We start from the raw sequence: 72089 nt of genomic DNA on the forward strand, positions 1-72089 counted from the left end.
TGGGGCTAGCGGGCTACCACAACATCGTAGATAGATTTTTGATAGCTCATAACTTCGTTCTTCCTATAAATTCCACCATCTGCAAGTTTCAAATTGCACTAAAATGGCACTTTTGGTGCCATGTCTTAAGTGGAAAGGCTGGGGCTAGTGATCGCTAAAACGCTATCAGAACGTTTTAATGTGATGCTTAATGGCTCATTTGAAAACTTTTGCTCATATCTACGTGCTTTATATTGATTCTACCATTCGTAATGGAGATATAGCACTGAAAACAATACTAAATAAATTTTTTTAGATGTATAAAACGGTATCATTGTAATAATTATGGTTCAAACCTTCAACTGAAGGTTTGCAAGAGCACCTCCCGTATGTTCCTCCTCCAGGCCTTCTCAAAAAGCTACGCAATTAGGGTCCTACAAAGACCAATATATTAAACTAGATTATTAGAGGCGTGGTTCTGTTAGTACAGTGCTGGACTTAAAATTAGATTATCCTGCGCTCGATTCCTGCTTGAATTTTTTTTTCGATCACGGTTTGTCCCTTCTCATGATTACTTTTCAGATAATCCATTATTTTTGCAAATGTAATACACTCATTAGTAGGAATGCATCTATTGATCGTGACGGGAGTCCATATATGGGCATAGAATACTGACGGGAGTCCATATATGGGCATAGACTCCCTAGGGGAAATGGATTTCCGAGAAATTGATTTGTTGGTGTTCGTCCAGGAGAATTGTCTCCGGGCGAAGTTTGCACATGCGCATTAACGATGGGGAAGAGATATATTGATCTTAGAGATGAAGAGATTAACGCGGGAAAGGGTTTCCTAGGAATTTCAAATGTGACAGCGCAGGGATGCCAAAACAAAAGGAACACGCAGAAATTACGTTTAGGGATTATTTGGGCGAAACCGTTTTGAGACATTTTAGAAGATGATTTGGGTGAAACAGTTAGAGACATTTTAAAAGAGGATTTTAGAAGAGGATTTAGAGGAGGATTTGAGGGTGAAACTCTCTGGTCGTTATAATACACAAGTTCTATTTGAACAGTGTTGTGAGGTCCTCTACCCCAACCCCAAAGGGCCCCGACCCCCCTACCCCAACCCCGAAGGAAACCCCCCGGCCCCCAAAGGCCCCCGAGCCCCAAAAGGGCCCCCGGGCCCCCAAAGAGCCCCAAGGACCCCCCCCCCCCAAACTTTTTGCCCCCCCATTTTTAAAACTTTTTAATTTGCGCATTTAGAGACACAAAAGGGCCCCATCCCCCCAAATTTTGACTCCCCCTCCCAACATTAGTGTTTTGTCATGGTTTACCTTGTCACAGTTACATTCTCTTAATTTTTCAAAGTTCATTTTGAATTTCTTTCATTGAAATGTAAGAGTTGGAATATTTCAGTATTGTTTTTTCGTGGTTTACCATGCCACAGTTACATTTTCTTGATTTTTCAAAGTTCATTTTGAATTTCTTTCATTGAAATGTAAGAGTTGGAATATTTCAGTAGTGTTTTGTCGTGGTTTACCATTTCACAGTTACATTCTCTTGATTTTCCAAAGTTTATTTTGAATTTCTTTCATTGAAATTCAAGAGTTGGATTACTTCAGTAGTGTTTTGTCGTGGCTTACCTTGTCACAGTTACATTCTCTTGATTTTTCAAAGTTCATTTTGGATTTCTTTCGTTGAAATGCAAGAGTTGGAATATTTCAGTGGTGTTTTCTAGTGGTTTATCTTGTCACAGTTACATTCTCTTTATTTTTAAAAGTTCATTTTGGATATCTTTCATTAAAATGAAAGAGTTTGAATATTTCAGTAGTGTTTTCTAGTGGTTTACCTTGTCATACTTACATTCTCTTGATTTTTCAAAGATCATTTTGAATTTCTTTCGTTGAAATGCAAGAGTTGGAATATTTCAGTAGTGTTTTGATGTGGTTTACCTTGTCACAGTTACATTCTCTTGATTTTTCAAAGATTATTTTTGATTTCTATCGTTGAAATGCAAGAGTTGGAATATTTCAGTAGTGTTTTGTTAAATATTTCAATAGTGTTTTGTCGGGGTTTATCTTGTCCCGGTTACATTCTCTTGATTTTTCAAAGTTCATTTTGAATTTCTTTCGTTGAAATGCAAGAGTTGGAATATTTCAGTAGTGTTCTCTCGTGGTTTACCTTGTCACAGTTACATTCTCTTGATTTTTCAAAGTTCATTTTGAATTTCATTCATTGAAATGCAAGAGTTGGAATATTTCAGTGGTGTTTTGTCGTGGTTTACCTTGTCACAGTTACATTCTCTTGATTTTTCAAAGTTCATTTGAATTTCTTTCATTGAAATGCAAGAGTTGGAATATTTCAGTAGTGTTTTGTTATGGTCTACCTAATTACTGTTACTTTCTCTTGGTTTTTTAAAGTTCATTTTGGATTTATTTCTTTGAAATGTAAGAGTTGGAATGTTTCAATAGAATTTCGTCATGGTTTATATTGTCACAGTTACATTCACTTGATTTTTCAAAGTTCATCTTGGATTTCTTTCGTTGAAATGCAAGAGTTGGAATATTTCACTAATGTTTTGTATCTGGGTTGGTCCAAGAGTCCAAGAATTTGTCTTCGTTGGTTTGAATGTCTAAAGTGCATGTCTTTATCTGTTTATATTTCTGAATCTATTTGTTTACAAGTCTGGGTTAATGTTTGGTTAGGTTAGGTTAGGTTAGCTAAGTTAGGTTAGGTTAGCTAAGTTAGGTTAGGTTAGGTAGTATACATTTCTCCATGTTTAAGTCAGGTTATGTTAGGTTAAATTATCATGAGCGGTCATGATAAGCTAACCTAACGTAACTAAAGCATGGTACAAAGTCGACATGGGGGGATTTTCCGGCGAGTATGGTTAGGTTAGGTTAGGCTAGATCAAGTTAGGTTAGGTTAGGTTAAATTAGGTTAGGTTAGCCTACGTACGCGTGCGTACGTAGGAAATTCAAAATGAACTTTGAAAAATCAAGAGAATGTAACTGTGACAAGGTAAACCACCACAGAACACTACTGAAATATTCCAACTCTTGCATTTCAACGAAAGAAATTCAAAATGAACTTTGAAAAATCAAGAGAATCTAACAGTGACAAGGTAAACCACAACAAAACACTACTGAAATATTCCAACTCTTGCATTTCAACGATAGAAATCCAAAATAAACTTTGAAAAATCAAGAGAAAGTAACTGTGACTAGGTAAACCACATCAAAACACTACTGAAATATTCCAACTCTTGCATTTCAACGAAAGGAATTCAAAATGATCTTTGAAAAATCAAGAGAATGTAAGTGTGACAAGGTAAACCACGCAAAAACACTACTGAAATTTTCCAACTCTTGCATTTCAACGAAAGAAATCCAAAATGAACTTTGAAAAATCAAGAGAATGTAACTGTGACAAGGTAAACCACGACAAAACACTACTGAAATATTCCAACTCTTGCATTTCAACGAAAGAAATCCAAAATGAACTTTGAAAAATCAAGAAAATGTAACTGTGACAAGGTAAACCACAACAAAACACTACTGAAATATTCCAACTCTTGCATTTCAATGAAAGAAATGCAAAATGAACTTTGAAAAATCATGAGAATTTAACTGTGACAAGGTAAAGCATAATAAAACACTACTAAAATATTCGAACTCTTGCATTTCAACGAAAGAAATTCAAAATGAATTTTGAAAAATTCTGAGAATTTAAGTTTAACATGGTAAAGCACGAAAAAAGACTACTGAAATAATCCAATTCTTGCATTTCAACGAAAGACATTGTAAAAGAAATTTGTAAAATCAAGGAACTGTAGGTGCGTCTATGTAAACAGAAGCAGAACACTACTGAAATAGTCCAACTCTTGCATTTCAACGATAGAAATTCAAAATGAACTTTGACAAATTAAGAGTATGTAATTATTAAAAGGTAAACCATGATAAAACGCTACTGAAATATTCCAACTCTAGCATTTTAACGAAAGAAATCCAAAATGAAGTTTGAAAAATCAAGAGAATGTAACTGTGACAAGGGAAGCCATGACAAAACACTACTGAAATAATCCAACTCTTGCATTTCAATGAAAGAAATTCAAAATGAACTTTGAAAAATCAAGTGAATGTAACTGTGACAAGGTAAACCACGACAAAACACTACTGAAATATTCCAATTCTTGCATTTCAATGAAAGAAATCCAAAATGAACTTTGAAACATTAAGAGAATGTAACTGCGACAAGATAAACCACGACAAAACACTACTGAAATAATCCAACTCTTGCATTTCAATGAAATAAATCCAAAATAAACTTTGAAAAATCAAGAGAATCTAATTGCGACAAGGTAAGCCATGACAAAACACTACTGAAATAATCCAACTCTTGCATTTCAATGAAAGAAATTCAAAATAAGCTTTGACAAGTCAAGAAAATGTAACTGTGACAAGGTAAACCACAACAATACACTACTGAAATATTCCAACTCTTATATTTCAATGAAAGAAATTTAAAATGAACTTTGAAAAATTAAGAAAATGTAACTGCGACAAGGTAAATCACAACAAAACACTACTGAAATAATCCAACTCTTGCATTTCAATGAAAGAAATTAAAAATTAAGTTTGAAAAATCAAGAGAATGTAACTGTGACAAGGTAAACCACAACAAAACACTACTGAAATATTCCAACTCATGCATTTCAATGAAAGAAATTCAAAATGAACTTTGAAAAATCGAGAGAATGTAACTGTGACGAGGTAAACCACAACAAAATACTACTGAAATATTCCAACTCTTGCATTTCAACGAAAGAAATTCAAACTGAACTTTGAAAAATTAAGAGAATTTAACTGCGACAAGGTAAACCAATACAAAACACTACTGAAATAATCCAACTCTTGCATTTCAATGAAAGAAATCCAAAATGAACTTTTAAAAATCAAGAGAATGTAACTTTGACAAGGTAAACCACGACAAAACACTACTGAAATAATCCAACTCTTACATTTCAATGAAAGAAATTCAAAATGAACTTTGAAAAATCAAGAGAATGTAACTGTTACAAAGTAAACGACGACAAAACACTACTGAAATATTCCAACCCTTGCATTTCACTGAAAAAAATTCGAAATGAACTTTGAAAAATCTAGAGAATGTAACTGTGAGAAGGTAAACCATGACGAAACACTACTGAAATATTCCAACTCTTGCATTTCAACGAAAGAAATCCAAAATGAACTTTACAAAATCAAGAGAATGTAACTTTGACAAGGTAATCCACGACAAAACACTACTGAAATAATTCAACTCTTGCATTTCAATGAAAGAAATTCAAAATGAACTTTGAAAAATCAAGAAAATGTATCTGTGATAAGCTAAACCACGACAAAACACTACTGAAATACTCCAACTCTTACATTTCAATGAATGAAATTCAAAATGAACTTTGAAAAATCAAGAAAATGTAACTGTGACAAGGTAAACCATGACAAAACACTAATGTTGGGAGGGAGAGTCAAAAGTTGGGGGTATGGGGCCCTTTTGTGTCTCAAAATGCGCAAATTAAAAAGTATTAAAAAACGGAGGGGGGGGGGCAAAAAAGTTGGGGGGGGGGGCGGGGGGCTCTTTGGGGGCCCCGGGGGCCTTTGGGGGTCCCGGGGGCTCTTTGGGGGCCCTTTTGGGGCTCGGGGGCCTTTGGGGGCCAGGGGGTTCCTTCGGGGTTGGGGTAGGGGGGTCGGGGCCCTTTGGGGTTGCGGTAGAGGACCTCACAAGACTGTTCAAATGGAACTTGTGTATTATAACGACCACAGAGTTTCACCCTCAAATCCTCTTCTAAATCATCTTCTAAAATCATCTTTTAAAATGTCTCTAACTGTTTCGCCCAAATCATCTTCTAAAATGTCTCAAAACGGTTTCGCCCAAATAATCCCTAGACGTAATTTCTGCGTGTTCCTTTTGTTTTGGCATCCCTGCGCTGTCACATTTGAAATTCCTAGATGAGAATGGGCTATAAAGTCAAATTTATCAAAAGTGATTAGGTATAAAAATAAGACTTTAAATGAGCCGTTAAACAGCTCTCAATTTCTTAAAGTAGCCTTCTAGTGTCTGCTAGTCAGTAGGCGATTTATAAAGCCATGTCTTCATTATGGCTTTTTCAGGCGAAGTCAACAGAGTAAAAACAGCTTTTTGTTCATCGAAAAACAAACGTTCCTGAAAAACATTTTTTTTTTGTAAAGTATGGATAATAGACTATTTATTATAAACTGAAAGTTTTGTAGCTTTCAAGGTTGTCTGCAGTATTTTCTAGATGTGTCTTATCTCCCCTAAATCGGCGATGATTAGAAATTATATTAAAAATAAGTTTTCAACTGAAAGTAAGGACTGACATTAAAACTTAAAACGAACAAAACTTATTCCGTATAAATAAAAAAGATCATAGCGGCGTTGTTTCTACATTAAATTTTAATCAAAAACGAGCAAATATTAATTAAAAAAAAAAAACAAAGTTTTTCCGAGGGAAGTAAAGAGTAAAGTTGAAACTTAAAACGGACAGAAATTATTACTTTACAGCCTATCTAATATATACCAATGAAATTAGTACAAATAAAACAGCTAATTATGTTTCCCTATGGATTATAGAATTATAGGATTATGGGATAATAGAAAACTAGAACTTTACTGAAAACACAAAATAATATGGGAGTTTTGGTACAATAAAAGCAAACCAATTAAGGGCATTTTGTACAGAATAAAAATAAAGCATTTTAGGATTGTTGCTTTATTTTTTTTTTCGTTTAATTTGGTATCACTTCTGCACAATGGCTCAGTTCAATGACTGGCGCCTGTTTTGGTTCTCAAAAAGGAAACATGATGATTAGTTTATAGACAAGTTCAAAATAAAGCCATCTTGATAGTATTAGGACTATAGACTAGCTTTACAATGTGTATCATAGCTTGAAAATCATTGTTTTATCAGAGGCAACGCTATAGCGTAGCATATGGTAAAGGCCATACGGCTCCAATAGTTTTTTTTTTATTATTTATTTATTTATTAATTGTTTTTCCCAGAGGCACTTCATATGGGAGGGTTCGTCGTAAAAACTTCAAAGAGGACTCATTGAATTCGAAATCGAAAGTTCTAGTGTCCTTTTCAAGGGTCAAAAGTGATTGGAAGGCAACGAACACCCCTTCCATGCCCACCATTTCCCCAGACACATCCAATCAAAATTTTGAGATAGCCATTTTGTTCTACGTAGTTGACTTCCAGATAAAAATTATGTTTTTGAGGAGGACACTCCCCCCACATCCCTCAGGGAGAGGGTTGTAAGTTTTGCCCTGGGGGTATATAAGCTTTTTATAGAAAGAGTTGTCGTAGAAACTTCAGAAAGGGCTCATCCAATTGGAAACTGAAAGACCTAGTGCAATTTTTAATAGTCAAAAGTGATTGGAGTACAACTAACCCACCCCTCGCGCCCACCTTTTCCCCAAACATACACAATCAAAATTTTGAGATAGTTATTTTGTTCAACGTGGTTGAAAATTCTAGAATCTAGGTCTTGGAGGATGACAACCCCCACACGGCCCCCCTCAGGACAAAGGTTGTAAGTTATGCCTTAGGGGCATATAAGGTTTTTATAGAAAGTGTGGTCGCAGAAACTTCAAAAAATGCTTATTAAATTGGAAATTTAAATGGTAAGTGTCCTTTTTAATAGTCGAAAGTGATTGGAAGGCAACTAACACCCCTTCCACGCCCACCATTTCCCCAAACACATCCAATCAAAATTTTGAAATAGCCATTTTGTTCAACGTAGTTGAAAGTTCTGGAAATTATGTGGTTGAGCATGACCCCCCCCCCCTAGGTTTTCAGGGCAAGGGTTATAAGTTATGCCCTGGGGGCACATATGGTTCTTATGGAAGGAATGCTAGTATAAACTTTAGAGAGGGCTTATTGGATTGGAAATTGAAAGTTCTAGTTTACTTTTTAAGAGTCAAAAGAGATTGGGAGACAACTAGCACCCCCCCACGCTCCTTTTTCCCTGAATGCATCTGATACAAATTTTGAGATAGCCATTAAGTTAATAATTGTTCAAAAGTCAGATGACAAAAACTCAGGTGTCAAAACAACCCCCCAGGGCCCGGGGCAGGCGTTGTAAGTTGTGCCCTGGGGCATATATGGTTCTTATAAAAGGGATACTCGTATAAACTTCAGAGAGGGCTCATTTGATTTAAAATTGAAAGTTCGAGTTCACTTTTTAATAGTCAAACGAGATCGTAGGGATACTAACCCCCCCCCCACGCCCTCTTTTTCGAAACCCATCTGATGAAAATCTGTTTAAAACAAAAATAATTCAAAGGTCTGATAAGAAAAAGTCCGGTGTCAATATAACCCCCAGGGCCCGGGAGAATGCGTTCTAAGTTGTGCCCTAAGGGCATGTATGGTTCTTATGAAGGGGATGCTCGTATAAACTTCATAGTGGGCTTATTTGATTGGAAGTTGAAAGTTCTATTTCAATTTTTAAGAGTCAAGAGATTTAAGGGCAACTAGCACCCCCCACTCTCCTTTTTCTCCAAACCCATCTGCTACAAATTTTGAGATAGCCAGTTTTTTAAAAATCGTTCAAAAATTAGATAACAAAAACTCCAGTGTCAACACAACCCCCCAGGGCCCAAGGGAGGCGTTGTAAGTGTTGTTCTGGGGGCGTGTATGGTTCTTATGAAAGGGATGCTCGTATAAACTTCAGAGAAGGTTCATTTGATTGGAAATTAAAAGTTCTAGTTCACTTTTTAAGAGTCAAAACATATCCGAGGGCAGCTAGTCCGCCCCCCCCCACAAGTTTTTTCCCAAGACTATCCGACAAAAATTTTAAAATAGCCATTTCATTAATAAGAATTCAAAGGTCAGATAAGATAAACTCCTGTGTCGACGCAACCCCCCCCCCCAGGGCTCGGATGCAGGCATTGTAAGTAATGTTCCGGGGACATATATGGTTTTTATAGAAGGGATGCTCGTATAAACTTCGGAGAGGGTTCATTTGATTGGAAATTGAAAGTTCTCGTTCACTTTTTAAGAGTCAAAAGAGATTTGCAGGCAACTAGTCCCACCCCCCGCTGCTCCACGCCATAAATGCATTAGATCAAAATTTTGAGATAGACATTTTGTTAAAAATAGTTCAAAGTTCAGACAAAAAAAACGAACAGAAGGTGTTGTAAGTTATGCTCTGTGGGTATATACGATTTTTATGACAGGGATGCTCGTATAGACTTCATAGAGGACTCATTTTATTGGAAATTGAAAGTTGTAATTCACTTTTTAAGAGTAAAAAGTGATCGGAGGGTAGCTATCTTCCCCCCACACTCCATTTATTTTTTTTCCCAGACGCATTTCATATAGAAGGGGTCGTCGTATAAACTTCAAAGGGGGCTCATTTCAAAGGGGCAAACTTTTTCAGCTTGATATTGTTACTTTGATACCAGTTTTGATACTTTGATGAATATTTGATTTTTTTAAAGTTTGATTTTGTTATAAGGAATTTTTAAAAACTTGAAACTTTTTGCAATCAAAAACGAATAAAAATTAATTAAAAAAACATTCTGAAAAATAAGTTTTTCAAAGAAAAGTAAATGCCACTTTAAACTTAGGCTCAGCAGATACAGATAACTGTTAAAATTCAAGCTCAAAACGACCAGAAATTACTGTTAAAAAATAAATGAAACCCAAAACGAACAGAAATTAAATAAACAATCATAGGTAAAAACATACAACAAGTAATAATATAAATGAATAAATAGATCTTAAAGCGGGAAATGCCTCGATTAAATATGCAAATCAATCTTAAAACGAAAAAAAATATTTTGACATTGAAGCATAATTGAAGCCTAAAAAGAACAAAAATTAAATAAGCAATCAAGGCAAACAAACATACAATAGATATTAATGTAAATGAATAAATAAATCTTAAAACGAGTGAAACTAAAATTGAATATGCAAATGAAGCTTGAAACTAACAAAACTAACAAGAGTTTGGGTATTGCCGCCTTCTATCATTGCAAAAGTATAAAACCTACCACGTCATTGGCCCTTTATTGAAAACTATGTTCGTCTTGAACAGTCTTGGAAAGAATAAACAACATCAAATTGAATATTTGATATGTAGTGATATTAGTTGTTGAAAGATCCATCAGTCCAAGAATGTATTTCACTCTAATTTTATTTTTATTTTCAATATTAAGAAGAAAAGAAAATATTTGTTATAAAATTGGTTTTCAGTAAAGTGGCAATGGCGTAGTAGGTTTTAGACTTTTACAGTGAGAGAAGGAGGCGATACCCAAACTTTTGTTTGTAGGGATTTTTGTTCCTTTCAAGCTTGATTTGCATATTCAATTTAAGTTTCATTCATTTTAAGATTTGTTCATTCATTTACCTTTATATCTATTGCATGTTTGTTTGCATTGATTGTTTATTTAATTTTTATTCTTTTTAAGTTTCATTTATACTTCAATAGCAAAACATTTTTGTCGTTTTAAGCTTGATTTTCATAGTCAATCTAAGCGTTACTCGCTTTAAGATTTATTTACTCATTTATATTATTACTTGTTGTATGTTTTTGCTATGATTGTTTATTTAATTTCTGTTCGTTTTGGGTTTCATATATTCTTTAATTGTAATTTCTGGTCGTTTTGGGTTTGAATTTTCATAGGTATTTGTTTCTGCTGAGCTTATGTTTAAAATGACCTGTACTTTTCTTTGAAAAACTTATTTTTCGGAAAGTTTTTTTCTAATTAATAGAGAGAAATGACCGGATTTCCAGAGTTCATATTATGTCTTATTTGATCTTCATCAGAGGCAACACTGTAGCGTTGCCTATAGTAAAGGCAATACGGCTCCAATGTTTTATTATTATTTTTTTTTTATTCCCTTTATATAGTCGAAAGTGATTGGAGTGTAACTAGCCCCTCTCCCCCCCCCCCACGCCCATCAGTTCCCCAAACACATCCAATCAAAATTTTGAGATAGACATTTTGTTCAGCTTAGTTGATTTCCACATATAAAAAATATTTTTGAGGATGAAACTCCCCCACAACCCTCAGTTCAAGGGTTTTAAGTTATGAACTGGGGGCATATAAGTTTTTTATAGAAGGTGTTGTTGTACAAACTTCAAAAAAAGCTCATTCGATTGGAAATTCAAAAAACTAGTGCCCTTTTTAATAGTCGAAAGTGATTGGAGGGCAACTAGCCCCCCCCCACGCCCATTATTCCCCCAAACACATCCAATCGAAATTTTGAGATAGCCATTTTGTTCAGCATAGTTGATTTCCAGATGGAAAATATGTTTTTGACGAGGACACTCCTCCACAACCTTCAGGGCAAGGGTTTTAAGATATGACCTGGGGGCTTATAAGGTTTTTATAGAAGGCGTTGTCGTAGAAACTTCAAAACAGGCTCATTCGACTGGAAATTAAAGGGCTAGTGCCCTTTTTAATAGTCGAAAGTGATTGCAGGGCAACTAGGGCCCCCCCCCCCCCGACGCCCATCATTCCCCCAAACACATCCAATCGAAATTTTGAGATAGCCATTTTGTTCAGCGTAGTTGATTTCCAGATAGAAAATATGTTTTTGACAAGAATACTCCCCCACAACCTTCAGGGCAAGGGTTTTAAGATATGACCTGGGGGCATATAAGGTTTTTATAGAAGGCGTTGTCGTACAAACTTCAAAAGAGGCTAATTCGATTGGAAATTCAAAGGGATTGTGCCCTTTTAAATAGTCAAAACTGTTTGGAGGGCAACTAGCCCCCCCCCCCCACGCCCATCATTTTCCCACTCACATCCGATCAAAATGTTGAGATAGGCATTTTGTTCATAATAGTTTATTTCCAGATAAAAAATATGTTTTTGAGGAGGACAATCCCCCATAACCCTCAGGGCAAGGGTTTTAATTTATGCCCTGGGGGCATATAAGGTTATTATAGAAGGTGGTGTCGTAGAAACTTCAAAAAAGGCTCATTCGATTGGAAATTCAAAGGGCTAGTGCCACTTTTGATAGTCGAAAGTGATTTGAGGGCAACTAGCCCCCCCCCCGGACGCCCACCTTTTTCCCAAACACATCCAATCAAAATTTCGAGACAGCCATTTTATTAAACGTAGTTTTAAGTTTTGGAAATTAGGTCTTTGAATATGACAACTCCCCACAGCCCTCAGGGCAAGGGTTGTAATGTAAGGATTCTCTGAATCCTTCCCATTATTTCTTATGGAAGGGATGCTCGTATAAACTTTAGAGAGGGCTCATTTGACAGAAAATTGAAAGTTCTTGTTCACTTTTTAAGAGTCAAAAGAGATTGGAGGGTAACTAGCCCCCCTCCTCCTCCAAGCCCTAAATGCATCAGATAAAAATTTTGAGATAGAAATTTTGTTAAAATAGTTCAAAGTTCTGATAAAAAAAACTCTGGTGTCGACACAGCCCACCAGGGCCCGGGGGTAGGCGTTGTAAGTTATGCCCTGAGGCATAACTTATTAAGGGGGATTTATAACTTATGGGAAGGGGTTTTGTATGGGAAGAACACATAGGAAATCTATTATAATCATCCAATTATAAGGTTAAAATACATACTCTGAGATAGATGTAAAATTGCTTTGGCACACAAAATCCTATTAAGGTCAATTCCAAACAGTCCTGATCCCTTTGTGTCAGCAAGTGAAATGGTCTAAACCCCCTTATTGGAGCTATTTTTTCAATCCATTCATTGTGGTCAATCGCTGTCCATAAGTAATGCAAGCTGTCTATTGTTCATATATAAGGTTTTTATCAAAGAGGTAATCGTATAGACTTTGAAAAAAGCCTCATTCGATTTAAATTGAAAGTTCTAAATCCTTTTTTTAATGTCAAGAATAATCGGACAGTAAGCACCCCTCCCCCATGCCATAAAAATTTGAAACTTTTTGCAATCAAAAACGAAAAAAAAATTAATTAAAAAAAACTTTCCGAAAAATAAGTTTTTCAAAGAAAAGTAAAGGCCATTTTAAACTAAGCTCAGGAGATACAAATACCTATTAAAATTCAAACTCAAAACGACCAGAAATTACTATTGAAGAATAAATGAAACCCAAAACGAACAGAAATTAAATAAACAATCATAGCAAAAAACATACAACAAGTAATAATATAAATGAATAAATAGATCTTAAAACGAGTAATGCTTAGATTGAATATGAAAATCAAGCTTAAAACTAAAAAAAATTTGGCTATTAAAGTACAAAAGAAACTTAAAACGAACAGAAATTAAATAAACAATCAATGCAAACAAACATACAATATATATTATGTAAATGAATAAATAAATCTTAAAACGAGTGAAACTTAAATTGAATATACAAATAAAGTTTGAATCGAATAAAAATAACTACAAACAAGAGTTTGGGTATCGCCTCACTGCAGAAACCTAAAACCTACTGCGTCATTGGAGCTTTACTGAAAACGAATTATATTACAAATGTTTTCTTTTGTACTTAGCCTAATATTGAAAATAATTATCAAAATCACAGTAAAATTTTGAACTGATGAGCTTTTAGCAATTAATATCATTATGCATCAAATATTCAGTTTAATTTATTAGTTCTTTTCAAGATTAGTCAAGACAAATATAGTTTCACTACAAACAAAATTTGGATACTGCCCCCTTCTTTAACTGTAAAAACCTCAAGCCTTCTGCGTCATTGGTGCTTCACTGAAAACGAATTACTCGTATATTACAAATTTATTATTTTCCAGTTCTTACAGCATTGAAAATGAAAATAAAATTACAGTGAAAAAAAAATCTTGAACTGATGGATCTTTCAACAATTAATATCATTATATATGTAATATTCAATTTGATTTTGTTTATACTTTCCAAGACTGTTCAAGACTCATATAGTTTTGCCATTTTTTTTTAACTCTGCCATTTCTTCTAACTAATCGGCATTTCTATTTGAGCGGAAAACTGCACCTCAAACTTGTGGAACATGCATTTTCTTGCATGAAACACCAAAATATAATAAAATGTCAAGTTTCGGAGCGTTCTACCACTCGCAAGCAAGTGCCACTGGTATTTTTGGATCCACATGATCAATTTAGGGGGTGGAGGGTAGGCTAATTCTCGTAGCAGCCCCATTCCTTCGTGGTATGATTCACACTTTCAACACCTGGCGTCCGGACTATCATATAATCTACCAAGCATACAACTACCCCAAATCAGTATCAATAAATAATTGAAATCCAAAACGAACAAAAATTAAATTAATATTAGAGTCAAACTCAAAACGAGCATAAATTAATATAAGTAGGGTTCAAAACCCCTATGCTTTATAAAAGCCAGAATATAATTTGTATTTTACTGAAAAAAATTCAAATGAGTTTCCTGGAAAAAAAATGTGCATCGTCAATTTAATATGCATATGCTGATATTTATTCCCTAAAATCTTAATTAATGAAAGAATTGTTTTCAGTAATGCGCCAATGACGCAGTAGGTTTTAGGCTTCTGCAGTGAGACGATACCCAAGCTCTTGTTTGTAGTTAATTTTATTCGATTCAACCTTGATTTGTATATTCAATTTAAGTTTCACTCGTTTTAAGATTTATTTATTCGATTACTTTAATGTATATTGTATGTTTTCTCTTATTGATTGTTTATTTAATTTGTGTCTTTTTTATGTTTCATTTGAGCTTCAATAGGAAGATATTTTTGTTCGTTTTAAGATTGACTTTCATGTTCAATCTAAACATTACTCGGTTTAAGATCTGTTTCTTCATTTATATTACTACTTGTTGTATGTTTTTTGCTATGATTGCTTATTTAATTTCTGTTCGTTTTGGGTTTCTTTTATTCTTTAATAGTAATTTCTGGTCGTTTTGAGTTTGAATTTTAACAGGTATTTGTATCTGCTCGGCTTAAGTTTAAAATGGCCTTTACTTTTCTTTGAAAAACTTATTTTTCGGAAAGTTTTTTTTTAATTAATTTCAAGAAATACTGAAGCATATTTCTTACAATTTAAGATCGCATATTATTCACTATAGGTATTATAGCGAGACCAAATAACTACCGGATAAATCAAACCAATATTTCTGTATGCTGTTCAATGACTTTGCGGTTATTAAAAAATATTTAATTTTACGCATATGTTTTTAGGATAATTTTAATTGTATACTGAAAGTTACTGATGTCACAACTGGTTTAAGACTATGAAAAGCTTTATAGATTAGTTTATTGTTGCCAGGCTAAATACTTAATTTTGACTCCCAAATCAATATTCCTGCTTTTTATACTTGACTTTTGTGTTTTCAGTAAAGCGCTAGTTTTCAATTATCTAGAAATATAGGCAAACATAATTAGCTGTTTTATTTGTACTAGTTTTGTTGATATATATTAGATAGGTGGCGAAGCAATAATTTGTGTTTTTTTCAAGTTTCAACTTTGCTCTTTACTTCCCTCGTAAAAAGTTTGTTTTTTAAATTAATTAGATGAAAAATCGATCCCCATCAAGCAGGTCATTGGTCTCAAATGATAGGAAAAGACTTTGAATATAAAACAATTAGAGACTCCATTGTTTGTTTGTTTGGTTTTGTTTCTTTTTTTCTTTAAACAATTTTTTTTTTTTTTTTATTTCACATTATCATAGGCAGCTTATAGCGCTGCCTAAGTAAAGAAGAATGTTAGCACAATGTATTAATTATTATTTTTTTTTTTTTGGTTTTAGACAATGAAACTTCGTATCGAAGGAGTTGTCATAGAAACTTCGAAAAGGGCTCATTCGATTGGCAATTAGAGTGGCTTATGCCCTTTTTAATAGTCAAAAGGGATTGGAAGGCAACTAAGACCCCTTACGCGCCCAACATTTCCCCAAATACATCCAATCAAAATTTTGAGATAGCCATATCGTTCAACGTAGTTGATTTCCAGATGGAAATTATGTTTTTGAGGAGGACACTCCCGCAGAGCCGTCAGGACAAGGGTTGCAAGCTACGCCCTGAGGGCGTATAAGGTTTTTATAGAAAGCTTTTTCGTAGAAACTTGAAATTCAAAGGTCTAGTGCCCTTTTTAATAAGCAAAGTTGATTGGAGGGCAACTAGCCCCCATCTCACGCCCACCGTTTTCCCCAAACACAGTCAATCAAAATTTTGAGATAGCCAACATGTTTAATGTAGTTGAAAGTTCAGGAAATTAAGTCTTTGAGGATGACAACCCCCCACAGCCCTCAGGGCAAGGGTTGTAAATTATGCCCTGGGGGCATACAAGGTTTATATAGAAAGGGTTGTCGTAGAAACTTCAAAAAGGGCTAATTCGATTGGAAATTGAAATGGCTAGTGCCCTTGGTACTCATGTACTAAACCCACTCTTTTATATACTGCAATGCAAACCAGTCACGAAATAGACCGAGACGCGTCATGAAAAACAGGTTTACGCTGGCTTGTGGGATATAAACAAAGGGAAGAGCTAAATTTAAACTGTTTTTTTTGGGGGGTTTAGGGGGAAAAAAGTGCCTATGATGGGTTAGGTTACGTATTTAATATATGCTATGCCTTAAACCCCCTCCCCCTAATGTATAAATATATAGCCCAAATTTGTTTCTAAACTATTATATATTTATCCTATGTTATTTTATTTCTTTAGCATTAACCAAACTAGCACTATATAAAAGAGTGCGTTTAGTACAGGAAAACCTTGCCCTTTTTATTAGTCGAAAGTGATTGGAAGGCAACTAACACTCCTTCCACGCCCACCATTCCTCCAAACACATCCAATCAAAATTTTGAGATAGCCATGTTGTTCTACGCAGTTAATTGAACGCTAGGGGCATATAAGGCTATTATTGAAAGTTTTGTTGTAGAAACTTCAAAAGGTGCTCATTTGACTGGAAATTCAAAGGGCTAGTGATCTTTTTAACAGTCGAAAGTGATTGAAGGGTAGCTAATCCCCCTCCCACACCCACTTTTTCCCCAAACGCAACCAATCAAAATTTTTAGATTGCCATTTTGTTCAACGTATGCCCTGGGGGCATATAAGGTTCTTATAGAAAGCGTTGTCATAGAAACGTCAAAAAGGACTCATTCGAGTGGAAATTGAAATAGCTAATGTCCTTTTTAGTAGTTGAAAATGATTGGAGGGCAACTCCCTCTAAAGCCCACCATTTCCCCAAACACATCCAATCAAATTTTTTAAATAGCTATTCTTTTCAACGTAATTGAAAGTTCTGGAAATGAGGTCTTTGAGGATGACAGCCCCCTCCTCCCACAGTCCTCAGGGCAAGGTTTGTCAGTTTAGTCCTGGGGGCATGTAAGGTACTTATAGAAAACAATGTTATAGGAAATTCAAAAAGGGCTCATTCGATTGGAAATTGAAAGGCCTAGTGTCCTTTTTGATAGTCGAAAGTGATTGAAGGGCAACTAACCTCCCTCTCACGCCCACTATTTCCCTAAACACATCCAATAAAAATTTTGAGATATCCATTTTGTTTAACGTAGTTGAAAGTTCTGGAAATTAGGTCTTTGAGCATGATAACCCCCTCAAAACCTTCATGGCAGGGCTGTAAGTTATGCCCTGGGGCCATACAAGGTTTTTATAGAAAGTTTTGTCGTAGAAACTCCAGAAAGGGCTCTTTTGATTGGAAATTGAAAGGGCTAGTGCCCTTTTTAAGTGCCCCCCCAAGCCCTCAGGGCAAGGGTTGTAAGTTATGCCTTGGGGGCATATAAGGTTTCTATAGAAAGCGTTGTCGTAGAAACTTCAAAAAGGGCTCATTAGATTGAAGATTTAAATGGCTAGTGCCCTTTTTAATAGTCAAAAGTGATTGGAAGGCAGCTAACACCCCATCCACGCCCACCGTTTTCCCAAAATCATCGACTAAAAATTTTGAGATAGCCATTTTGTTCAACACAGTTGAAAGTTCTGGAAATTATGTCTTTGAGAAGGATACTCTCCCCCTCCCCCACAGTCTTCAGGCCAAGGGTTATAAGTTATGCCCTGGGGGTATATGGGGGTTTTATTGAAAGATTTTTCGTAGAAACTTGAAAAAGGGCTCATTCGATCGGAAATTTGAAGGGTTAGTGCCCTTTTTAATAGTCGAAAGTGATTGGAGGGCAAATAACCCCCCTCTCCAGCCCACCTTTTCGCCAAAAACATCCAATCAAAATTCCTTGATAGTCATATTGTTCAGGTTAGTTGAAAGTTTTGGAAATTAGGTCTTTGAGGATGACAGCCGCCCCACAGCCCTCAGGGCAAGTGTTGTAAGTTATGCCCTAGGGGCATATAAGGTTCTTATAGAAAGCGTGTTCGTAGAAACTTTAAAAATCGCTCATACGATTGGAAATTGAAAGAGTTGGTGCGCATTTTAATAGTCGAAAGTGAATTGAGAGCAACTAACCCTCCTCTCACGCCCACCGTTTACCCAACCACATCCAATCAAAATTTTGGGATATCCATTTTGTTCAACGTAGTTGAAAGTTCTGGAAATTAGGTCTTTGAGCATGATAACCCCCTCAAAGCCCTCATGGCAAGGGCTGTAAGTTATGCCCTGGGGCCATATAAGGTTTTTATAGAAAGTTTTGTCGTAAAAACTCTAGAAACGGCTCTTTTGATTGGAAATTGAAAGTGCTAGTGATGACAACCGCCCCACAGCCCTCAGAGCAATTGTTGTAAGTTAAGCCCTAGGGGCATATAATATTCTAATATAAAGCGTGTTCGTAGAAATTTCAAAAATCTTTCATGCGATTGGAAATTGAAAGGGGTGTTGCCCTTTTTAGTAGTCAAAAGTAAATGGAGAGCAATAACCCCCCTCACACGCCCACCATTTCCCCAAACAAATGCACTCAAAGTTTTGAGATAGCCAATTTGTTCACCGTAGTTGAAACTTCTGGAAATTATGTATTTGAGGATAACAAACCCCCAGAGCCCGGAGGGCAAAGGTTGTAAGTTATGCCCTGGGGGCATATAAGGTTCTTATGGATTATGTTCTCGTAGAAAATTCAAAAGGGGTTCATTCAATTGTAAATTGAGAGGGATAGTGCCTTTTATAACAGTCAGTGATCGGATGGCAACTAACCCCCCTCTCACGCCCACCTTATCCCCAAACACATCCAATGAAAATTTTGAGATAGCCATTTTGTTCAACGTAGTTGAAACTTCTGGAAATTAGGTCTTTGAGGAGGACACCCCCCCCCACCGCCACCACAGCCCTCAGGGCAAGGGTTGTAAGTTATTACCTGGTGGGATATAAGGTTTTTATTGAAAGCGCTGTCGTAGAAATTTCAAAAAGGGCTCGTTTGATTTCAAATTGAAATGGCTTGTGTCCTTTTTAATATTCGAAAGTGATTGGAAGGCAACTAACCCCCCTCATCAGCCAACCTTTTCCCCAAACACATCCAATCAATTTTTTTTCAATGTAGTTAATAGTTTCGGAAATTAGGTCATTGAGGATGACAACCCCCCCCCCCAGCCCTTAGGGCAAGTGTTGTACGTTATGCCCTGGGGGGCATATAAGGTGCTTATAGAAAGCGTTGCTGTTGAAAGTTTAAAAAGTGCTCACGCAATTGGACACTCGAAGGGCTAGTGCCCTTTTTAATACTTGAAAGTGATTCGAGGGAAAACAACCCCATCTCATGATCATCATTCCCCCAAACACATACAGTCAAACTTTTGAGTCAGCCATTTTTTAACTTTGTTGAAGGTTCTGGAAATTATGTCCTTGAGGATGACAACCCCCACACATCCCTCAGGGCATGGGTTGTAATTTATGCCGTGGGGGCATATAAAGTTTTTTATAATAAGCAATGTTGTAGAAACTTCAAAAAGGACTTATTTGATTGGAAATTGAAAGGGCTAGTGCCAATTTTATTAGTCGAAAGTGATTGAAGGGCAACTAACCCTCTCACGCCCACCATTTCCCAAACACATACAATCAAATTTTTGAGATAGCCATTTTGTACAACGTAGTTGAAAGTTATGGAAATTACGTGGTTCAGGATGACAAACCCCCTAAAGGCCCTAAAAGGTTGTAAGTTAAAAGGGCAAGGGTTGTAAGTTACGTCTTGGGGGCATGCAAGGTTTTTATAAATAGTGTTGTCATAGAAACTTCAAAAGGATTTCATTTAATTGGAAATTGAGATGGCTAGTGCTCTTTTTAATAGTCGTAAGTGATTGGAGGGTAACTAACCCCTCTCTCATGCCCACCATTTCCCCAAACACATCAAATCAAAATTTTGAGATAGGCATTTTGTTGAGCGTAGTTGAAATCTCTGGAAATTAGGTGTTTGAGGATGAAAACCCCCCCCAGCCCTCAGGGCTAAGATTGTAAGTTATGCCTTTGGGGCATATAATGTTTTTATAGAAAGCGTTGTAGCAAAAATTTCAAAAAGGGCTCATTCGATTGGAAATTGAAAGGGCTAGTGCCCTTTTTAATTGTAGAAAGTGATTGGAAGGTAACTAACACCCTCTAACGCTTAAATTAATTAAAAACATTTTCAACAAAATAAGTGTTTTTTTTTTAAATTAAAGAACTCCATTAAACCAAAATGAACAAAAATAGAATCAAATAATTGCTGCCAAGCATACAACTACCACAAATCAGTATCAATAAATAAATGAAACACAAAACAAACAGAAATTAAAATAAATGAGGGTCAAACTCAAAACAAGTAGAAATTAATATGAGTAGGGTTCTAAACCCCAATTTTTTAAAAAGCCAGAATATAATTTGTACTTTACTGAAAAAATTCTTTTAAATGTTTTCACTTTTCTAACTATAAGGAATCAAAAATCATTTATGATTTTAATGAATAAATATCAGCATATGTATATTAAACTGACAACGCACATTTTTTTTAGTAAACTCATTTGAATTTTTTCAGTAAACTAAAAATTATATTCTGGCTTTTAGAAAGCGTGGGGTTTAGAACCCTACTCATATTAATTTCTGCTCGTTTTGAGTTTGACTGTTATTTATATTAATTTCTGTTTGTTTTAGGTTTCATTTATTTATTGATACTGATTTGTGGTAGTTGTATTCTTGGTTGATTATTTGATTCTATTTTTGTTCGTTTTGGTTGAATGGAGTTCTTCACTCTTTTTAAAAACTTATTTTGCTGAAAATCTTTCTTATTTTATTTATTCTAAAAATCAAATACGTTAATGAAGTTAGGGACATTTTCTTAGATATGATATAATTTTGTAATCAGCGTTCTAGTTGACATAGTTAATGGTCATATGAATGGGTTCTTGTGACACAACTAGAATATCAAGTTTTACATCGGGTACCGTATAGCTCCTATAGACAAACAATTTGGACAGACAGCTAAGGTGCAATATATTCATCATAGGCAGCACAATAGCACGGCCTAAGTAAAGAGCTAATTGGGCTCCATCTATCATGGAATATTTTTCCCCAGACAACTTCGTGTGTAAAAAGTCATCTTAGAAGTTTTGGAGGGGGATCTGAAAGCCCTAGTATCCCTTCCAAGAGTTAAAAGTGACTCGAGGAAAGCCTGCCCCCTCCAGTGCCCCTATCTCCAAAGACATCCGATCAAATTTTGAGAAAGCCATTTTTTTAAAAAGGGTTGAAAGGTATAATAACTGTGCCTTTGGGGTTGCCTTCCCCCCCACGGATCTTGGGGCTAAGGACCAAGGATATTACGGTGAAACTTTTAGTGAATGTTGAGGAGATGTTCAACTAAATCAGCACACACTTTGCGCATACAGGTTATCAAAAGGGTGTGTCAGCAGTATCTCATAAATGGTCTAGGGCAGATACTCCCAAACTATGGGTCACGACCCACCAGTGGGCTGCGAGCAAATATTGAGTGGGTCATGGTCGCGAGCATCAATATTGATAATACTTAGATTCCATAGTGGCAAGTAACGGTACTTACTTGTTCTAATTGAAATGAATTTTTTTTCACAGGTGTTACCAGTATGAATGAAAGACTGTTAAGATAAGAAAAACAACTTAAATAATTTTTATAATACTTACTCAACTACACATGCAAGTTTTCTTGTTATTTGTAAGTTACTTCAATGTTATATACTAAGTTATGTCAATGGGAAAGATGTATTGTTTCCAATTGTTCTTCCTTATAGTTTCAGGATCACCTTCAACTTAAGTTACAGTTAATCGCAGTGAGTCAAATATATCTAATTTGTTTCTGTACTTAGTTCTAATGTGAATCATAGCCGAAAATCCCACCTCTCTTAGATATGACCTAGTAAAGAAGACTTTTATAGCTTCATCAAACAGGCAAGGATAGTTATCGTCAGCTAAGAGCCAGAATTTTGATAACTGTAGAATATTAAAACTATTCTTCAGTGACGTATCTTCTGATAAACCAATGAGTTCTTCACTTGCTGTTGTTGACATACAAGTTAGTATGTCGTCTTGATATGGGCTACAAATCAAACATTTTCATTTCTTCCCCCAAAATAACATCGAAAGTATTTTTCATAGGCAGCGCGCTAGCGCTGCCTAAGTAAAGAACTATGTGGGCACAATGTGTTGTTTGTTGGTTCTTTATACCCGGGCACTTCGTATCGAAGGAGTTGTCGTAGAAACTTCGAAAAGGGCTCATTCGATTGGAAATTGGAGTGGCAAGGGCCATTTTTAATAGTTGAAAATGATTGGAGGGCAACTAGCCCCCCCACCCCCATCATTCCCCAAAACACATCCAATCAAAATTTTGTGATAGCCATTTTGTTCAGCTTAGTTGATTTCCATATAGAAAATATGTTTTTGAGGAGGACACTCCCCCACAACCCTCAGGACAAGGGTTTTAAGTTATGCCCTGGGGGCATATAAGACTTTTATAGAAGGCGTTGTCGTAGAAACTTCAAAACAGGCTCATTTGATTGGATATTCAAAGGGCTAGTACCCCTTTTAATAGTCGAAAGTGATTGGAGGGCAACTAGCCCCCCCCCCCACGCCCATTATCCCCCCAAATACATCCAATCAAAATTTTGAGATATCCATTTTTGTTCAGCGTAGTTGATTTCCAGATAGAAAATATGTTTTTGAGGACGGCACTCCCCCACAACCCTCAGGGCAAGGGTTTTAAGTTATGCCCTGGGGGCATATAAGGTTTTATAGAAGCTGTTGTCTTAAAAACTTCAAAACAGGCTCATTCGATTGGAAATTCAAAGCGCTAGTACCCTTTTTAATAGTCGAAAGTGCTTGGAGGGCAACAAGCCCCCCCCCCCCCCCACGCCCATCATTCCCCCAAACACACATCCAATAAAAATTTTGAGATAGCCATTTTGTTCAGGTTAGTTGATTCCAGATAGAAAATATGTTTTTGAGAAGGACACTCCCCCCAAGCCCCTAGTACAGGGATATTAAGTTATTCACCGGGTGATAATTTTTTTTTAATTTAATCCTTTGTTTTATATACTTAAAAAACTTCTCATTTGACTATACCTTCAAATTGATAGATCCATTCTTAAGAGTCGAAAGGTAATGTAGGACCACTAGCCCCCCCCCTCCCCACGGCCATCATTTCCCAAAACAAATCCAATAAAAATTTTGAAATAGCCATTTTGTTCAGGGTAGTTGATTTTCAGATAGAGAATATGTTTTTTAGGAAAACACCTCTTTATAACCCACAGAGCAATGATTATCAGATTATGCACTGGAGGCATATGATATTCTTATTTAAATAGTTTTCGGTCAAGTTTGAAAAAGGGCTCATTCGATTTGTAACTCATGGGGATAGCGCTCTTTTTAGTAGTCAAAAGTAATTTGAGGGCAACTAAGCCCCCTCTCACGATAATTTTTTCCCCAAACACATCCAATCAAAATTTTTGGATAGCCATTTTGTTCAGCGTAGTTGATGTTTTGTTCAGCGTAGTTTATATGGGTTACAAATCAAACATTTTCATGTCTTCCCCCAAAATAACGTCGAAAGTATTTTTCATAGGCAGCGCGCTAGCGCTGCCTAAGTAAAGAACGATGTGGGCACAATTTGTTGTTTTTTGGTTCTCCATACCCGGGTACTTCGTATCGAAGGAGTTGTCGTAGAAACTTCGAAAAGGGCTCATTCAATTGGAAATTGGAGTGGCTAGTGCCCTTTTTAATAATTGAAAGTGATTTGAGGGCAACTAGCCACCCCCCCCCCCACGCCCATCATTCCCTCAAACACATCCAATCAAAATTTTGAGATAGCCATTTTGTTCAGCATAGTTGATTTCCAGATAGAAAAAAGATTTTTGGGGAGGACACTCCCCCACAACCCTCAGGACAAGGGTTTTAAGTTAAGCCCTGGGGGCATATAAGGTTTTTATAGCAGGTGTTGTCGTAGAAACTTCAAAACAGGCTCATTCCATTGGAAATTCAAAGGGCTAGTACCCTTTTTAATAGTCGAAAGTTATTGGAGGGCAACTGCCCCCCACGCCCATTATTCCCCCAAATACATCCAATCAAAATTTTGAGATACCCATTTTGTTCAGCGTAGTTGATTTCCAGATAGAAAATATGTTTTTGAGGAGGGCACTCCCCCACAACCCTCAGGGCAAGGGTTTTAAGTTATGCCTTGGGGGCATATAAGGTTTTTATAGAAGCCGTTGTCGAAAAACTTCAAAACAGGCTCAATTGATTGGAAATTCAAAGGGCTAGTACCCTTTTTAATAGTCAAAAGTGATTGAAGGGCAACTAGCCCCCCCCCCCCCCCCGCCCATCATTTCCCCAAACACATCCAATAAAATTTTGAGATAGCCATTTTGTTCAGCGTAGTTGATTTCCAGATAGGAAATATGTTTTTAAGGAGGACACTCCCCCACAACCTTCAGGGCAAGGGTTTTAAGTTATGCCCTGGGGGCATATAAAGTTTTTTTATAGAAGGCGTTGTTGTAGAAACTTCAAGACAGGCTCATTCGATTGGAAATTCAAAGGGCTAATGCCCTTTTTAATAGTCAAAAGTGATTGTCGGGCAACTAGCCCCCCCCCCCCCCCACGCCCATCATTCCCCCAAACCCATCCAATCAAAATTTTGAGATAGGCATTTTGTTCAGCATAGTTTATTTCCAGATAGAAATATGTTTTTGAGGAGGACAATCCCTCAAAACCCTCAGGCCAAGGGTTTTAAGCTATGGCCTGTTGGCAAATAAGGTTTTTATAGAAGGTTTTGTTGTAGAAACTTCAAAACAGGCTCATTGGATTGGACATTCAAAGGGCTAGTACCCTTTTTATTATTCGGAAGTGATTGGAGGCCAACTAGCCCCCCCCCCCCACGCCCATCATTCCCCCTATTACATCCAATCAAAATTTTGAGATAACCATTTTGTTCAGCTTACTTGATTTCCAGATAGAAAATATGTTTTTGAGGAGGACACTCCCCCAAAACCATCAGGGCAAGGGTTTTAAATTATGCCCTGGGGGTATATATGGTTTTTAGAAAAGGCGCTGTCGTAGAAACTTCAAAACAGGCTCATTCGACTGGAAATTCAAAGGGCTAGTACCCTTTATAATAGTCGAAAGTGATTGGAGGGCAACTAGCGCCCCCACACCCATCATTCCCCCAAACACATCCAATAAAAATTCTGAGATAGCCATTTTGTTCAGGGTAGTTGATTGCCAGACAGAAAACATATTTTTGAGGAGGACAATCCCCCAAAACCCTCAGGGCAGGATTCTAAGTTATGCCCTGGGGGAATATAAGGTTTTTATTGAAATCTTTGTCGTAGAAACTTGAAAAAGGAATCATTCGATTTGAAATTCAAAGGACTAGTACCCTTTTTAATAGTCGAAAGTGATTTGAAGGCAACTAACCCCCCTCTCACGCCCACCTTTTCCCCAAACACATCCAATCAAAATTTTTAGATAGCCATTCTGTTCAGTGTAGTTGATTTCCAGAAAAAAAAATGTTTTTGAGGAGGACACTCCCCCACAACCCTCAAGGTAAGGTTTTAAGTTATGCCCTGGGGGCATAACTTAAAACCAATTAAATCAAATAAAATAAATTAAGCTTCGTGCGCAGCTCCATATAAATTATGAGAAAAAACATTTAATTTGGATAAAAATTTCTTTTGCTTTTTCTCCAAAACATCAACAGGGTTTTTTATTTTATATGCATTCATTAAAAAAGTATTTGATTCAGATTTAGAAAAGCGGCAAAGAAACTTAGCAAAATAAAAAAATGTGGTTTTTACATGCGCAATATTACTAATTCTAAAAAACGGGAGAAGCGATGAAAAAACTAAAATTTGAGGCAAAGCGACTGTATTGTATACCTGAGCCAGGGATTTCCGAGAAAGAAGATCGCGAAGACAAATTACTGCCCCGAAACTAGACGCTATTCTACTTTTAACTGCTTTAGAAATAGAAGCACGGCATAGAGCTAAAGTTGGTCCATAAGGTACACCAAGATATAAAAAAGATTCCAAAGGTTTTAAAATACTATCATAAATACGGACAGAAATTTCTGAATTAACGAGATCATTAGCCTTAGGACCAAGAATTAAAAACTGACACTTTTCAGGGCGAAAACGAAGTCCATGCTCACTAAAAACCTTTGCTAAAAAATCTACATTTTGTTAAAGTGACTGAAGCGATCGACTCAAAAGGAGTAAATCATCTGCGTAAGCAATCCACGACAGAACATAACCTTTACCATAAATAAAAGCCAACTGAATTTGATCAAATAGTAATATTGAAAATCAAAGGAGAAATAATGCTTCCTTGCCTCAGCCCCCTACATAACTTAACATAATAATCACTAAACTGATTCTTCCACTTAATACGAATACGAGAGGAGCCATACCACTTTTTTAAAACCAAAACCACTGGTAGTGGGACATTTTTCTTCAGAAGCACAGTCATAGCCCAAGAATGGACAATTGAATCATACGCCGCCGCAAAATCTCACGCAAGTGTATAAACTTTACCCCATTGCTTACAAAAGGATATTATTTTTGAAAGGAGGGTATGAGCAACATCCATGCTTAGACCCTTACGGAACCCAATTTGATTCAGGCCTTGGTTACAAGACTCCAAATACTTTAATAGAACTAACTCAAAATCTTTGCTAATCTGGCACGAAACAGTAATCGGCCTGTAATCAGAACATCGATTCGTATTCCCTCCTTTTTTTGAAAGGGGTGAAGTGGTAGCACGAGAAAAGCTACTTGGAAGAACTCCAGAAGAAAGAATAGTAGTAAAAAGAGTAGCGAGGAGAAGGATTGCTTTGGGGGATGCCCATTTTATATGGTTTGAATGTGTTGTGGTAAAAACTTCAAAAGAGGCTCATTCGATTGGAAATTCAAAAGGCTAGTACCCTTTTTAATAGTCGAAAGTGATTGACGGGAAACTAGCCCCCCCCTCCCATCATTCCCCCAAACACATCCAATCAAGGTTTGGATATAGCCATTTTGTTCAGCGTAGCTGATTTCCAGATAGAATATATGTTTTTGAGAAGGACACTCCCCCCCATCCCTCAGGGCAAGGGTTTTAAGTTATGCCCTGTGGGTATATAAGGTTTTTATAGAAGGTGTTGTCGTAGAAACTTCAATAAAAGCTCATTCGACTGGAAATTCAAAGGGCTATTGCGCTTTTTAATAGTCGAAAGTGATTGGAAGGCAACTAGCTCCCCCACACCCATCATTCCCCAAACACATCAAGGTTTTAAGTTATGCGGTTTGTGCTTATAAGTTGTTGTAGACGGCGTTGTCGTAGAAACTTCAAAGCGGGCTCTTTCGATGGGAAATTCAAAGGGTTCGTTCCCTTTTTAATAGTTGAAAGTGATTGGAGGGCAACTAGCCCCCCCCCCCCCTCCACGCCCATCATTCCCCCAAACCATTTTGGCCATTTTGTTCAGCATAGTTGATTTCCAGATAGAAAATATGTTTTTGAAGAGGACACTCCCGCACAACCCTCAGGGCAAGGGTTTTAAATTATGCCCTGGGGGCATATAAGGTCTCTATAGAAGGCGTTGTTGTAGAAACTTCAAAACAGGCTCATTTGATTGGAAATTCAAAGGGCTAGTACCCTTTTTAATATTCGAAAGTGATTGGAGGGCAACTAGCCCCCCACGCCCATTATTCCCCCAAATATATCCAATCAAAATTGTGAGATAGCCATTTTTGTTCAGCGTACTTGATTTCCAGATAGAAAATATGTTTTTGAGGACAGCACTCCCCCACAACACTCAGGGCAAGGGTTTTAAGTTATGCCCTGGGGGCATATAAGGTTTTATAGAAACCGTTGTCGTAAAAACTTCAAAACAGGCTCATTCATTTGGAAATTCAAAGGGCTAGTACCCTTTTTAATAGTCAAAAGTGATTGGAGGGCAACTAGCCCCCCCGCCCACGCCCATCATTCCCCCAAAAACATCCAATAAAAATTTTGAGATGACCATTTTGTTCAGGGTAGTTGATATCCAGAAAGAAAACATAATTTTGAGGTGGACACTCCCCCACAACCCTCAGGGCAAGGTTTATAAGTTATGCCCTGGGGGCATATAGGGTTTTTATTGAAATCTTTTTCGTAGAAACTTGAAAAAGGACTCATTCAATTTGAAATTCAAAGGACTAGTACTCTTTTTAATAGTCGAAAGTGATTTGAGGGCAACTAACCCCCCTCTCACGCTCATTTTTTCCCCAAACACATCCAATCAAAATTTTTAAATAGCCATTTTATTCAGCGTAGTTGATATTTTGTTCAGCGTAGTTTATATGGGTTACAAATCAAACATTTTCATGTCTTCCTCCAAAATAACGTCGAAAGTATTTTTCATAGGCAGCGCGCTAGCGCTGCCTAAGTAAAGAACGATGTGGGTACAATATGTTGTTTTTTGGTTCTTTATACCCGGGCACTTCGTATCGAAGGAGTTATCGCAGAAACTTCGAAAAGGGCTCATTCGATTGGAAATGGGAATAGCCAGTGCCCTTTTTAAACGTTGAAAGTGATTGGAGGGCAACTAGCCACCCCCCCCCCCTACGCCCATCATTTCCTCAAACACATCCAATCAAAATTTTGAGCTAGCCATTTCGTTCAGCGTAGTTGATTTCCAGATAGAAAATATGTTTTTGAGGAGGACACTCCCCCACAACCCTCAGGGCAAGGGTTTTAAGCTATGCCCGGTGGGCAAATAAGGTTTTTTACAGAAGGTGTTGTCGTAGAAACTTCAAAACAGGCTCATTCGATTGGAAATTCGAAGGGTTAGTACCCTTTTTAATAGTGGAAAGTGTTTGGAGGGCAACTAGCCCCCCGACGCCCATCATTCCCCCAAATACATCCAATCAAAATGTTGAGATAGCCATTTTGTCCAGCGTAGTTGATTTCCATATAGAAAATAGACACTATAGACACTCCCCCAAAACCATCAGGGCAAGGGTTTTAAGTTATGCCCTGGGGGCATGTAAGGTTTTTATAGAAGGAGTTGTCGTAGAAACTTCAAAGCAGGCTCATTTGATTGGAAATTCAAAGGGCTAGTACCCTTTTTAATAGTCGAAAGTGATTGGAGGGCAACTAGCCCCCCCCCACGCCCATCATTCCCCCAAATACCTCCACTCAAAATTGTGAGATAACCGTTTTGTTCAGCGTAGTTGATTTCCGTATAGAAAATATGTTTTTGAGGAGGACACTCCCCTACAACCCTCAGGGCAAGGGTTTTAAGTTATGCCCTGGGGGCATATAAGGTTTTTATAGAAGGCGTTGTTGTAGAAACTTCAAAACCGGCTCATTCGATTGGAAATTCAAAGGGCTAGTACCCTTTTTAGGAATAGAAAATGATTGGAGGTCAACTAGCCCCCCCGCCCCCCCCCAACATTCCCCCAAACACAACCAATAAAAATTTTGAGATAGCCATTTTGTCCAGCGTAGTTGTTTTCAAGATAGAAAATATGTTTTTGAGGAGGAAACTCCCTCACAACCCTCAGGGCAAGGATTTTAAGTTTTGGCTTGGGGGCATATAAGGTTTTTATAGAAGGTTTTGTCGTAGAAACTTCAAAACAGGCTTATTCAATTGGAAATTCAAAGGGCTAGTACCCTTTTTAATAGTCGAAAGTGATTTGAGGGCAACTAGCCCCCCCCCCGCCCATCATTCCCCCTATTAAATATAATCAAAATTTTAAGATAGCCATTCTGTTCAGCTTACTTGATTTCCAGATAGAAAATATGTTTTTGAGGAGGACACTCCCCCAAAACCATCAGGGCAAGGGTTTTAAATTATGCCCTGGACTATATATGGTTTTTAGAAAAGGTGCTGTCGTAGAAACTTCAAAACAGGCTCATGTGACTGGAAATTCAAAGGGCTAGTACCCTTTTTAATAGTCGAAAGTGATTGGAGGGCGACTAGCCCCCCCCCCCCACCCATCATTCCCCTAAACACATCCAATAAAAATTTTGAGACAGCCATTTTGTTCAGGGTACTTGATTTCCAGACAGAAAAAAAACATTTTTGAGGAGGACACTCCCCCACAACCCTCAGGGCAGGATTCTAAGTTATACCCTGGGGGCATATAAGGTTTTTATTGAAATCATTTTCGTAGAAACCTGAAAAAGGGCTCATTCGATTTGAAATTCAAAGGACTAGTACCCTTTTTAATAGTCGAAAGTAATTTTTATGGGCAACTAACCCCCCTTTCACGCCCACCTTTTCCCGAAACACATCCAATCAAAATTTTTAGATAGCCATTTTGTTCAGCGTAGTGGATTTCCAGATAAAAATATGTTTTTGAGGAGGACACTTCCCCACAGCCCTCAAGGCAAGGTTTTAAGTTATGCCCTGGGGGCATATAAGGTTTTTATAGAAGGCGTTGTCGTAAAAACTTCAAAAGAGGCTCATTCGATTGGAAATTCAAAGGGTTAGTACCCTTTTTAATAGTCGAAAGTGATTGAAGGGAAACTAGCCCCCCCCCCACCTATCATTCCCCCAAACACATCCAATCAAGATTTTGATATAGCCATTTTGTTCAGCGTAGCTGATTTCCAGATAGAATATATGTTTTTGAGGAGGAAACTCCCCCACATCCCTCAGTGCAATGGTTTTAAGTTATGCCCTGGGGGTATATAAGGTTTTTAAAGAAGGTGTTGTCGTAGAAACTTCAATAAAAGCTCATTCGACTGAAAATTCAAAGGGCTAGTTCGCTTTTTAATAGCCGAAAGTGTTTGAAGTGCAACTAGCCCCCCCCCCCCACATTCCTCAGTACCCAATACACACGAAATCCAAATTTTGAGATATCAATTTTGTTCATGGGAATTTATTTCCCTGCATATAATATATTCTTGACGAGGACACTACCTTCAAAACCTCGCGTCAGGGATTATAAGCTACGCCCTGGGGGTATATAAGGTTTTTATTGAAATCTTTTTCGTAGAAACTTGAAAAAGGACTCATTAGATTTGAAATTCATAAGGATAGTATCCTTTTTAATAGTCAAAAATGATTTGAGGACAACTAACCCCCCTCTCACGCCCACCTTTTCCCCAAACACATCCAATCAAAATTTTTAGATAACCATTTTGTTCAGCATAGTTGATATTTTGTTCAGCGTAGTTGATATGGGTTAAAAATCAAACATTTTCATGTCTTCCCCCAAAATAACGTTGAAAGTATTTTTCATAGGCAGCGCGCTAGCGCTGCCTAAGGAAAGAACGATGTGGGCACAATGTGTTGTTTTTGGTTCTTTATATCCGGGCACTTCGTATCGAAGGAGTTGTCGTAGAAACTTCGAAAAGGGCTCATTCGATTGGAAATTGGAGTGGCTAGTGCCCTTTTTAGTAGTTAAAATTGATTGGAGGGCAACAAGCCCCCCCCCCCACGTCCATCATTCCCTTAAACACATCCAATCAAAATTTTGAGATAGCCATTTTGTTCAGCGTAGTTGATTTCCAGATAGAAAACATGTTTTAGAGGAGGACACTTCCCCACAACCCTCAGGGCAAGGGTTTTAAGTTATGCCCTGGGAGCATATAAGGTTTTTATAGAAGGTGTTGTCGTAGAAACTTCAAAACAGGCTCATTCGATTGAAAATTCAAAGGGTTAGTACCCTTTTAAATACTCGAAAGTGATTGGAGCGCAACTAGCCCCCCCCCCCGACCCGTATTCCCCCCACTACCACCAATCACAATTTTGAAATAGCAATTTTGTTCAGCGTAGTTGATTTCCAGATAGAAAATATGTTTCTGAGGAGGGCACTCCCCCGAAACCCTCAAGGCAAGGTTTTTAAGTTATGCCCTGGGGCCATATAAGGTTTTTATAGAAGCCGTTGTCGTAAAAACTTCAAAACAGGCTCATTCGATTGGAAATTCAAAGGGCTAGTGCCTTTTTTAATAGTTGAAACTGATTGGAGCGCAACTAGCCCCCCCCCGCCACGCCCATCTTTCCCCCACACCATTTTGGCCATTTTGTTCAGCATAGTTGATTTCCAGATAAAAATATATTTTTGAGGAGGACACTCCCCCACAACCCTCAAGGCAAGGTTTTAAGTTATGCCCTGGGGGCATATAAGGTTTTCTATAGAAGGCGTTGTCGTAGAAACCCCAAAAGAGGCCCATTCGATTGGAAATTCAAAGGGCTAGTGCCCTTTTTAATAGTCGAAAGTGATAGAAGGGAAACTAGCCCCCCCCCCCGCCCATCATTCCCCCAAACACATCCAATCAAGATTTTGATATAGCCATTTTGTTCAGCGTAGTTGATTTCCAGATAGAAAATATGTTTTTGAGGAGGACACTGCCCTACAACCCTCGGGGCAAGGGTTTTAAGTTATGCCCTGGGGGCATATAAGGTTTTTATAGAAGGTGTTGTCGTATAAACTTCAAAAAAGGCTCATTCGATTGGAAATTCAAAGGGCTAGTGCCCTTTTTAAAAGTCAAAAGTGATTGGAGGGCAACTAGCCCCCCCCCCCCGCCCCACATTCCCCCAAACACATCCAATAAAAATTTTGAGATAGCCATTTTGTTCAGCGTAGTTGTTTTCAAGATAGAAAATATGTTTTTGAGGAGGAAACTCCCTCACAACCCTCAGGGCAAGGATTTTAAGTTATGGCTTGGGGGCATATAAGGTTTTTATAGAAGGTTTTGTCGTAGAAACTTCAAAACAGGCTAATTCGATTGGAAATTCAAAGGGCTAGTACCCATTTTAATAGTCGAAAGTGATTGGAGGGCGACTAGCCCCCCCCCCCCCGCGCCCATCATTCCCCCTATTACACATAATCAAAATTTTAAGATAGCCATTCTGTTCAGCTTACTTGATTTCCAGATAGAAAATATGTTTTTGAGGAGGACACTCCCCCACAACCATCAGGGCAAGGGTTTTAAATTATACCCTCGACTATATATGGTTTTTAGAAAAGGCGCTGTCGTAGAAACTTCAAAACATGCTCATTCGACTGGAAATTCAAAGGGCTAGTACCCTTTTTAATAGTCGAAAGTGATTGGAGGGCGACTAGCCCCCCCCCCCCACCCCCCATTCCCCCAAACACATCCAATTAAAATTTTGAGATAGCCATTTTGTTCAGGGTAGTTGATTTCCAGAAAAAAAAATATTTTTGAGGAGGACACTCCCCCACATCCCTCAGAGCAAGGATTATAGGCTATGCCCTGGGGGCAGAGAAGGTTTTTATTGAAATCTTTGTCGCAGAACCATGAAAAAGGGCTCATTCAATTTGAAATTCAAAGGTCTAGTACCCTTTTTAATAGTCTAAAGTTATTTGAGGGCAACGAACCCCCCGCTCACGCCCACCATTTCCCCAAACACATCCAATCAAAATTTTTAGATAACCATTTTGTTCAGCGTAGTTGATATTTTGTTCAGCGTAGTTGATATGGGTTAAAAATCAAACATTTTCATGTCTTCCCCCAAAATAATGTTGAAAGTATTTTTCATAGGCAGCGCGCTAGCGCTGCCTAAGGAAAGAACGATGTGGGCACAATGTGTTGTTTTTGGTTCTTTATATCCGGGCACTTCGTATCGAAGGAGTTGTCGTAGAAACTTCGAAAAGGGCTCATTCGATTGGAAATTGGAGTGGCTAGTGCCCTTTTTAGTAGTTAAAAGTGATTGGAGGGCAACAAGCCCCCCCCCCCTACGTCCATCATTCCCTCAAACACATCCAATCAAAATTTTGAGATAGCCATTTTGATCAGCGTAGTTGATTTCCAGATGGAAAATATGTTTTCTAGGAGGACACTCCCCTATAGCGCCCGGGGCAAAGGTTTTAAGTTATGCCCTGGGAGCATATAAGGTTTTTATAGAAGGTGTTGTCGTAGAAACTTCAAAAAAGGCTCATTCGATTGAAAATTCAAAGGGTTAGTACCCTTTTAAATAGTCGAAAGTGATTGGATGGCACCTAGCCCCCCCCCACGCCCAGTATTCCCACCACCACCTCCCTTAAAAATTTTGAGATAGCTATTTTGTTCAGAGTAGTTTATTTCCAGATAGAAAATATGTTTTTGAGGAGGACACTCCCCCGAAACCCTCAAGGCAAGGTTTTTAAGTTATGCCCTGGGGCCATATAAGGTTTTTATAGAAGCCGTTGTCGTAAAAACTTCAAAACAGGCTCATTCGATTGGAAATTCAAAGGGCTAGTACCTTTTTTAATAGTTGAAACTGATTGGAGCGCAATTAGCCCCCCCCCCACTTCCATCATTCCCCCAAACACATCCAATCAAAATTTTTAGATAGCCATTTTGTTCAGCGTAGTTGATTTCCAGATAGAAAATATGTTTTTGAGGAGGACACTGCCCTACAACCCTCAGGGCAAGGGTTTTAAGTTATGCCCTGGGGACCTATAAGGTTTTTATAGAAGGCGTTGTCGTAGAAAGTTCAAAAAAGGCTCATTCGATTGGAATTTCAAAGGGCTAGTGCCCTTTTTAATAGTCGAAAGTGATTGGAGGGCAACTAGCCCCCCCCCCCACGCCCATCATTCCCCCAAACACATCCAATCAAAATTTTGAGATAGCCATTTTGTCCAGCGGAGTTGTTTTCAAGATAGAAAATATGTTTTTGAGGAGGAAACTCCCTCACAACCCTCAGGGCAAGGATTTTAAGTTATGGCCTGGGGGCATATAAGGTTTTTATAGAAGGCTTTGTCGTAGAAACTTCAAAACAGGCTCATTCGATTGGAAATTCAAAGGGCTAGTACCCTTTTTAATAGTCGAAAGTGATTTGAGGGCAACTAGCCCCCCCCCCCCCGCCCATCATTCCCCCTATTACACATAATCAAAATTTTAAGATAGCCATTCTGTTCAGCTTACTTGATTTCCAGATAGAAAATATGTTTTTGAGGAGGACACTCCCCCACAACCATCAGGGCAAGGGTTTTAAATTATGCCCTGGACTATATATGGTTTTTAGAAAAGGCGCTGTCGTAGAAACTTCAAAACAGGCTCATTCGAGTGGAAATTCAAAGGGCTAGTACCCTTTTTAATAGTCGAAAGTGATTGGAGGGCGACTAGCCCCCCCCCCACACCCATCATTCCCCCAAACACAGCCAATAAAAATTTTTAGATAGCCATTTTGTTCAGGGTAGTTGATTTCCAGAAAAAAAAATATTTTTGAGGAGGACACTCCCCCACATCCCTCAGGGCAGGATTATAAGTTATACCCTGGGGGCATATAAGGTTTTTATTGAAATGTTTGTCGTAGAAACTTGAAAAAGGGCTCATTCGATTTGAAATTCAAAAGACTAGTACCCTTTTTAATAGTCGAAAGGAATTTTTATGGGCAACTAACCCCCCTCTCACGCCCAACTTTTCCCGAAACACATCCAATCAAAATTTTGAGATAGCCATTTTGTTCAGCTTGAGCTAGTTGATTTCCTGATAGAAAATATGGTTTTGAGGAGGACACTTCCCCACAGCCCTCAAGGCAAGGATTTTAAGTTATGCCCTGGGGGTATATAAGGTTTTTATAGAAGTCGTTGTCGTAAAACTTCAATAGGGGCTCATTTGATTGGAAATTCAAAAGGTTCGTGCTCTTTTTAATAGTCGAAAGTGATTGAAGGGAAACTAGCCCCCCCCCCCACCTATCATTCCCCCAAACACATCCAATCAAGATTTTGATATAGCCATTTTGTTCAGCGTAGCTGATTTCCAGATAGAATATATGTTTTTGAGGAGGAAACTCCCCCACATCACTCAGGGCAAGGGTTTTAAGTTATGCCCTGGGGGTATATAAGGTTTTTAAAGAAGGTGCTGCCGTAGAAACTTCAATTAAAGCTCATTTGACTGAAAATTCAAAGGGCTATTGCCCTTTTTAATAGTCGAAAGTGATTGGAGGGCAACTAGCCCCCCCACCCCCATCATTCCCCCAAACCCATCCAATAAAAATTTTTAGATAGCCATTTTGTTCAGGGTAGTTGATTTCCAGACAGAAAACATATTTTTGAGGAGGACACTCCCCCACATCCCTCAGGGCAAGGATATATGCCCCTGGGGGCATATAAGGTTTTTATTGAAATCTTTTTCGTAGAAACTTGAAAAAGGACTCATTCGACTTGAAATTCAAAGGACTAGTACCCTTTTTAATAGTCGAAAGTGATTGGAGGGCAACAAGCCCCCCCCCCCCACAACGTCCATCATTCCCTCAAACACATCCAATCAAAATTTTGAGATAGCCATTTTGATCAGCGTAGTTGATTTCCAGATAGAAAATATTTTTTTGAGGAGGACACTCCCCCACAACCCTCAGGGCACGGGTGATCCGCTATGCCCTGTGGGAATGTAAGGTTTTTGTAGAAGGTGTTGTCGTAGAAACTTCAAAACAGGCTCATTCGATTGAAAATTCAAAGGGTTAGTACCCTTTTTAATAGTCGAAAGTGATTGGATGGCACCTAGCCCCCCCACGCCCATTATTCCCCCAAATACATCCAATAATAATTTTGAGATAGCTATTTTGTTCAGCGTAGTTGATTTCCAGATAGAAAATATGTTTTTGAGGAGGGCACTCCCCCGAAACCCTCACGGCAAGGTTTTTAAGTTATGCCCTGGGGGCATATAAGGTTTTTATAGAAGGCGTTGTCGTAAAAACATCAAAACAGGCTCATTCGATTGGAAATTCAAAGGGATAGTACCCTTTTTAATAGTTGAAACTGGTTGGAGGGCAACTAGCCCCCCCCCCCCACTTCCATCATTCTCCCAAACACATCCAATCAAAATTTTTAGATAGCCCTTTTGTTCAGCGTAGTTGATTTCCAGATAAAAATATATTTTTGAGGAGGACACTCCCCCACAACCCTCAAGGCAAGGTTTTAAGTTATGCCCTGGGGGCATATAAGGTTTTTTATAGAAAGCGTTGTCGTAGAAACTCCAAAAGAGGCCCATTCGATTGGAAATTCAAAGGGCTAGTATCCTTTTTAATAGTCGACAGTGATAGAAGGGAAACTAGACCCCCCCCCCCCGCCCATCATTCCCCCAAACACATCCAATCAAGATTTTGATATAGCCATTTTGTTCAGCGTAGTTGATTTCCCGATAGAAAATATGTTTTGAGGAGGACACTGCCCCACAACCCCCAGGGCAAGGTTTTTAAGTTATGCCCTGGGGACATATGAGGTTTTTATAGAAGGCGTTGTCGTAGAAACTTCAAAAGATGTTCAGTCGATTGGAAATTCAAAGGGCTAGTGCCATTTTTAATATTCGAAAGTGATTGGAGGGCAACTAGCCCGCCCCGCCCACGTCCGTCGTTTCCCCAAACACATCCAATCAAAATTTTGAGATAGCCATTTTGTTCAGCGTAGTTGATTTCCAGATAGAAAATATGTTTTTGAACAGGACACTTCCCCACAGCCCTCAGGGCAAGGGTTTTAAGTTATACTTTGGGGGCATATAAGGTTTTTAAAAAAGATGCTGTCGTAGAAACTTCAAAAAAGCTCATTCGATTGGAAATTCAAAGGGCTAGTGCTCTTTTTAATAGTCAAAAGTGATAGGAGGGCAATTAGCCCCCCCCCCCCGCCCATCATTCCCCGAAACACATCCAATCAAAATTTTTAGATAGCCATTTTATTCAACTTAGTTGAAAGTTTTTAATAGTCGAAAGTGATTTGAGGGCAACTAGCCCCCCTCTCTTGCCCACCTTTTCCCCAAACACATGCAATAAAAATTTTAGCCATTTTATTCGGTGTTGTGGATTTCCAAATAGAAATTATCTTTTTTAGGAGGACACTCCCCCACAGCCCTCAGGGCAAGGGTTGTAAGCTATGCCCTGGGGGCATATAAGGTATTTATAGAACGCGTCGTCGTAGAAACTTCAAAAAGGGCTCATTCGATTGGAACTTGAAATGGCTAGAGCCCTTTTTAATAGTCGAAAGTGATTGGAAAGCAAATACCACCCCTTCCACGCCCATCATTTCCCCAAACATATCCCATCAAAATTTTTAGATAGCTATTTTTTTCCACGCAATTTAAAGTTCAGGAAATTATACCTTTGAGCAGGACACTCCCCCCACAGTCTTCAGGGCAAGGGTTATAAGTTATGCCCTGGGGGCATATAAGGTTTTTATTGAAATCTTTGTCGTAGAAACTTGAAAAAGGGCTCATTCGATTGAAAATAGAAAGGGCTGATGCCCTTTTTAATAACCGAAAGGGATTGGAGGGAAACTAATCCCCCTCTCATGCTCAGCCTCCCATTTGACTTTATGTTTAAAAACTAAATGTTGCTATAAGATTAAATCAAAATGCCTTGTGTTAATGTTAATTCCCAATAAGGCATCTCAGCAGTATCCCTAGAACGACTGAGGGTATTATGTTCAAACTTTCGGGGCTGCTTCTACTCTTAAAATGTAACCAAATCAAAATAGCGTAAGTGTATACAAGCTATCAAAGAAAGTAAACAGATTTTTTTGAAAATGGTATCAAGTTTTCCAATTCAGGTCAACTAGAGGAGGTACGAAACTAAATTAAACATTAAGCCTTCTATTTGTGTCGAGATTTTAAGAGAGTGTTTGTTGTTAAAAGTTGCTGAAAATGTTTCTCAGGCATAAAAATTGCAGATCAAACTTTAATTCCTTAAAAAAACGAAAATGTTGAAGGTATTATTTTCTTTTCCCCGATAAGAATATGTCGATATAAAACGAATAGAAATAAATTTAAAAACCTTTTTCCACAAAAAAGTTTTTTTGAAGAAAACTAAAGAATTCCATTCAACCAAAAATGACCAAAAATTAAATCAAAAGATCTACCAAGTGTCAAACTACTACAAAACAGCATTGATTAATAAACAAATCCTCAAACGATCAGAGATAAATAATTAACCGAGTGAAACTGAAAACGAGCAGAAATTAAAATAAGTTGGGCTCAAACCCCCTATGCCTTGCCAAGGCCAGAACATAATTTGCACTTTACTGAAAAAAATATAAATGTTTTTACTTTTATAACTTTAATATATCAAATAATATTTACATTTTGATTACTAAATATTAGTTTATGTATTTTAAACTGACAATGCATATTCATTTGTATTTTTTTCAGTAAAGTGCAAATTATGTTCTGGCCTTGGGAAAGCATAGGCGTTTTGAGCCCAACTTATGCACAGTTTTATAGATTATGAGCAAGCGTTCGATTCTGTTGATAGAGGAGCTTTAGTAAAGGTTTTATCCTTGTATGGTATACCAGACAAATACATTAAAGTGATTTGTGCTATGTACGAGAATAACACTGCTGCGGTTAAGGTAGGAAATGAGGTTAGCAGCTGGTTGTGTATTAAATCTGTAGTTAAGCGGGCCTGTGATCCATCCCCCTCAATCATGATTATTTTGATGGACTTTGTTTTGAAGAGCACAGAAAAGGCAATGGGATAACATGGAATCAAATGGAGAAGAAAAACTTTCCTGAAATTAGGTAATACTGATTATTTAAGCATTCTTGGTGAAAGTGGGAGCAAAATGAATGAAGTTTTAGAGGTTTTGCGAGTTCAGGATGCTAGTATTGGTTTGAAAATTAATGTTAGGAAAACTAAGTCACTAAGGCTAGGAATAAGTGAAGATGAAAAGGTGACGTTGGGTAATGAAAAGATTGATCAGGTGGGCAGTTTCACTTACCTTGGTACTATTATTAGCAAACATGGTGGGAGCAGTGAAGATGTTAAAAATAGAATAGACAAGGCTCAGGGTGTTTTTTTCACATTTAAAAAAAAGTCTGGAAGAATAGGAAGATAAGTCTGCAAACCAAGATTACAATATTAAAAGCTACAGTGATGACAGTGTTCAAATATGGCTCTGAAGCATGGACGCTACAAAAAGCGGATGAAGATTTGCTAGATGTTTTCCAGAGAAATTGCTTAAGGATTGTTCTGGGTACCCGGCTGACTGACCGTATTTCAAACAATAGGCTATACGAAAAATGTGGTTCAATACCGTTTTCTAGGTCTATAATGAAAGAAAGGTTGAGGTGGTTAGGGCATGTTGTGCGGATGAAGGATCACAGATTGCCGAAGATTGTTCTTTTCGGCCAACCATCTAGGGCTAACCGAAAAGCAAGTCGTCCCTGTCTGGGGTGGGAGGACGTCATAAAAAAAGATTTAACGGAAATGGGAACTTCGTGGGCGGGTGTAAAAAGGGAGGGTTTAATAGATTGGGGTGGAGGAGGAGCGTGCGTAGCTGTGTTGGCCTCAGGCGGCTTGGTGCTGCGATGAGTTGTTAGTAGTTATTAGTAGTAGTATAGTATAGTATAGTATAGTATAGTATAGTATATCTATTGAATGGCTCGGGGCATTAAGTTGAAATACTCAGGGCTACTTTTACAGATATTGCTACTACTACTTTTACTGCTACTGCTACTACTACTATTACTATGAATAAAATTGAACTAAATTAAATGAGTGTAAATGTATGCAGCTTGTCAGAATGGCATGAATCTAATGTCTCGGGAACAGAATAGGGCATTAAGTTGAAATCTTATAGAAAAGTTGAGAGGGATCTAAAACTAAATTAAAAGGTACTATATGCATCCAGATTGTCAAAAGACGTCCGTGCAAACATCCCAGAAACAGCTAAGGGAAATACGTTGGAACTTCAGGGCATGGTGTTGGGATGTTGAACTAAACCAAAAGAGACTCTGTGCATCCAGGTTGTCAAAGGGGCTTGTCCGCAATATCTCTGAAATGGCTAAGGACATTAAGATTTAGCTTTCAGGGAGTGTTGAGGTGTATATTGAGCTAAGTCAAAATACACTGTGTGCATACAGGGTGTCAAAAGGATGAATCAGTAATATCTCATGAACAACTTAGTGTGCTATGAAGCTGAAACTTTCAAAGCCACCACTGCTGCTACTACTGCTACTACTATTACTACAAATTCTACTACCATTACTACGGCTACTAATTTTCTACTGCTTATGACACTAACTATTTGTGACTGCAACTATGTGTGACTGCAACTATTTGTGACTGCAACTATGACCACTTGTGACTGCGAATACGACTAATTGTAACAGCGACCACTTTCTACTGCTTGCGAATGCGACTGGGATCGTTTATAACTCAGACTGTGATTAACCTACTTGCGATCCTGACTACTTGCAACTAATTGCATGTTGAAAAGATATTCGTATAGAAGAAAAATGAAAATATTTCTAGCCAGTTAAAATGAAAAATAACAGTGCAAATATTTCGCCATCTTCAGTGAAGAAACAGAAAAACCAACCGCAAAAAAACACTATTAAAATACGTGAAAAAAAAAACTGTTGTAAAGCAACTACTAAAATATAAAATGATCCATTCCACTTAACAGTGAACGGGTAACTAAATAAAAATCTTATGCTAAATGACAGCTCAGTATGCCTAATCAGAGAACATTTTATTTGATATTTTTTCAATGCTAATCGCTTTTCAGGTAAATCTGAGTTGATAATTTCAGTATAAATGGGGCTCAGATAAGTTTCTTCTGTAATAAACAGTTCGTAGTAACAAACTGTAACTAAGGAGTGACTGGTTCAATAGTAACCGAAATTCAAAAAAAAAAGGAATTTTAATGTCATTAGATCAAAAGAATTGGCTGTTATACTGGTTCCAAATATATAAGATTCATAAAGTTTAGCTTTACCAATCAAAGCTACGAGCCTGGGCAAATTTTTCTGATTTTCTAAAAAGGGGGAAATATCCCCCAAAAGTCAAGGAATGTTTATAAAAATGCACCATTAGCGGATTATCAGCGGATTCAGGCTCTTATCTTTAAAGATGTGGAATTTTGAATTTTTTTGCCAGAAGACAGATCACTGATGCGTGTTTTTTTCACGGGTAATGCTATCGAACCAGTAGTCCTAAAATATTACGAGACTACTCATTAAAATAGAAACTAAAAGTTCTAGTCAATTTTTTATTAACCGAAAAGATTGGAGGGCACCTAATCCCTACCAAAGCTTCTTTTTTCCTCAAAATCGCCTGATAAAAATTTTGAGATAGCCCTTTTGTTCAAAAGTAGTAATGCATCTATTCACGCGAAAGTTACATCGAACGATACATCGTATAAAGTAATCAGAACAGGTTATGTTCGGGCCAAAAGTTGTATGTGCCATGAAAGATACATCATATAAAGCAATCAGAACACGATCCGGCTATTGTTCCAAATTTTGAAACCTGTATTTGTAGGCTATAGTGGTGAGCTAGAGATTAAGATATTCAAGCTGGAATAGCATATACTGGTTCTTATTTCCAGTATAAAATAATGCTCAGCTATATGTAAATTATTCAGTCTGAATATCAAACAGTTCGTAGTAACGAACTGTAAGTACGGAGCAACCCGGCTCAATAGTAGGCTAATCGAAACTCTAAAAAACGGAATTTTTGATACCAATAGATACATCAAAAGAATCAGATTTTTATTCTGATTTCAAATATGTAAGTTTCATCAAGTTAAGTTTCATCATTCAAAGCCATCAAGTTTAATAGTCTTACCCATCAAAATTTACGCGCCTGAGAAAATTTGCTAAAAAAGGGGGAAACTAACCCCTAAAAGTCATAGAACTACAATTAAAATCATGCCATCAAATTCAGCGTATCAGAGAACCCAACTATAGAGGTTTCAAGCTCGTATCTGCAAAAATGTGGAATTATGTACTTTCTGCCGGAAGAAAGATCACGGATGCGTGTTTATTTGTTTTTTTTTTCAGGGGTGATCGTATCGGTCCATTAGTCCTAGAATGTCGCGAGAGGGCTCATTCGAACGGAAATTAAAACTTCTAGAGTCCTTTTTAAGTGACCAAAAATATTGGAGGGCAACTTGGCCCCCTCCTATGCTCATTTTTTCCCCGAAGTCAGCCAATCAAAATTTTGAGATAGCTATTTTGTTCAGCATAGTCGAAAATCTAATTAATATGTCTTTGATGATGACCTAATCCCCCACTGTTCCCGGGGGAAGGGCTGCAATTTATAAACTTTGCCCTTTGTTTACATATTGTATTGGTTATTGGGATGTATACAGGAGTTTTCAGGAGTAATTTTTTTCTAGGGGGGGGCTTGGGGTCAGAGTAGGGGTTACGGGGAAGGATCTTTCCATGGAGGATATTTCTTTGGGGGAAGGGACATTTCTATGAAGAATTGCCAGATTTCCCTGCATTATTTAAAAAACGATCAGAAATTAAATAAAAAAACAAGTTTTTTTCAACTGAAAGTAAGAAGCAATACTAAAACTTAAAACGAACAGAAATTATTGCGTGCATGAGGGGGTTCGTCCCCTAGTCAATAGCTCGCTCTTAACGCTAAAGTATTTTTAGTACTTACAAAAGAGTTATCTATTCTAATTAACCGGCCTATTCTAATTAGCCGGATTACTGGGTTTGTGAGTCGAACAAAATTCGAACTTTAGCGTAAAGAGCGGGTATTGACTAGGGAGCGAACTCCCTAATATATGCAATAAAAACATATGAATATTCAAATTCGTTACGTAAGTTAGTTCGTAAGTTACGTCAAAACAAAGTTTCGAGAAAGCCAATTAGCCAAAAAAAGGAAAATTAATATGCGAATTTCGTTTAATTATTCATGTACGGTGAGCCAAAATCAAATCTGAATTAATTCAAAAACGTTCGGCAATTAACTAAAAAAACAATTTTTTTAACTGAAAGTAAGGAGCGACATTAAAACATAAAACGACCAGAAATCATTTCGTATATGGAAGGGGCTGTCCCCTCCTCAACGCCTCGCTCTTTATGCTAAAGTTTGACTTTGTCTCACAACTTTATTTTTTAAAACAATAAAAACTTTAGCGTAAAGAAAGAGGCGTTAAGGAGGGGACATCCCCTTCCATATACGGAATAATTTCTGTTCGTTTTAAGTTTTAATTTTGCTCCTTACTTTCAGTTAAAGAAACTTGTTTTTTTTAGTTAGTTTTTGCATTCAAAGACGAACCCAGTATAGCTTAACATTAAATGGTCTGAAGACTCTTTACTCAGGACATGAATATCCAGATAAAACCAGATGATAATATTAAGATTTTTTTATTTGGATTGAATGAAACAGCAAAAGGGTTGAAATTGCTTACAAACAAAAGGTAAATCTGAGGGAATGGTGACTCCTATGGTACGTTATATAAATATCGTAGGCACGAGGAAAGAAATTTAATATAGAAATCCAGAACAATCCTTAGAAATCCTTAGAAATCAACTACTGAGATGTTTATGGATTTCAACCACCAATGACCCCAACCATCTTGGACCCCAACAACCAAGGAATCCAACCACCAAGGAACCAAACCTCCAAGGCTCCCAAAACCCCCTCCCCAAACTTTTTGCTTTCAAAAATGAACTACAAAGGGATGAGTCTTATGTAAGGATGGCGCAAATCTAACGTAACAGCAGTGCACACATCACTGTCACATAACACTTTTTAGGTCATTTTATTTTTCCTCGAAACGTTCAAGTCATTTTTTCTTTCTTTTAACTTAATGACGGCGCACTTTTTATGTAAGGTCAGAACACGTTGCGTAATCATGGCACACATGTGTTGTAATGACAGCGCACATATTACTGTCACATATACTTCTTCGACATTTTATTGTTCGGCGAAACGGTCAACGCGTTTTTGTTTTTCTTTCAAGGCGTTTATTTTTTATTTTTTCACTGCTACATAACACTATTTTAGACATTTGGCACAATGTATTATTTATTTTCTGGTTTTGGCCAGGGTTTCGTATCGAAGGAGTTGTCGTAGAAACTTCGAAAAAAGCTCTTTCGATTGGAAATTAGAATGGCCAGTGCCCTTTTTAATAGTCGAAAGTGACTGGAAGGCAACTAATCCCCCTCTAACGCCCACCAATTCCCCAAACACATCCAATGAAAATTTTGAGATAGGTATTTTCTTCAACGTAGTTGAAAGTTCTGGAAATTATGTCTTTGAGGATGACAAACCCCCCAAACCCGTCAGTTCAAGGATTGTAAGTTAAGCCCTGGGGGCGTTTAAGTTTTTTTTTATAGAAAGTGTTTTCGTTGAAACTTCAAAAAGGGCTCATTTGATTGGAAATTGAAAGGGATAGTGTCCTTTTTAATGGCACAAACACATCAGATCCAATCATCCCAAACACATCCAATCAAAATAATTAGATAGCCATTTTGTTCAGCGTCGTTGATTTCCAAATAGAAATAATGTTTTTGAGGAGGACATTCCCCCCGCAGTCCTCATGACAAGGGTTGTATGTTATGCCCTGGGGGCATATAAGGTTTTCATAGAAAGCGTTGTCGTAGAGACTTCAAAAAAGGCTCATTCGATTGGAAATTCAAAGAGGTAGTCTACTCTTTAATAATCGAAAGTGATCGGAGGGCAACTAACACCCCTATCACTCCCACCTTTTCCCCAAACACATCCAATCAAAATTTTGAGATAACCATTTTGTTCAACGTAATTGAAAAATCTGGAAACTAGGTCTTTGAGGATGACCGCCCCCCCCCCCCCGCAGCCCTCACGGTAAGGGTTGTAAGGTATGCCCTGGGGGCATATAAGGTTTTTATAGAAAGTGCTGTCGTAAAAACTTCAAAGAGGGACCATTCAATTGGAAATTGAAATGGCTAGTGCCCTTTTTAATAGTCGAAAGTAATTACAGGGCAACTAACACCACTTCCACGCCCACCATTTCCCCCAACACATCCAGTCAAAATTTTGAGATAGTCATTTTAATCAATGCAGTTGAAAGGTCCGGAAATTATATCTTTGAGCTGAACACTCCCTCCACAGTCTTCAGCTCAAGGATTGTAAGTTTTACCCTGGGGGCATATAAGGTTTTTATAGAAAGTGTTGTCGTAAAAACTTTAAAAACGGCTCATTCGATTGGAAATTCAAAAACCTAGTGCCCTTTTTAATAGTTGAAAGTAATTCGAGGGCAACTAACCGCCCTCTCACGTCCACCAGTCCCCCAAACACATGCGATCAAAATTTTGAAATATCCATTTTGTTCAACGTAGTTGAAAGTTTTGGAATTAGGTCTTTGGAGGATGATAAGCCCCTCAGAGCCCTCAGGGCAAGGGTTGTAAGTTATACCCTGGGGGAATATAAGATTATTATAAAAAGCGATGTCGTAGAAACTTCAACAAAAGCTAATTCGATTGGAAATTTAAAGGACTAGTGCCCTTTTTAATAGTTGAACGTGTTTGGAGAGCAACTAATCCCCCTCTCACGTCCAATTAAAATTTTGAGATAGGCATTTAGCTCAACGTAGTTGAAAATTCTGGAAATTATGTCTTTGTGGATGACAAACCCCCCACCCCCTCAGAACCCTCCGGATAACCCCCTCAAGGCCCCTCAAAACCCCCTCAGAGCCCTCAGTGCAAGGGTTGTAAGTTATGACCTGGGGGCATGTAAGGTTTTTATAGAAAGTGTTGTCGTAGAAACTTCAAGAAAAAGATCATTTGATTGGAAATTGAAAGGGCTAGTGCGCTTTTTAATTGTCGAAGGTGATTGGAGAGCAACTAATTCCCTTCTAACGCTCACTATGTCCCCAAACACATCCAATTAAAATTTTGAGATAGGTATTTTCTTCAACGTAGTTGAAAGTTCTGGAAATTATGTCTTTGAGGATGACAATCCCATCACATCCCTCAGGGCAAGGGTTATAATTTATGCCCTTGGGGCATATAAGGTTTTTTTTTTATAGAAAGCGTTTCCGTAGAAACTCCAAAAAGGCCTCATTTAATTGGAAATTGAAACGGCTAGTACCCTTTTTAATAGTCGAAAGTGATCACATCCAATCAAAATTAGGAGATAGCCATTTTGTTCAACGTAGTTGACAGTTATGGAAATTAGGTCTTTGAGGATGACAACCTTCCCACAGCCTTCAAGGCAATGGTTGTAAGTTATGCCCTGGGGGCATATACGGTTTTTCTTATAGAAAATGTTGTCATAGAAACTTTTAAACGGTTCATTCAATTCAAAATTGAAATGGCTAGTGCCCTTTTTAATAGGCTAGTCAAAACTGATTGGAGGGCAACTAATCCTCCTCTCACGCTAACCATTTCCCCGAACACATCGAATCAATTTTGAGATAGCCATTTTTTTCAATGCAGATGAAAGTTCTGGATATTATGTCTTTGAGGATGATAAACCCCCACACCCCTCAGGGCAAGGGCTGTAAGTTATGCACTGGGGGCATACAAGGTTTTTATAGAGTGCGTGGTCATAAAAAGTTTGAAAAGGGTTCAATCAATTTGAAATTGAATGGGATAATGCCCTTTTTAATAGCCGAAAGTGATTGAAGGAAACCTAACATCCCTCCCACGCCTACCATTTCCCCAAATACATTCAATAAAAATTTTTAGATACCTATTTTGTTGAACGTAGTTTAAAAGTCCGGAAATTATGTCTTTGAGGATGGCAATCCCTCCAAAGCCCTCAGCGCAAGGGTTGTAAGTTATGCCCTGGGGGCATATAAGGTTTGCATAGAAGGCATTCTCGTAGAAACTTCAAAAAGGGCTCATTCAATTGGAAATTAAAAGGGCCACTGCCCTTTTAATAGTTGAGAGTGATATGAGAGTGATATATTTATATATATATATATATATATATATATATATATATATATATATATATATATATATATATATATATATATATATATATATATATATATATATATATATATATATATATATATATATATATATATATATATATATATATATATATATATATATATATATATATATATACATTTTGAAAAAGCATTGAGTATCTTCCGCTAAGTTTTCCAGAGCCCCAAGTTTTCCCAAATTAAGTAACTGTAAGGGGCATGTTCATTTTTTAATATAATTTTAAAAAAAACACGCTATAGTCAGCATAACTAAAATAAAACATTCCAATGTTCGGACCTTTTTAATAGTCCAAAGTGATCGGAGGGCAACTAACGCCCCTCTCACACCCACCATTTCCTCAAACATATCCAATCAAAATTTTGAGATAGACATTTTGCTCAACGTAGTTGAAAGTTATGAAAATTAGGACTTCGCCAGCGTTGTCGTAGAAACTTCAAAAAGGATTCATTCAATTGGGAATTGAGAGCGATAGTGCCCTTATTAATAGTCAAAGGCAATCGGAGGGCAAATGCCTTCCTCCGTCCGTCATTTCCCCAAATACTCCCGATCGACATTTTGATATAGCCATTTTGTTGAACGTAGTTGAAGTGTCCGGAAATTAGATTTTTGAGTATTACAACCCCTCACAGGCCTCAGGGCAAAGGTTTTAAGATATGCCCTGGGGGCATATAATGTTTTTATAGAGAGTGTTGTCGTAGAAACTTCAAAGGGGTCTTTTTCGATTGGAAATTGAGAGGGCTATTTGCCCTTTTTAATAGTCGAAAGTAATCGGAGGGGAAACGGTCTGGAAATTATGTCTTCGAGGATAACTGACCCCCCAGCCCTCAGAAAAATTGTTGTAAGTTATGTCCTGGGGCATACAGGGTTCTTATAGAAAGTGTGGTCATATAAACTTCGGAGGGAGCTTATTGGATTAGTAATCAGACGCTCTACTGATTTTTTTAAGAGTCAAAATGATCAGATGGCAGCTACCCCCTCCCCTACACACACTTCGTATTTTCCCGAAATGCGTCTAAATGAAATTTTGAGATAGCCATTCTATTCAGAATAGTCGAGATATCATATAACAGGCTTTGGGGGTTGAAACAAACCCCAGAGCTTAGGGACAAGAGTTGTAGTTTAAGCCCAGGGGGTATTTTAAGGTTTTTATGGAAGGGATGGTTGTTTAACTTCAGAAGAGGCTCATTCTTTCTCCCTTAAAAAGACTGTTTAAATATGAAACTAACAGAAATTAATAAAAAAAACATTTTGCACAAAATAGGTTTCTCAAAAAAGAAAATAACTCAATTAAACAAAAAAATAACAAAAACAAACTAAAATAATATACCAAAAATACATATACCAAAAATCAGTATTAATAAATAAATGAAACCCAAAATAAACTGAAATTAAAAAAAGTCAAACTCAAAATCAGCAGAAATCAATCGGAGTGGGGTTCTAAACCCTATGCTTTCTAAAAGCCAGAATATAATTTGTACTTTACTGAAAAAAATTCTTTTAGATGTTTTACATTTATAACTTTAAGAAATCAAACATTAATTAATATTTCAAGGAATAAATATCAGCATATGTAGCCTATATTAAACTGACAATGCACATTTTTTTCAGTAAATTCATTTGATTTTTTTTCGAGAGAATGTAACATAAGTCTACGTTTAAAAATGAAAGAAGATTGGAGTTTTACCACTTTGTTTTAATATTCAGTAAACCACAAAATTTATGCTCTGGCATAGAGCATTTGAGCCCTGCTCTTCTTACTTTCTGCTTGTTTTGAGTTTTACTTGGTTATTTATTGTAACTTCTGTTTGTTTGGGTTACATTGATTTATCAATGCTGATTTGTGGTAGTCTTGCGCTTTGAGGTTTTATTTGAATTTTGTTTTTGTGCAACGTGGTTTAATGGTGTTCTTTGATATTCTTTGAAAAACTGGGATTTCGTCTTAGGACACAAACCTTCTAGAGTTTCAGAGTTTGACTGTATTTTTACATCGTTTTAATATTCAATACCTGCAAATTTATGCTCTGGCCTTGGCAAGGTAGAGGCTTTTGTGCCACACTCTTTTTAATATCCGCTTAATTTAAGTTTTACTTGGTTATCTACTGTAATCTACGGTCGCTTTGGGATTTCATTTATATACCAAAGCCTATTTGTGGTAGTTTTCCGCTTGATAGATTATTTGATTTGATTTTCTCGTCATTTTGGTTTAATGGATTTCGTTTCTCTTCATTGAGAAAATTAATAACTGAAGTGGAACTTTTTTTCTCTTCTTTGGAAAAATCCAGAATTGAGCTGTAACTTTTTTTCCTCTTCCTTGAGAAAATTCAGAAGAGTACTTGAACTTTTCTTCACTTCTTTGAGAAAACTCCGAATTAAAGTGGAATTTTTTCTCTTCTTAGGGAAACGCTAGCAAGTTAAATGTTTAGAATGTTTAAGTTTTTAAAGGGTAGTATAAATGGCTTGAAAAAATTGACACGATAATACTACTAGTACTAACAACTCACAGCAACACCAAGTCACCTAAGGCAAACATAACTATGCCTTGTAAAGAAAATATATGAAAATATGTAGGCTATAGAATGAACGGCTAGAAAACGATAATAGTACTAGTACTAATAACTCACCAAAGCATTGTTGCACCTGAGGCTAACACAGTTACGTTTTATTAAGAAAATATCCGAAAATGTTTAAGGTGTAGCATGAATGGCTTGCAAAAAACAAGAGAATACTACTACTACTACAAACAAATCACTGCACTACCAAGCCACCTGAAGTCAACACACGTACGATTTATTAAAAAAATATCTGAAAGTGTTTAAAATATGGTGTGAATGGCTTACAAAACATGCGAAAATGTTTAAGCTGTAGTACAAATGGCTCAAAAAAACACATAATACTACTATTACTACTAGTAACTCACCGCAGCACAATGCCACCTGAGGCTACCATAATTGTGTTCTGTTAAGAAAATATCTGAAAATAATTATGTTATAAAATTAATGGCTTGCAAGAAAAACACTAAGATACTACTACTACTAACAACTGACTACGCTAAAAAGCCACTTAAGGTGGATATTATGAAAATATCTGAAATTTTTAAGGTACAGCATGAATGGCTTGCAAAAAAAAAAAAAAATAAACACGAAAATAGAACTAATACTAACAACTCACTGCAATTAAAACCACCTGAGCCCAAAAAAGGTACTTTTTATCGTGAAAATTTCTGAAAATATTGAAGGTATAGTAGAAATAGTTTACAAAGGTAAAACACGAAGATACTACTACTACTGACAATCTACTATACTACCAAGCCACCTGAGGTCAACAGCGGCATGTTTTATGAAGAACGTATCTGAAAATGTTTAGGTATAGTATGAATGGCTTGCAAAAAAAAAAAGACATACTATTACTACTACTAACAACAACTCACTGCAACCTAAAGCCACCTGAGGTCGACAAAGGTACGTTTTATCAGGAAAAATATATGAAAATTTTTAAGGTTTAGTATGAATGGCTTGAAAAAATAAACATGATAATGCTACTACTACTAACAATGCAGCGGAACATCAAATCACCTGAGGCCACCACAGCTACGTTTCATCAAGAAAATATCTGAAAATGTGTAAACTGTTGTAAGAATGGCTCAAAAAAACATAATAATACTACTATTACTACTAGTAACTCACTAAAACACAATGGCACCTGAGGCTAACATAATTATGTTCTATTAATCAAATATCTGAAAATATTTATGGTATAGTATGAATGGCTTGCAAAAAAAAAAATACAAAAAAAAAAAAAATACTGCTACTACTAGTACTAACAACTCACTGCAACATAATGCCACCTGAGGTCGACAAAGGTATGTTTTATCAGAAAATATCTGAAAATGTTCAAGGTATAGTATGAATGGTTTGCAAAAAAACACAAAAATCGAACTACCACTAACAACTCACTGCAGAACCAAGTTAGTTGTCAACACTACAAAAATATCCTTAGTCATATGTTTACGGATACCTAATAGTGAACTTTAAGCAATAAATAACTTTAAACTTAACATTTTCCTTTATTTATAGACTTGTCGCCAAAAGCAATCACACTGATAGTTTCAAATTAAGTTATGATAAATGAAAATATTGAAATGGGAATAGCTTTTTATGTGAATATAATTAACTGCCTGTAGTATTGTCCCTGGGGCGGGGGGGGGGGGGGGTTCGTAGAAGAAATCCTCATGGGGTAATTTTACACTGTAGTAGCTTTCCACTGAGGGGATTTCCAGAAAAAAATTTCTACGGAGTAGGGGGATTACCGGCATAATTGGAAAAACGATCAGAAATTCAAATCTTTTTTATGTGAAAGTATGTTAATTAGAATTTTTTAGGCGGAATCGTCTTCAAGAAATTTTCCGAGGGGATTTCTCAGCAAGGATGGAATTGTCAGGTGGAATTTTATGGATGGGGATATTTTAGGTGGAAGGAACTTTCATGGACGAATTTTCTGTGGGGGGGGTAGAATTTCTAGGCAATATTAAAAGAACGAAACTAAATGAAAAGAAAACAAGTTTTTTCAGCTGAAGGCAAGGAGCAACATTAAATATTAAAACGAATAGAAATTATCATCTATACGAAGGAGGTGACCCCCTTTTGAATGCAATGTTTTTTACGCTAAAGTTGGACTTTATGTCCCAATTCTTTAAGAACGCTTCCTGAAATGCAATGGCCGTTTAATTAGAGTAGGCTAAGTATGTTTCTCAAAAGTACTTAAAAACTTGAGCGCGAAGAGCGAGGTATTGAGGGGGGCAGCACCCCTCACATACAAAAAGTTTTCTGTTCATTTTAAGTTTTAATGTCGCTCCTTACTTTTATCTGAAAAATAATTTGCTTGTTTTATTATTTAATCTCTATGTAGGGCTAACGTTTGGTGAATATATTCCTTAATTTCGACAGCTTCTCTGAAAATTAGCATTATACCTTTAACAGAGGCAATAATTGATGTGCTTTAACAAAAAATGAAGTGGTATTGGTTATCGTACGCGTATTGGACAAAGGCAGAATCAAAATTCTCAGGCTTTTGTAGTAGCTTTATAAATCCGTCGATTGAAAATTTGTAATCCATAACCTCCCCCCCCCCCAATTGCAGGTGGGGTCCATCCAACATAGAAACAACCACAAGAACAGGGGATCCTATAAACGCCACTAACCAGAAAAGGGCTGGTTTAATATTTGTCATATTTAAAAAAGTCTTTATCGGGTCTTTATCGGGTATTCGGGTATTTGAATGCAACGTTCAGGTTGTATCTTTTTAAATGTTTCTCCATCGGTCACCCAATTTCAGAAAGTAAGGCAAAAGTTTTTCTTTTTGCCAGCCAATGGGACGCTTTGCATTATAGATTGTGCTCTGGTAGTATCTTATACTGCTACTTTTTACCTTTTCTATAACTGATTACAGTAAATTTCTTGGGTATTCATTGCAAAATAGAATGTCTTTTATGCAGTCAAGGGCCTAGTTGAACTTCAGTATATATCTGTATCATCCGATCAACTAACGATATAACCACTTCCATTTTTACACAGTGCGGGGGGAGGGGGTAAAGAGAAATGCAAATATCTGTCGTTATGTTTGGATTTCCTTTAAATGAAAAACTCAAGGTTCGGAGACTTCTTTAAAATTAAAAAGTTTTAAAAAGGCAGTCTATGATTTTCTTCTAAAGTGCCAAGACTCTAAAGTGTTTAGAATGTGCAAAAAAAATGGTAAGTGAAAACTATCCATAATCCCGAACGAAAACAACGTCATTCACAAGCTGATCTCAACAGCGGTGCTTCAAAGGCAACGTTTTTAGTACAGAGGTTTCAATATATTCAATGTAAAATGGACATGAAAAGGTTAAAGGGTAAAAACAAAGGGTCGTAACCTTTCAATGGTATTTTACTAATTGTGACTGCAACTACTTGTGACAATGATTACTTGATACTCCAACTAATTGTAACTGTCACTGCTAGTACAACAACTACTTGCGATTGCAACTGATTGCGACTGTTACTGTAACTACTTGTGACTGGGATTGCGACTACTTGGGACTGCGATTACGATTACTTATGACTGCAGCTACTTTTGACTGTGACTGCGACTAATTGGAAGTACATCTGCGACTACTTGCGACTATGACTGTTTTTAATTTTGACTGCTTGTGATTGCTACTACTTCTACTTCGACAGTGGCTGCTACTGCTAATACTACCGCTGCTACTGCTACTACTATTGAATTAAACCAAAGAGTGTAAGTGCGTTCAGGTTCTTAAAGGGCGAATCCGCAATATCTCAGGAATGAAATAAGGTGTCAAGTTGAAACTTAAGGAAAACTTGAGGGGGATGTAAAACTAAGCTAAAAAACACTCCGTGTATCCAGGCCGTCAAAAGTTCGTCCGTACAAATTACCAGGAATACCTAAGGATATTATTTTGGAACTTCCAGGTCATTTCGCTGGAGACGTTGAATAAAACCAAAGAAACTATGTGCACCCAAGTTCGTCAAAAAAGGGCGGATCAGCGATATCTCAGGATCAGGAAGGACTAAGGATACTGAGTTAAAACTTTCAGTGCATGTTGAGGGTTATACTGAACTAAATCAAAAGAGAATATATGCACCCAAGGTTGTCAAAAGGGCGTACCTGCGATTTCTTAGGAGCGGTGAAGCGAATTAAGTTGAAAATTTCAGGGCATGTTGAGGTGGTTTGTTGATTAATATCTGTATATAGCCTACACATGGTTATAACATGGTGGGGGTCAGAACTCCTTCATCCCGTTATAACTCCAAAGATTATGCAGAGTTACAACCCATTTTTGAACAATATTCCCCGTACCCATCCATCTAAAGTACGGTAGTAGAACTATTACTAAAATTTGATGGAAAATTTCATCCAAAATATAAATAGTATGCCAAATTTTCAATTCTTATGGAGAAAAACCGAAAAAAGATTTAAAACTATTCTTTTACTAACCAACGAGGAACTTTCACTTAAAAGCAAACAGAAATTAATTAAAAACTTTTCCCACAAAAGAAGCTTTTTAAAGACAATCGTTAAATGAAAGATGAACAGAAATAAGTCAAACATTAATTCAAGTGTAACTCAAGTGTAATAGTAATTCAAGAGTAATTCAAGTGTAAAACGACCTTAAAGTATAATCAATAAGTAACTGGAATCTAGAACGAACAAAAATTGCAAAATTACCAAGAACCAAGTCAAACTTAAAAAGGAACAGGAATTATGACGAACAGGAGTAGAGCTATGCCTTCTTAAACCTAGAACCTTTTTTTTTTTGCTTTATTGAAAACAGTATATCTTTTAGGCGTTTTCTCTTTTTAATGCTAGCAAATCCAAAATTTTTTAGACTTCTAGGAATTACTATTAACATACATTAAATTATCAATCCACATTCAATTGTTCTTTTCAGCACTCTATGTTATTATGGTGATTTTCTTATTTCATAATAAACAAAAAACAAATAGATCGAATTAAAAATGTTTTTCAATAAGGGGCAAATGACGCTCTGGTCTATAGAAGACATATAGGTCTTCGGCCTACTTCTGTTTTTGATGATTTTTGTTCGTTTTAAGTTGGACTTGGTTATTTATTGCAATTTCTGTTCATTTTGGGTCCACTGTACTGATTGATAGTGACTTATGGTCATTTACACTTGATTTGCTATTTGAATGTATTTCTGCTTGTCTTTGGTATACTCTAGCTCTTTAATTTTCTTTGAGACACGTCAGGTGTAAGAAAAAACTTCATTTCTAATTAACAAGTTAAAAACACCATTCAAATTAGACTTGAAAAGCCAGATCATCATACTTATTCAGAAAAATCATTTAAATTTGTAAGACATTTACTTCTAAGACATTTAAATTTCTGCAATATAAATTAACAACGCTCACGTTTCATCGAGGGATAAAGTAATATATTACTATCCCAAGAAGTTGAGAGCTGTCCCTAAACGAAGAAGGTTCTTTTTTTACATTCTCAGAATTCCTCAAATTCCTATTTTTTACTTTACTTTTATTTAACATAATAAACGAAAATATAAACCATTACAATTGTAAATCACTAAGTTAGGGGGAAAAAATGATGCTAACCAGATGTTGCTTTCACATATGCATAGCCTAGTAAACTACACAGGTAATTCACATGAATCAATGTGACATCATTCTAGACTAGAAGGAAATACTTTTTACCCAGTTTCAATTATCGGTACTGTTCTATTAGCTGCAACCCACACGGGAAGTGAAGTTTGGTTAATGCTAATGAAATAAAACAAAACATGATGAAAAAATAATAGTTTAAAACAAATTTCGGCTATATATTTGCACATTAGGGGGGTGGGAGTAAAGCATAGCATATATTAAATGCGTAACCTAACCTAGGTACCTTTTCTTCCCCTAAACCACAATGTTTAAATATTGTAAAAACCACTGTTCCCAATCTCGGCATTGGATTTTTCCGTAAAGAAGAACCAATTTGACTACTTTCTTTAGCATCTTCCCTATACAATATATCACGTGGGTTGCAGCTAGTAGAACAGTACCCAATTATCAGTATCCTTACAATTACATCTAAAAGATGTCGTTAGCTGATGTTCCAAAATAATATATAGTCCTTTTATTATACTGTAACTTAACGTCAACTAGCTACAGTTTAATATGTATGCTTTTTATTTATTTTACCCCTTTTTCTACGTAGCCTTCAATTAGATTTTGGCCTCCAGATGTGCGTTCAATTACAATTTGAACCTTGAAAAGGAATGAGTTTGACACTTCTGGTCCAACTTGTTCAAATTTTCTTAGTGAATGTATAATTCCCCCTTAGAATATCTAAAAGCAATCTTAATCATCAATCAGCTTCTTATTTCTAGTTAGTTTTCCGGCAAAGAGTTCATCTCCAGGAGAGACTCACGATGTTCCACTGCCACCCGCTTTTTGTCAACCGATCCATCTTCTAAAGTGTCACATATCACACACAAAACCGTCAGCTATATCAATGATTCCGGAATGCCACGCGCCTTGGATGTGTTTCATTCTAAGGATGTTCTAATTAGATGATTGGCAGGAGAAATCTAGGGCCACCCGGATTGTGGGAATTCATCTCTAAAAAGTCTTGTAAAACAATTATCCAAGCGCTTGCCGACGTCGCTTAGAATGAAATTGGATATGAAAGAGACGCCATGGATGTAATAAAAAGATTATGAGGGTTGTTGAGAGTATATCTCCCTATCCAAATTGGAACTACCGAAAGGAAAAAAACTTCAAATAGCAAGCCTTGGATTACATTTGTATAAAACAAGGGTACAACATGAAATATATTTTTGAGGAGATTAAAGTGTTTTTAGTTTTCAATCTTCAGAGGGGGTGGGGGTGGATTTAATGAATAAATTGTGGTTAAAAAGTTTCGAAAATAATAAAAGGCCTCACCAAACCCAGCACATGGAGTAAAATTGACCTGAACTTGAAGAAGGAGAAAGTAAATATTAAAAGTCCCATGTCCCTTTTTGAAGCTTCGAATTTTTATTTTTGGCTACGTTGTTCATCATGGGAAATGCAACAAAGGGTATTTACAGAAACATTATATACTGTCTTAAGCCGTCCTAGCCGAGTGGATAGCACGCTAGCCTTTAAATCCTTTGTCCATGAGGACAGGGCTTCGAGTCCTGGTTTCGCTGGTTATTTGATTTGGAACGGGGGTCTGTGGCATGACTCTGTAAGATCAACCAGAGTCGACCCGGTTCCAAAAGGATACCTGGAAAAATTTGGGGAAAGTGTGCAGGAAGGGGGTACGAAAGCACAGGATGGCACTGGAATATTTCACCTTCAGCTGGTTTTGAAAAGCGGCTACATTCTTTGCTACCATAAACGTTGCCTTCAGGAGTAAACTCTTCAAGTTTGCCAGATACCTTAGGTACGGAGCATCAACATTAATCCACATTTTCTTCCCTATCAAATTTTCTTCCTGACCCTTCGATTCGCTACCAACTGCAGTAGTTCCACTTTGATTATTGGATAATTCTAAATAATGTATCTTATTAAACTGTTCAAATCCACTGGAGACACAATAGTCCGGTTACCCATGCTGAAATCTGAGGACTCTCAGTTGTCAGGATAGGAAGCTTTAAACCCCCAGCTTAAGTATTTTTGGCCAAGAAAATAGATTTACTCTCTCAGAAATTGTATCTTTCGGCATTTTGACTGAATTTGGGACGACGTTGATGCGTTGCGGCAGAAAACAGCTCTGTTTTTGTGCGATCAATTTTGTTACGACCACCGGTTCGGTACGGTCACCTCTGGGGAATTGACGAAAATGCTCCCGTGCAAAATATTATTATCCTTCAGGGTAATAGGAGAGCAAACCATCAGTTCAGGACTTTGGCAACGGCAATTTTATTGTTACAGTTTTTATTTTGACCGGACATGTTTCATTCGTTTTAGGATCTGTTTCAAAAATTTCGTCTTTTAATTACAAGCTAATGTTCAGTTGAGTAAATATGTAAGATGTTATTTCCAAAATATAATTTATGAGAAATATTTGTCAACAGACAGGCAACAGACTCCTGGAGACTTGGGGCCTTGTTAGTGGAGGTCACTCAAAATGTACCAGAGTTTTGTTTCAAATTCGAGTACCCTACAGAACTTCGAGAACTTCTTTGACATAAATCATGCTACAGAAAGTTTTTACTTTCCTTAAGCTCTGATAGTAACTTTAGATGACATAACGTATGAATAAAAATGAATGTACGATGTTTTAAACAATACTTAGTCGTCAAAAGTATATCTTGAATTACATTATAAAAATAAAGCTTTAATGTGTTTTAGTAAGTTGACACTCGATCAGTGTTGTAGCCACGGAATATGTTGGGGCCCAGAATAAGCTGGTTCGTCGAGGGTAAGTATTTTTTTTTTGTTTATGCGTCGTACAGGTCAGTATTCTAGGCCCAAGCCCACGTCGAATCTTAAGAATCTTCACATTAAATTCAACATTTGTCATATAATCCTCACATATATATATATATATATATATATATATATATATATATATATATATATATATATATATATATATATATATATATATATATATATATATATATATATATATATATATATATATATATATATATATATATATATATATATATATATATATATATATATATATATATATATATATATATATATATATATATATATATATATATATATATATATATATATATATATATATATATATATATATATATATATATATATATATATATATATATATATATATATATATATATATATATATATATATATATATATATATATATATATATATTTGCATTTTAGATTCACATAAGAATACATGCGCATGTTCCTCGATAAGAATCTGTCTCTGAGTATGAAAAAAGTAACAAAGAACCTCGATTACATTTCTTGAATTCAGTATAAATAACAGTTCAAATAGGGATCAATACTTTTATTAGATAGTGAAAAACAATGTCATAAAAAATCCGGCCGTCATGTGCTTCCGCTGATGATGTTTGTTTTACCTGCTGACGACGGTTACAGTATATGTGATCGAAATATTCAGATTTTTCTTGTCATTATCTTTCACAGTCTAATAAAAGGCTTTATTCCTGTTTGAATTGTCATTTGTATGTCATGGAAAGGCGGTGTGGTCTTAGAAAATACCTGCTTGGATTCAGTGCAAAAGCTTGACCAAAATCAAAATCACATTTATCTAATAAGCCAACAATTGTGTTTATCAGTGTGTTTCTACAGGTTTTAACATTCGCTGGAAATAATGTAAGCTGGTCGCTGAGTGGATGTTGACTTTCAGCTTTTTGTACTATTAGGCTTGATCCTCTACTTGTACAACTTGCTACTCACCCCATACTTAATCAATTGTCTGAAAGATAACAATATACGTTTCCGATTTAGTCATCCAGAAATCATTCGGGGACCACACATGACTAGTCTTTGATTTATTCTATGCTTACAATACAAGGGTGCGCTCGCCCTCCCAACACCCTGTTGTCATAACAAATAATCATTTAAGCGAAATCAGGAAACCAACACGTATCCAACCCACAACCTCTAATCATTCATCTTATATCTTCGTTAATTGAAGTAGTCATTAGCGGTATAAATCCATCAATCGAGCGTGACGCATTTTCCCCGAGTTCCGTTCTCATTTCTGATATCCGAATTCAAATGCAATATCCTTCTTGTGGGTGGAGATTTTTGCTTATGAAAGGGTGTACTGTAGGCTACATATGTTAAGGAGAACGTCACTGCTGTGGCAGAATACGCACATAATAATGCACAGGGAGTACAAAAATACCTGACACTGCAATGTATTGCACAATCGATAATCTTTCAGAGGTAAATTCCAAGTTGGGTTACTTGTCTACAAATTAGTTTCGTTCCTTCCTCTCAGCATAAAATCATTATATGCTGTGAACAAGGCCGTATCCAGAGGGGAGGGGGTAAGCATGTTGGAACACGTTAGTAACTCTACTGAAGATGATGACCGAATGTGTCATCGAAATATCTAGAGCTAAGGCCGTATCTAGGGGGGGGGGGCAGGGCGTTTGAACCCCCCACCCAGAAATGCCCGACACGTAAAAACGTAACAAAAATGAATATAAGCGAATTTTTTATACATTTTTGATTTTTTGGTAAATTCCCCTCCCCCCGAAAAAATCCTGGATACTGCCTTGGCTGTGAAACTGCAGAAAATTATTTTGTGTTGTTGATAATTACATGAGCCTATTGGTGAGTATACGGCCTGGACAATGTGTCCTAGCTCCTCTGCCGTCGCTTCGCCACAAACAGCTTAGTATAGAAAGTTCCTACTAATAAAAAAGAAAAAAAAGAAGCAAGGTATAAGTTTGCTCTATAAACCAGGTCAAGTCCTGGGAATAATGATACAAACTCACAAGGGCGGATCCAGGATTTTTTTTCGGTGGGGGGGTTACTAATTTTTGACTCAGTTTTCGACTAATTTTACTGATTTTTACCTAGGTTTTACTAATGTTCGACTTGTTTTCGACTCGGTCAAAAATTTCTGGAGGGGAGTTCAAACCGGGTAACCTTCCCCCCCCCCTGGATACGGCCTTGCAAACTTATAAAAATTTAGAGGACAGGGAAACGACATTTTTCAAACTCTAAGGGGTATATTTTTTCATAATAAAAACAAAAAAGGTAATTTTTTCAATAAAAATGGTGAACACAGCTTTTTTTGTAACATAGCAGGAAGTGGGATGGAGAGGAGGGGAGAATCTAGGAGGAGATTCTCCTCGCTGGTCTCCAGGCCCAGACCAGCTCGGCCTGGAAAACTTTCGACAGCAGTTTGGTCTTCTCTTTTGTGCTATTAAATAGAATTTAACAAAAAACAAATTTTTTGGAACGAAAAGTAAGAAGCAGCATTAGAACTTAAAGCAAACAGAAATTATTCCGTATATGAGGGTGGCTACCCCTTCCTCAACCCTCACTCTTTACGCTAAGTCTGAAAGTTCTTTAAAAAGACTTATCATTCAAATTCAACGGTTCTTGTGTTTGAACAACCCTTCTTAAAGAGTTGTGACATTTTAAGAGTCAAACTTCGGTGCAAAGAGCGATGGTTGAAGAAGGGGTAGTCACACTCGTTTACAGAATAATTTCTGCCCGTTTTAAGTTTCAATGTTGCTCCTTACTTTGAGTTGAAAAAAACTTCCTTTTTTATTTAATTTGTGAGTGTTTTCAAATCGTGCCACCAAAACCCCTCCCCTCCCCCTGCAAAATCCCCCGGAATCATTCCTTGCCATGAAAAATGATCCCCGTGTGAATATCCCTCCCGCTGAAATTTCTCCTTATGAAATTTCTGTATATAATCCCAATAACAAATACTATACTTGAACAATGGGCAAATTGCGTAGCTTATAGTCCTTTCCCTAGGGATTATTGGCGTCTTGTCAAACCTCAAAGGAATAGCTATTGGACCTTTCAACTATGCTGAACCAACTCAAAATTTTTATTTTGAGTTAATCTCAAAATCAAAATTTTGATGTCTCCCATCTCAAAATTTTGATTGGATGTCTTTGGGGAAAAAAGAGGGCGGGAGGGGGCTAGTTGCTCTCTAATTTTTTGGGTCACTCAAATGGCGCACTAGAACTTTTTATTTCTTTTCAAATGAGTTTTTTCCCGATCTTATAGGACCATTGGTTCGATGCGATCCCCACTGAAAAAAAAAACAATAATAAACACATATCCGTCATCTTTCTTGTGGTAAAAAAAAACAACAACAAAAAAATCCACATTTTTGAAGATAGGAGCTTGAAACCTCTACAGTAAGATTTTCTCATATGCTGAATCTGATGGTGTGATTTTCTATAAGATTGCTTGACTTTTTGGCGGCCCTCTTCTTTTTTTGATATCAGGCGAATTTTCTTAAGCCCTTAGCTTTTGACGGGTAACATAAAACTGTAGGAATTTTAGATATTTAGAATCAGCATAAAAAGACAATTCCTCTGATGTTTCAGTAAATATAAAAATTCTGTTTTCTAGAGTTTCGGTTGCTATTGGACCGAGTCGCTCCTTGCTTATACTTCCCTACCGCTAGCTGTTCGATACAGAAGTGTTGTCGTTGGTCGTCTCTTTAGGCTATTAAATAAAAAAAACAAGTTTTTTAAACTGAAAGTAAGGAGCCACATTAAAACTTAAAACGAACAGAAATTATTCCGTATATGAAAGGGGCTGTCCCCTCCTCAACGCCTTGCTCTTTACGTTAAAGTTTGACTCTGTCTCACAACTTTATTTTTTAAAACAATAAAAAACTTTAGCGTAAAGAGCGAGGCATTGAGGAGGGGACAGCCCCTCTCATATACGGAATTCTGTATCTAATTTCTAATTTCTAATTCCTGTTCGTTTTAACTTTTAATGTCGCTCCTTCCTTTCAGCTTAAAAACTTGTTTTTTTTATTTAATTTCAGATCGTTTTTTAGTTAATGCAGCTTTTATTTTGGCTCACCGTCATTGAATAAGCAAACAAAATTTGCATAAAAACTTTACTTTTCTTTTGCTAAATGGCTGTCTCTAAATTTGATTCTGACGTGATTTACAAATTAACTTACGTAACGAACTTCTCTATTCGTATATTTTCTACTGGCAAAAATTACAAAGTTGCAGATATTAGCACATATGAGTTTGAAACCTATGTAATAGGTTTTTCTGATACGCTGAATCTGACGGTGTGATTTTCATTAAAATTCTTTCACTTGTAGGGGATGTTTCCCCCCTCTTTAAAAAATCAGGTAAAGTTTCTCAGGCTCGTAGCCTTTGATGAGTTATACTAAAACTTAATACAATTTATATATTTAGAATCAGCATCATAAGCCCATTCTTTTGATACATTTATTGACTTCAAAATTCCGTTTTTAAAAGTTTCGATTACTATTGAGCCGTATCGCTTGTTTTTTTATTGTTTTGTTTTTATTACGTATATGTTATTACGTATATGAGGGGGTTTTCCCCTTAGTCAATACCACGCTATTTACGTTAAAAATAAAAAAAATTTAATTCACAAACCCCTGAATCACAAAGGCCGTTTAACTAGAATAGGTAGCTCTTTTGAAAGCACTAAAAAAAATCTGTAGCGTAAAGAGCGAGGTATTGACATGGGGGAGAACCCCCTCATATACGTAATAATTTCTTTTCGTTTTAAGTTTTGATGTTGCTCCTTACTTTCAGTTGAAAAACTTGTTTTTTTTATATTTAATTTCTGATCTTTTTTTAAATAATGATGGGAAATCCGGCGTCCCCTTCATAGCAATGTCCCTTCCCCCATGAAAAGATCCTCCCATATAACCCCCGACCCACCCCCACTCCCCCCTACTACCAGAAAAAAATTCCCCCTGAAAACGTCTGTATACTTCCCAATAACCAATACAATGTGTATGCAATGGGCAAAGTTCAGAACTTTCAGCCCTCCCCCTGGGGGTTTTGAGGGATCAAGTCATCCTAAAATACATATTTATTATATTTTCGACTATGCTGAACAAAATGGATATTTCAAAATTTTAAATGGGTGACTTTGAGAAAAAATGAGCGTGGGAGGGGGCCTAGTTGCCCTCCATTTTTTTAGTAACTTAAAAAGGGCACCCGTTCCAATGAGCCCTCCCACTATATTCTAGGACCACAGGGTCGATACGATCACCCCTGGGAAAAAGAAAAAAAAACAAAACAAAAAAAACAAATAAACACGCATCCGTAATCTTTCTTCTGGCAAAAAATGGAAAATTCCACATTTTTGTAGATAGGAGCTTGAAACCTCTACAGTAGGGTTCTCTGATACGCTGAATATGATGATGTGGTTTTCATTAAGGCTATATAACTTTTAGGGGGTCTTTCCCCCTTTTTTCGAAAATCAGCCAAATTTTCTCAGGCGCGTAACTTTTGATGCGTAAGATTAAACTTGATGAAACTTATATATTTGAAATCAGAATTAAAATCCAATTCCTTTGATGTATCTATTGGTATCAAAATTCCGTTTTTTAGAGTTTCGGTTACCATTGAGCCGGGTCGCTCCTTACTTACTGTTCATTACCACGAACTGTTTGATTATTAAAAATTGAAAATCTAGGTACTTTGCTTCATGAAATAAACTTTATATAGGCATATACGTATGCAGAAACTTGTTCCGAGGATTGGGTGGAATCTTCGAAAAAAGCGACACATGAGAATTATGCAAATACTACATTTTTTTAAATGTTGTAACCCCGAAATTTCAGGGGGATACGGGTCTAGAACCCGTTCCTTTGTAAATGCCATTTAATAGATTTGCTACTGTACTATAATTGCAGCGGTAGCTACAACCTAGTAAATAGCGAACCCCGGCCCATAGTAACCAAGCGTTTAAAAACACGTTTAAGAAAAACTGCCTAGTGAGAAGAAAATTTCTGATTTTAGTTGATTTGGGAGTGGTAATTATCATGTTAATTAATCTTAATAGTAAAAACACACTGCAAAAACAGACTGATTTGAATTTTGAAAAAAAGCATACCCCTCAAAAATGGTGTCTGATCAAACTGAAAAATACACCATAAAAATCGTCATCGTTTAGAACCTCGCACATAAAAATTACAACCACACGCCTTGAGCAGTAATATAAGGAATTTTCAATTTTTTGAATGGGAAGCATTGATGTGTCCCTTTTTTCTTTTTTTTATCGTCTCTACTGGTGTACTTTTTTTTATATCTACTAGCATTTTATAAGTTTGACATGACAATACCATCATGAAGTACCATATGGTATCCGAAAAGTGTACTTTGGGTGCCATTTCTAGAGTGGAAAGGAAGGGAAGCATAAAAAGGGTACCGTCAAAAATATTACACCTCAAGTTTACCTTATACCCCCGCCCTTTAGTATACTATCCTTCTCAGTCTGCTTAATAATTTTCGTAAGTCATGTGCTGACTAACAGAACTAGGCTAATTCTAATGGCTAGGCTAGTGGCCTCAATCTACAAACATTTTGGGGGCGGGAGCGAAATGTATTTTAAATATCTAGAGGGATGCATTTTTTTTTCAGTTTTTCGAAGAAAATACCAAAAACCGACATTTTTCAATGAGAATACCAAAAAGCGATATTTTTCAATGAGAATGCCAAAAAGCGATAGTTTTCAATGAAAATACCCAAAAAGAGGGCATTTGAAGGTTTAGGTTGGGGTGAAGAACTAGGGGGTTCAAAGAACTCCTGCCCCCCCCCCCGCCACTGGCGACACTGCAACTAACAGGCAGCTACAACATTGTAGAGATATGTTTAAAGTATCAATTCAAAGTTATTGATAGTTTCAGCTTGCTTTTTGGCAGATTTATTATAAAAAAGAGCATAAAAAAGCCATATCGAGCAATGATAGAACTTTGAAGTTTAGGTTATCTTATTATTATAAATTTATATCATGTAATAAACAGGTGATTGTGATCAGGAACAATTATAAAACCAACACTAGTAAATAAGACTTGGTAGTGTACCGGTAAGGACACATCGGGTATCGGTAGCGGTAAGGAGAAATTTCTTGTCTTTTTTTAGGAACTTTTTAAGAGAGATACGAAATCAAACATATATATATATATATATATTTAATGATTTATTTTAGCGAAAGCTCATGTTGACTTCTATGATTTATCTACCTAAGTTGGAAAAAGATCTTCTTATATGATTTTTTGCCTTTATTTTTTAAACCTAACAAACGCACAAAAATTAATTTCTAAAAACGAAGTTTTTCTGATGAAATCAAAGAGCTAAGATGAAACTTGAAACGGAACAAAATTAGTACTGCTCAGGGTACTTGACGGTTATTGGAAACACATTCAAGAATTTCGCTTAGGATACATCTCAGAAAACCGGTTTCATGGCTACAAAAACAAGTGATGGAAGATACAATGCATTGGACTTAGACAGAATGCATTATACCCGTTTAATTTGGGCTATATATTTGCAAATTAGTCGTGGGGGGGGGTAAGTTCGGTTACGTTGGGTTAGGTTTCTATAGTCTTTTTTCTAGAGTATTATTTTATCATTATGTTTTGTTATTTTTCATCAGGATTAACCTAACTTCACTTTTTGGGTGTATTTCCAATAACCGACATCTACCCTGCGCAGTTTATGTAGCATACTTTAGAAAAAAAAATTTCAGACAAACTTCCTCGATATATTTTCACGTATTTGTAGAATTCTTAAATAATGGCGCAATAATGAAAACACAAGACTCAGACAACAAAACATGATTAGAAGCAAAAAATCCTTAAGTGACCTGCAGAAAATCAAAGAATAATCAATAAAGCTCTCAATAATCTTTCACCGACCATGAAATTAATTAATTTAACTACGCATTTTTAATTCTCTACAAAGCTCAAGCAAGCTTGGTTTTCAGGAAACCGATAGTTTTTCAGAATTCTACAAATATAGGGAAATATCACGAGCCAGTTTGAAATAGTTTCTCAAAAATATGTAGTATAAATCACGAAGCAGCAATTTTTGCTCGGTTCAAGTTTCAGCTTCTCGTTGGGCTCTCATCAGAACTTTGTTTTTCAATTATAATTAAGCATAACAATTACCTAATGCAGGGAAGATTTGTTTCAAAATAACTGATAAGAAAGTTAACTTACTTATACGTTTTAAACGAAAACATCCCCTTCATGTACACTTCCCACGAAGCCTGCAACGTAAAGAATTCCACGGAAACCAAAAGATGACAAATATAGCGATTACAAGTGAATCCAATTGTTGGTCAGACATTAGGTCCCATTGGGCAAAAAAGACCAAATTCTTGTCACATTCTTGAGGTTACCTTAAATTGCCACAGTCGGGACACCCATACCATAAAAGTGTTACATGTATATTGCTGTTTTGTTATAAAGAACCATAACCCCTAAATTTTCTCAGTTTCTGCGGTAGAGGGGTATAAGTGGCGTGAGAAATTTGTTAGCACAAAAATGCTGGGCGAAATAAACATGTCTCAATGGTTGATGTTTTTAGGATAAAAAAAAGTTCTTGAAAAGGAGAAGAACTAATTCTTAACTTATCTCAAGCTGATGGACGGAAAGATATATGAATGGTCTCCCATACTATGGATTGTTTTGTCGATATTCAGCATTTCACCCTATTCTCATAAAATGGTTAATTCATGTATGTATCTTTTAAACGATTGTCTTCCTATCAGTTGCACCTCAAAGAACTTTAATATGCTCGTATAACTTTTACAAGTAAACTCACTAAATATAGGTTATAAGCGGTAGCAGGGGTTTGGCAAGGTTAGATAAATAAAGCAACCCTTCCCTAGACAGTCAATTTAGTCACTGTCATAACTTTCAACTGAATTTATTCACTGTCTCAACTGAATTTATTCAATTACTTTTATTTAACAAATATTATTAAATTTTCACCTAAAAAATGAAATTTATAATTTACTGTCAATGATAATGACAATCATCGTCAAATCATCACCAACGACAGAAAACAGTGTTAATTCAATCTGTAATAATCGTTATTTATTCCTAGCGCAAAGATTTTGCTGGCTTCCGTTAAACCTTTCTACGAATAATTTGAACGTTTTAACATGATTAATTAAAAAAAAAACTTTTTCCACAAACCAAGTTTTTCAAAGAAAATTAAAAAGAGTTTTCTTTTCAAAGAAAACTAAGCGCTCCTTCTCAAGACCAGAACATAATTTGCACTTTAATGAAAAACAAAACAAATGACCGCGGATTATCAGTTTAATATACATGAATTAAAAAAACTTTTTCCACAAAATAAGTTATTAAACAAAAAATGAACTCATTAAACAAAAAAGGAGTAAGAATAAAATCAAATAATCTACCAAGTGCGAAACTACCACAAATCAGCATCGATAAATAAATGAAACCCAAAACTAACAGAAATTACAATAAATAACCGAGTCAAACTCAAAACGAGCAGAAATTTACATAAGTTGGGCTCAAAACCCCTATGCCTTCCCAAGGCCAGAACATAATTTGCACTTTACTGAAAAAATTTTAAATGGTTTTACTTTTATAACTTTAATAGATCAAATAATACTAACATTTTGATTACTAAATATCAGTATATTTATAATTAAACTGACAATGCACATTCGTTTGTATTTTTTTTTCAGTAAAGTGCAAATTATGTTCAGGCCTTGGGAAGGCATAGGGGTTTTGAGCCCAACTTATGTTAATTTCTGCTCGTTTTGAGTTTGACCCAGGGCATAACTTACTACCCTTGTCCTGAGGGCTGTGAGGGGGTTGTCATCCTCAAAGACCTTATTTACAGAACTTAAAACTACTTTGAATAAAATGGCTGTATCAAAATTTTGATTGGATGTGTTTGGGGAAAAGATGGGCGTGAGAGGGGAATTAGTTGCCCTCCAATCCCTTTCAACTATTAAAAAGGGCACTAGCCTTTTGAATGTCCAACAGACTGAGCCTTTTTCGAAGTTTCTACGGCAACACCTTCTATAAAAACCTTATATGCTCCCAGGGCATAACTTAAAACCCTTGTTCCGAGGGTTGTGGGGGAGTGTCCTCCTCAGAAACATATTTTCTATCTGGAAATCAACTACGCAGAACAAAATGGCTATCTCAAATTTCATTGGATGTGTTTGGGAGAATGATGGACGTGGGGGGGGGCTAGTTGCCCTCCCATCACTTTCGACTATTAAAAAGGGCACTAGCCACTCCAATTTTCAATCGAATGAGCCCTTTTCGAAGTTTCTACGCAACTCCTTCGATACTAAAGGCCCGGGTATGGAGGAAAAAAATTAAATAGAACGTGCCCACATCGTTCTTTACTTAGGCAGCGCTATTGCGCTGCCTATGATGTACTGATATTTATTCCTTAAAGTTTTGATTGTTTTTATTTATTAAAGTAAAAAAAAGTGAATACATTTTAAATGTATTTTGTTTTCAGTTAAGTACAAATTCTTTTTTGGTCTTGAGAAGGCATGGAGGATGTCTGCAGTACACTTGTTAATTTATGCTCGTTTTGAGTCTGACTCGATTGTTTATAGTAATTTCCCTTCGTTTTGAGTATCATTTATTTAGTAATGATTGCCTTTATTTCTGCTCATTTTTGGCTTATTTGAGCTCTTTACTTTTCATTGAAAAACTCGTTTTGTAGAAAAAAGTCTTTTAAAATGAATTTCTTTTCGTTTTTTATTGACATAGTTTATTTCATGGAAAAATATTTCATGTCTTTTTGCTTTTTTCTATAAGAATCGATAATTTGGCTTACTATTTGTATGTTGGAGAAACTTTTTCAACCAAGATCCTAACACAAATAGTGTTCTTTTATTTAAGTTTATACCTCCTAAACTTGACCGGAAAATAAAACTTAATATTATGCCAAAAAAATTCTATCTATGCTCTTTGACAACCTGAATACACTTATGCTTTTTTGATTGATTTAAATTGTAGCAGCAGAAGCAGTAATTGTAGTAGCGTCAAGAGTTTCAAATTAGTACCCCCGTCGTTCTCAATATATTGCTGAGGCTTTTTATTAGCAGCCATACACATAGTGCCTTTAGATTTAGTTTTAACCCAACATTTAGTTCAAAAGCATAATGGGCCAATTGCATAATTGTGGGGGGTTGACATACCCGATATTCCTAGAGAAATAGCCAGAGCTGCTGGAGTCTTCTACTACGCTGAACAAAATAGCTGTCTCAACATTTTGGCTGGATGTGTTTTGGAAGATGGATGAATTTGGAAAGAGGGCTGCTTGCCCTCCACTCTCTTTTTTACTCTTAAAAAGGGTACTAGAGCTTTTAATCTTGAATCAAAATGGCTCCTTTGAAAGTGTCAGTGATGTTTCTAGCTATTATAGAACAGCACTGCCTATGATATTGTTTACATGCCCCTTTGAAAACCTGCGCGTATATAGTTGGTTCGTTTAATTGAAACTCCCGCTAAACATTCCCTAAGAGTTTCACCTTAAATACCTTAGTGTCATTAGTTACAGTAACTCTAGTAGTAGTAATAATAGCATATGTATTGCCTTTTGGTGATTTGAACGTCATTCTCATCGAGTCCTTGAATTTTCAACTTAATACAAATAGCCGTTACTATGACATTGCTGATATATCCTTTTGATAACCTGTTTATTTATATTATTTTGCGATTTTCATTTTAATGCTCTTAGCCTTACAAGTAGTTGCGATAGAGGTAGTGGTGGAAGTAGCAGCAGCAGTAGTAGTAATAAATGCAGCAGCGGTAGTACCAATAGTAGTAGCATGCACATACTGCCTTTTGGTCAATTGATCTTCCCTTTTAAGCATTTTCTGAAAGTTCCAACTTAATAACCAAATCCATTCTTGAGATATGCTCTTTTGACCATGTGCAGGCACATAGTGTCTTTTTTATTTAGTTCATATTTCCCCTCGATATTTTAAATGTATTACTGTGGTTGTAGCAGTAATAGCAGTGGAAGCAGTAGCAGTGATGGTTGTTGTATTAGTAGTAGTAGCGTACAAATATTACATTTTTTGTGATTTGATCATCTCTCTTATTATTTCCTGAAAGTTCCAAATTAATATACTTAGTCATTCCTGAATTACGCCCTTTTGGCAGCCCGTATACACATGACGTGTTTTGACTTAATTCAACACTCCCCGTAACCTTTTCTGAAAGGCTCATCGGAATGCCCTCTGTATTTCTGGAGAGTAAAGGTCAAACATGCATACCTTTCCCTGTGAGGGTAGTGACGTCCCCAAAGGCGTAATTACAGGATCTTTCAACAATTCTGAAGAAAGGGGATGTCTCAAAATTTTGATTGGATGTTTTTTTGGAAAATGATGGTTGTGGGAGGGGGACTGGTTGACCTCAATTCACTTTTGACTCTTAAAAAGAGCCCTATAACTTCCAATTTCCAATTAAATGAGCCCTACCTAAAGTTTATACAACAACCCATTCCATAAAAACCTCATATGCCTTCGGGGCATAACTTACAACCCTCGCCTATCATATAAAAAAGGCATTCGGGGTCAAAATAGCCCCTAATGACCTCATTAGGGGCTATTTTGACCCCGAATGCCTTTTTTATATGATCTTCAGACTATTCAAATTTTTTATCGGATGCATTTGGGGGAAAAAAGACATTGAGTGGGGCTAGTTGCCCTCCTATCACTTTTGACTCTTTAAAAGGACACTAGGCCTTTTGATTTCCAATGAGCCAAATTCGAAGTTTATAGGACCTCTGGTTTTTATGGGTTTTTTTTTCATAAAAATGTTGAATGATAACAATGGACAACTAATATAACTTATAGCCCTTGCTCTGAAGGCCACCGGGCGGGGGGGGGTTGTCATCCCCAAAGACATGATTACTGGAACTTTCAAATATGCTTAGCAAAATGGATATCTCAGAAATTTGATTGGATTTGTTTGGGGAAGAGATGGGCAAGGAAGGGGGAGACTGATTACCCCCCCCCCCCCCAATTACTTCCAACTATTAGAAAGAACAATTTGAACTTGCATTTTCTAATCGATTGAGCCCTTTCAAAGTTTCTACGACAACTGTTTCTATACGAAGGGCCCTGGTCTAAAACCAAAAAAGCGTGTGACCGCTCTTTACTTAGGCAAAGCCATTGCGCTGCCTA

The sequence above is a fragment of the Artemia sp. Qi Xiang Cuo genome, chromosome 9 (genome assembly GCF_049724085.1).
Source record: "Artemia sp. Qi Xiang Cuo chromosome 9, ASM4972408v1, whole genome shotgun sequence".
NCBI classification, from domain to species: Eukaryota; Metazoa; Arthropoda; class Branchiopoda; order Anostraca; family Artemiidae; genus Artemia; species Artemia sp. Qi Xiang Cuo.